This window comes from Hevea brasiliensis, chromosome 12, assembly GCF_030052815.1.
Source record: "Hevea brasiliensis isolate MT/VB/25A 57/8 chromosome 12, ASM3005281v1, whole genome shotgun sequence".
In the NCBI taxonomy this organism is placed as follows: Eukaryota; Viridiplantae; Streptophyta; class Magnoliopsida; order Malpighiales; family Euphorbiaceae; genus Hevea; species Hevea brasiliensis.
Genome location: NC_079504.1, coordinates 16,887,394 through 16,959,482, shown reverse-complemented (window position 1 = coordinate 16,959,482; position 72,089 = coordinate 16,887,394). Strand labels below are relative to the sequence as shown.

The following is a 72,089-nucleotide window of genomic DNA, read 5'->3' as shown; positions in this document are numbered from 1 at the left end:
CTCCTGGGGGCGACAATGAGGACAGTGAGGAGGAAGCCGAGGGTGAGAGAGAGAGTGAGCAAAATGTAACTCGGGCTGGGGGTGATCCTCCAGCTGAATAACTTGTATAAAAAATGAAATGAAATGGAATGTCTCTTTTGTTCAATGGATGTGATTGGAAAATCTCTGAATTGCCTAAGTATTTGATTGTATGAGCATAGCGAAACAAGAACTAAACGCAATTATTAATCTAAGTATAAGAGATCGGAAAGCACAATAAGCATGAGATCGGTGGGGAAGAAATGCTGAATGGGACTTGATTAAAATTGAAAATTTAACTCGAACACTTAAGATCGGAATCCCCATTAAACCGAACCAAAACCTTAGCTCTTAATCTTTCGAAAAGGAGATCGGCAATAAAACTGGTAAGAAAAGATCTAGTGCCAGTTCATTTCGTTTATTAGGAATATACTTGACGGGTCCTGAGTTTCGACAATGGGTTTGAGAGATCGGTGAGCGATAGACTGGTAAAGCTTTGACTGATGTGAGAACTTAACAATTTGATTTAATTCTTTGTGAGGAGAGATCGGGATTGTGACTGCCTATCGAAGAGGGATCGGAAATGTGATTAGCTGTCCAAAGGAGACTTAGTGCCGGGGATCGGTCTCAAAGTTTTATTGATTTTAGGGATCGGCCAAAATATGGTGTCGACAATATGGATAATATTTACCTATAATAATGATAATAGATGATTTTAAACTTTTAAACATTTTACTTTTAACATTAATTATATAAATTATACATGATGCATGATATATGAATTAATTAAAAATTATACAATAATATTTATATGTTAATTATATTATTTTTATAATAAATCTAATTTTCTATCTTATTTATTTAGAAAACAATAATTTTATATTTATTATTTACATATAATTCCATTTTTCAATTTTTTATGAAATTTTATTTATTTATATAACCTTATCCTACAAAAATAATTTTAGGTTTTTAATCAAATAAAAATTTGAAATATAAATTTAATAATAATTCTTATGTTACTATTATATTTTGGAGATGAATAATTTTGTTTTAAAATTATGAGATATTAAGAATTATTGAACCATGATTAAGGGCCTTAAATCACAATGAATTATAAACAAGATTAATGACGAATCAAGCTTAGGAATAATTTTTTTACCTAATTCAATATTTTTAGGTTGAAGACAATGAAGTCTATCTAATATGTATAAGACTTGCCCTTTAGCTTTCCCACTTGTATCATGAACGATGTAAATGAACAAGAAGCAAAAACAGAACCCAAGATTGCAGTAGTAATGGTAATGAAATAGCAATGCCACTTGAATAGTAAATGTGCCCTTACTTTATCAGATGAACAAAAGGCCAAAAACCTTAGGCCACATCACTCCTCTTTTTCAATAGACAGTTGCCTCATTTCAATAGTTGATCATGGCCAGCAAGAAAAATAATTGAATAGCGTCAACTTCCCAAGAGCAAGAGCATGAATGGAGACTTTTCCATGATATATATAGGTTCAGCAGCTGCTCTTGCCAGCAGTCACATGCAACAAAATCCTTTTTGGTGTCCGTTGGAAGAAGAATTAAGCTAGGATTAAATCTTGCAAATTGGTTTATCACAATTGCCCTGCATTTTTAACCCGCAACACAATCTGTGGGTTCTTGTTAAATAAGTTTTTCAATTTATTTTATAGTCCTTCAAAAATAAACATATGATCTTCTGATATCTTCGTCTCTACATAGCAATCAATTTCAAATGCATTAATGGTTAATATCCACAACCTGTATCACACAGATTCTGTTACTTCTTAATATTTTCTACAGTTCAAATTTAATCCCAGTACGTGCAGCAAAAACGTGCTGAGTTCCTCCATATGGCTACCTTCTTCAACTATTGTCTTCTTTTCGTCTGGGAATTTTCCAAGCACCTTCATTCTGTCATCTGCCTCCTTTTTCTTTTTGGCTAGACATTTCCTTATTTTGGATACCTACTAATTAAGCCATATGATTTTATAGTCCTTCAAAAATAAACATATGATCTTCTGATATCTTCGTCTCTACATAGCAATCAATTTCAAATGCATTAATGGTTAATATCCACAACCTGTATCACACAGATTCTGTTACTTCTTAATATTTTCTACAGTTCAAATTTACTCCCAGTACGTGCAGCAAAAACGTGCTGAGTTCCTCCATATGGCTACCTTCTTCAACTATTGTCTTCTTTTCGTCTGGGAATTTTCCAAGCACCTTCATTCTGTCATCTGCCTCCTTTTTCTTTTTGGCCAGACATTTCCTTATTTTGGATACCTACTAATTAAGCCATTCTACAGAACTGTCTACTCCAAGAAAATAGACACGAAACCAGCTTGCTATAAGATTAAATACCATTTCCGTTTTCATCATGAACATTAGCTGTAAGATTATTTAATTCTGTCATTCTTGATTTCTATATTTGTTGCCGAGAAATGCAAATATATTACAGGACATCACGTGTCAAGCCAAAAATTGAATCGCTGGGTCCTCCTACGCGGAAATTACTATTCCGTGTTACTGTTTAATAATGCAGGTACATTGAAAGATCTTAAAATAGTATAAAAATTAAAATATGGCCAAACCCATTACCTAATCCAAAATCCTTCCTAAAATTTACAAATATTGGATTAAGGAGAAAGAATTGGCCATGTACATGGCCGAAAATATATAACCGATAATTGGCCTAACAGTAAAAATAAAAAAATAAAAAAAAAAGCCAAATATTTTTGTCCATTGCCAAATTAAATCAATTTTATTTTTTAAGCTTGATATTTACAGATAATGTTCATGATGAAAATTGATTTATTTTTTGGCAATGGACATTAGCTGTAAATTTTAAAATATTAGCAAGCTGTAAATCAAAGTTTAATTTGGCAATGGACAAAAATATTTACAGCTAATGTTCCTTATTTTGGATACCTACTAATTATTTAGTTTAATTTGGGAATTTTCCTTATGTAGAGACGAAGATATCAGAAGATCATATGTTTATTTTTGAAGGACTATAAAATCATATGGCTTAATTAGTAGGTATCCAAAATAAGGAAATGTCTAGCCAAAAAGAAAAAGGAGGCAGATGACAGAATGAAGGTGCTTGGAAAATTCCCAGACGAAAAGAAGACAATAGTTGAAGAAGGTAGCCATATGGAGGAACTCAGCAAGTTTTTGCTGCACGTACTGGGAGTAAATTTGAACTGTAGAAAATATTAAGAAGTAACAGAATCTGTGTGATACAGGTTGTGGATATTAACCATTAATGCATTTGAAATTGATTGCTATGTAGAGACGAAGATATCAGAAGATCATATGTTTTTTTTTGAAGGACTATAAAATCATATGGCTTAATTAGTAGGTATCCAAAATAAGGAAATGTCTAGCCAAAAAGAAAAAGGAGGCAGATGACAGAATGAAGGTGCTTGGAAAATTCCCAGACGAAAAGAAGACAATAGTTGAAGAAGGTAGCCATATGGAGGAACTCAGCACGTTTTTGCTGCACGTACTGGGAGTAAATTTGAACTGTAGAAAATATTAAGAAGTAACAGAATCTGTGTGATACAGGTTGTGGATATTAACCATTAATGCATTTGAAATTGATTGCTATGTAGAGACGAAGATATCAGAAGATCATATGTTTATTTTTGAAGGACTATAAAATCATATGGCTTAATTAGTAGGTATCCAAAATAAGGAAATGTCTAGCCAAAAAGAAAAAGGAGGCAGATGACAGAATGAAGGTGCTTGGAAAATTCCCAGACGAAAAGAAGACAATAGTTGAAGAAGGTAGCCATATGGAGGAACTCAGCACGTTTTTGCTGCACGTACTGGGAGTAAATTTGAACTGTAGAAAATATTAAGAAGTAACAGAATCTGTGTGATACAGGTTGTGGATATTAACCATTAATTCATTTGAAATTGATTGCTATGTAGAGACGAAGATATCAGAAGATCATATGTTTATTTTTGAAGGACTATAAAATCATATGGCTTAATTAGTAGGTATCCAAAATAAGGAAATGTCTAGCCAAAAAGAAAAAGGAGGCAGATGACAGAATGAAGGTGCTTGGAAAATTCCCAGACGAAAAGAAGACAATAGTTGAAGAAGGTAGCCATATGGAGGAACTCAGCACGTTTTTGCTGCACGTACTGGGAGTAAATTTGAACTGTAGAAAATATTAAGAAGTAACAGAATCTGTGTGATACAGGTTGTGGATATTAACCATTAATGCATTTGAAATTGATTGCTATGTAGAGACGAAGATATCAGAAGATCATATGGGGGAATTTGATACATGCATTTTATATCATCATTTAAGTATGATTTTTGCACATAATTTACCCTTGTTCATAGCTATTACTATAGATATTAACATATATTTAGTCAATTTTACAATTTTACACTTCTTAGTTTAACTTTTGGAATTTATTTATTTTGTAGGTTAAATTTGGAGAAATTTGGTGTATTTTGATCAGAGCAGCCATTTGGAAGAAATTAGAGTTGAATTGCAAAAATTTTGAAGTTGAGTAAAAAAAAGGCCGACAGTGACACAACGCACAACACAACCAATTCGGCTTACGTTGCAGGTTGTGTCGATTGTCAACTATGCAGTTTTTCTCAGGCAGCAGGTTTCACAACCTGCGACACAACCCGCGACACAACCGATTCAGCTTGTGTCGTTTTTACTGAAAATGGCTGACGTGGCATTTTCGTTCCTCTGATTTAATACCTCATTTTCTTTGGAATCTTCCACCTTTTTACCCATTCTAGGGCAGATCTCTGAACCATATAAAAGCCCCTTTATCTATTTCTTTCGATAAGGAGAAAGGGAGAGAGATTTTAGGCAAGAAAGAAGGAGAAGAAGAGGAGCACGGGAACCATTTTGCAGCAGCAGTAGGGGACATTTCTGCAACTCTCCAGTAGCTGATACTTCATCATTCTACTGAGTTTTTCTATTCCTTAGCTTAGTTTTTCATTATTTCTTCATTTCTATACTTGGGTTTGTCTTGAAACCATGATTTGTGAGTAGATATTTGAGATTCTAGAGATGGGTTTGTAAATATTGCTTTGTATTGTGGTTTTGAACTGATTTAGTCATTTAAATGAGATTTGTTGCATTTTGATTTATTGCTTGTGAGCTTGTTGCCTTGCTTGATGAATGGGCCCTCATTAAGTTAAGCTTTAATTCTTAATAGATGGACTGAAAAGTGAATATTTGAGATAGATAATCTTGCAATAAACTTAGTTTTCTTGGTGATAGAGATAAGCTAAGAGGATTAAGGGGACATTCCAAAATCAATTAGAGCTTTAATTAGGTTTTTGTTAGGTTTGAAATACCGTGAAAACAGGGTTTGATTTAATGAATACCAACTTTGAAATGCTTGAAAAAGGTTTCAAAGATTTAAGAATTGATTTCCCTCAAAATTGCAATTCTCATATGTTTGGCTAAATTAGGGATAAACCACATGCAAATAATATGGAAAATCTTATCTCTAGAATCACTTTAATTTTTATTGAATTTAGATTTAATTCCTCCAAATTTCATAAATAGCAATTTTAATTTAAATTTTGGTAATCTAGTTTAATTAATTTAGTTAATTGTTTAATTTAGCTTAAATTCTTCAAATACCAATCTTAAATTTTAAATTTCATTTTATATCTTTAAATTCTACCATTTTAATTAGCTTATCCTTTTATTTCCAATTTAAGCACAATTCCCTGTGGGAACGATATTATTTTTAAAACTATACTACTGTGACCCGTGCACTTGCGAAAACACATCAATAGAAAGAAAAGAAGGGGTAGACCTAAACTGACTTGGAGGATAGTAGTATAACATGACTTAGAAGCATTACACATTTCTGATAATTTAGCCAAAAATCGTTTAGAGTGGAGAAAGAGAATCCATATAACCGACCCCAAATTTTTGGGATAAAGGCTTAGTTGAGTTGAGTTGAGTATCGTTATCAATAAAATTATGTTTCTGTTCATTTGATTGTATAAGATTTTATGCAACTTTTTTAAGTACTATGATTTTAAAATTATTCTCTTGATTTTTTATATTTTTTAATAATAAGATAATATTAAAATTACTAATCATAAAAATAAGTTATAATTTAAATACATCAAAACAATTTTAGATCATGCAAACACATAAAAAATATTAGAAAAAAAAATTCTAGTAAACCTATAACCTAAATTACAATAGAATTATAATAAGATTTCTAATAAAGTAGAATTGTTTTTAGAATAAAATTAAAATTTTCATTAATATTTTTAATTTACATTATTAATATTATTTAATATTTATAATAAAAAAATTAAGGATATTATAGTCCATTCAAAAGTTCGTCCCCTTATTTATACATTATATATATTATATATAGATATCTTGATTAATCAGAATTAAATTTGAAAATGAAATTTAAAATAATAATTTAATTCAATAAATTAAAATTTAATATTTCTTTTAAGGATTGGATATATGAAATTTTAGACTAATTGTTATTTGTAAAATCTACAAGTTTACAGATACTACAAGTAATATAGAAAAATATCATTCCCACTAGGATTGCATTGATTCGAAACTATGACTAAATTGATTATCTAGACTATCAAAAATTGAAAGAGCAATAAAAAGTAAAACTGATGCAAAAAAATATTAATTAAAGCTAAGTCAGTATAAACAGAAACTAATTAATTAAAAAATGATTTCAAAATTGGGGTTTCCACAATCGTATCAATCGAGTTTTAAAACGATATATAGAAAGATATCATTCCCACTAAGATTGTATTGATTCCAAATTATGGCTAGATTGATTATCTACACTATCAAAAATTGAAAGAACATTTAAAAGTAAAACTGATGCAAAAAATACTAATTAAAGCTAATTTAATCTAAATAAAAACTATTAATTAAAAGATGATTCCAAAATTGAGGTTTCCGCACTCCTATCAATCGAGTTTTAAACCAATCTATCCAATAAGTATTTATGTCTTTAAAGGAGAATAATTCTAAACTCTCTTAGGCCATGTTTAGTATGGCATAATCAAAATTATAATGTAATCACGATTACATTACATATTTGATTATATTGTTTTGACATAATAGAAATACAATTACGTAACTTAATTAATTATACTTAAAATAATGCAATGGTCATTCTATACAAAAATGACTGTAATTATCCTTAGTTGTTTTGATTTTTCTTTTTATTTATTGTCAATACTATTATCACCACTCGGCCACCACTACTCTTACTCTGTCACCACCACCACCACCACCACTACCACCATCCTATTACCACCATTGTTATTACCGTCACTTGAATACTATTATCACCACCACTTAATCATCGTTATCACCATTTAGTTATTGTCACCTCTACCACCACCTGACCATTACCACCATTACTATCTCACATTGCCACCACTATTGCCATCTAATTATCGCTGTCGCCACCCCTACCACACCACCACTTAGCCATCACTACTACTCGACTACTAATCACTACAACCATTATCACTTATTATTAGCATTATAGATAAATTAACTATTAAAATAAAAATTATTATTATATTACACTACTTATATTTTTATTTAACAACCAAATAAAGGAATGTAATGACAATTACATTACATTACATTATAATTTCGATTATATTATATAATTAATTATATTGTATTACATTACGTTCTAGCAAACGTAAACTTGGATTCTCTTTTAAGACATCAAAGATGTGTTCTAATTAATCTAATTTCTACTTTCGTGCATGTTGATTTAACTAAAATCCATTAAGATCTTTAATTAATCAACAAAAACGCTCTCACAACTCTACTCTTGTTATCTCTAGATCTAAAGCTATAAGTTCAAATCCTTAATTTTCCACCATTAACCTTTACCTCTTACCGATCAATGATTTAAATTAATACCTAGTGGGGTCCAACATAAAACAAGCATTAAGGCAGAAAGAAATGAATCAAAGCACAAAACCCATATCATTGAATAAAAATCAAATTAGTACCATGATTAAAAATAGAGCATTACATTAATCTTTACCTCTCAGTTCACCAATAAATGATTTAAGTCAATATTTAGTGGGACCCAACACAAAACAAGCATTAATGCACAAAGAAACGAATCAAAGCATAAAACCCATATCATTGAATAAAAAAAAAATCAGTACCATGATTAAAAATATAGTATTACATTACCAATTCTGAAATCTATAGTTCTACTCACTAACATCCATAAATAGAAAAAAAAAATTAAGAAATAAAGTGAAATAACCATAATAAAAAAAAAAAACAAGCAATAGAAGAACCCAAGTTGATATTCAGCTTTCATGATGAAATCTGGGCTAGATCCCCTTGGTGCAATGAAGAATTAGTTGCTATCCTTTTCTCCCTCTAAAAAAGAAAACTAAATCTAAACTTTATTTATTCTTATATTTTCTACTTGTTGCAAAAACTATGAAAAATATGCTTATATACTGTCATATTGTTGTCCTACAATGTCAGAAATCAACATAAGAAGAATCTAGAGTAGTAAATTTCATGTAGTCCATCTCAACTTTCAGAGCTAATTTCCATCTCAACTTTTAGAGCTAATTTACACCACTGGTGTAAATTTTGCATGACTTTAGAGTTAATTTACACCATTGGCGTAAATTTTACATTATCTGTAACGCCCTCACCGTAGATAGTCCGTACATTTTACTGTTCCAATGATTAATGTCTGCTCAGACAGTCAAAATGTATGGAACTACACCTAAACTATAGTGAGGAGGCATAAATTGAAGAAATAAATGTTAAGAAAATATATAAAAAATTTAAAGAAAAATAAATTAAAGTTTAGAGGATTTATAAATTGGTACAAAAATAATATAAATGACCCGATATGCATTATGAAGGGCATTTCGGTCATTTCACTCCCAGAGGTGAATTTTGACCTAAATGTCAAAATAAAAATTTAGAGAATAAAATAATTAACATTAATTAAAATTTATGAAATAGATTAGGAAAATGAGAAGAGAAAAGAAAAGAAAAGAAAGGAAAGGAAAAGAAAAGAAAAGAAAAGAAAAAGCTTAGGAAAATTCAAAAATTTAAAGTATAAAAATTAAAAAAATTATAAATAGGCACTAGAGGACAAACTCCCACCCACTTCCATCTTCTTCCTCCATTTATTCTCTCTCTCTTTCCCCCTTGGAGCCGGCACCTTTGCTCCTTCTTTCCTCCATTGATGTCAAGCTTCCAAGCTTGATTTCTCAAGCTTAATCCACCCAAAACCCATAGCCCACTTCACAAAAAATACTCTCCACACCCTAAGGAAGCTATAGATACCTATAAAGAGGAGAAAAGTTGAAGTTTAGAAAACTTGAAGTTGGGTCACCACAAAGGTTAGTGCTTTAAACTTTTAATCTCTTCTTTAAACATGAATATCATGCTAAATAAAGTGAAAATTTGCATGAAATTGAAAAGAAAATTTGAAGGAAAGAACCCTTGATTTTTTGTAGCCATGGAACTTGAGGTTTGTTGTTTTTAAGTGATGAAAAATGGTTCCATGAGAATGTGTGATGAGTTGAAATGTTTAGGAGTTAATTGTGTAGTATTTGTGTAAATTTGAAACTTTGAAAAACTAGGATTTGTGTAAATGCTTGAAATTGACCTATTGAGTTGAGATTGTGCTTATATAAGTGTTATGCATTGAAATTGAAGTAAGGAAGTTGGAGGAATTGAGATATTGGGAGTGTATGATTTTCTGCAGGTTGGGACTTAAGGAGTCCAGTCCGTTAATTGAACCATAACTGAAAATGTGTGATTCCAATTGGTATGAGGCCGATTGGAGGTGAAATTAGACTCAAAATAGCCCATTTTTCATGTAGACACCATGCCCCAATTCTATCAAAATCATGACCAATTCTCTACCCAAACCCAGATGACTAAACACTGAAACCCAGAAAATGACCAAATGACTGTTCATTTGGTCATAACTCCCTCTACACTTGTCCAAATGACCTGGATTTGATACCATTGGAAAAATTAGATATAGGGCTACAATTTTCATAAAGACCACTGAACCCAAAAATGCCAAAAACCAAACCAAATTGCTGGCCCAAGTTGGGTTACAAAACTGTCCAGACCTGTGTTGCCTAGAAATTTCTGGACATGAACTTACCCGACTAGTTTTGGAAAAATGGCTATAACTTGGTCTACAAGAACTCAAATATAGTGAAACCAATAGTAAAATGTCCACAAGACACATACCTACAAAATTGGTATTTTGACCAAAACCTAGAAATCAAGAGAACTAGGTCAAATAGTTAAAACAATTTACTACATCAAAACTTGGAATCTGACCAAACTTCACTTGACCCCAGAACAGTCTTTTAGTCATAACTCCCACTAGAAAAATCCAATTGAGATGAGCCATACCTTTCTAGAAACCTGAGAAATAGGGCTACAACTTTGTTCTAGGAACCTTCCTCAAATTATGAATTTAAGAATCTCAAAAAGTGACCTGCAATCACTGTCCTAAACTGAGTCCCTGTTTGCACAGGGTACATGAACCCAGGTCAGTTAATTGGCCATAAATAATTCCAAAAAACTTGAAAAATTGTGATAAAAATTTCTCAATGATCATAAGAAATAGAGCAACAATTTTTATGAAGATCACCATGCCTAAAAGTGACTGCAACCTGTTCCATTAATTAGGTAAAATTTAAGTCCAAAAGCTGCTTAGTTAAGGAGCCAAAATCTGGGAATGAGTCAGTTATGGTTATCCAACCAAAACTTGAGTTCTAAAAATCAAATTGACATGATTCAAAAGGGAAAATAGAGATAAGACATAGAGGAACAACTTCCATGAAGGAAGTGTGGCCAAACAGTGGTTGCAAACTGATCATATGGATAGGTAAAAGTAAGACACAAAAACTAAAACCAAAGAAAGGTCCATGAGATAAATTATCTTATGGTATGAATTTAACCCTAACAAGCCATTAAACACTAAACCACATAAAAGAGTATCTGGGACCTATTTTCCCACTATAAAGTGATATATATACATTTCAAAGAAATAAGTAATAATGTGTAATTGCTCAACGTGATATGTAAAGTCAAAACAGTGAAACTGAACCTAAAGAAAGGTTCTTGAATTAAATTGTTTTTAGTAGGGACTTATCCCTAATAAGTCTCTACATGCTAAATTACATGAAATAGGTATGTGGGACCTACTTTCCCACTACAAGGTGACATAAAATTAGTTGATACATAAAATGTAAAGTTACCTAAATGGTTTGCTAAACACATAAGTCATAGGAAAATACACTTGGAAACTATGTTTCCATCATATATGAAATAACAATACTATAAATATGTATAGTACATGATATAAAATAATGAGAGTGATAAATACATAAGTTATACGAATAAGTGCTTGGGACCTATGTTCCCATTATAATAACATGGAAATGGTATAAAGCATGGGTAGTACATGAAGTGAAATAAAAATATGTTATGAACCCTTAATAGTATATAGCATGAAATAATAAAACTATAATTGCTTAATCGTACTAATTTGTCCAAAGTATGCCTAGGCTTATATGTATATAGTTTGATCGATTGGTATACCAATTAGGGACCATATATAGCAGTACTGCTTACAGAGCAAATCATGAATTGACAATATATGTCTGATATGATTGTTCTACAGGCTATATGCCTAACTTTATTTCTGGCTTTACAAGCCTGACAGTGGGTCTTGTGCCCGACAGCAGGTCTCGTGCCCGACAGCCAGCCTCGTGCCTGACAAATGTATACTGGATAGACATATGGCTGTCTAACCAGTATACACCCGTGCATCCAGCTTTTATAATTTGTTATAGGTTTCTTGGGCACTGATAAAAAATTAATTAAGACTTAAAATACAATAAGTAATCATAAAAGATCCGGAAAATGTTAATTGTTTCCAAAGAGCAATAAAAATGTAAAAGACCTAGAAATTATGATTTGCAGATATAAATTCAATTGTTTAATTATGGTTATTATAAATTATGCACCACTAAGCGTTATGCTTAGCGCGTTGGTTTTCCATCGCATAGGTACTGAAGATCAAGACCACCACAAAGAATAAACGCCACAAGAGTGTTCGGACAGAGTTCGACCAAATCGCCACCCACTGCAGTCACCTCACCAGTCTTTTATATTTTTGTAGAGCCCATGTATAGACTAGTATTTTGGTTCAATATGTCTAGTCATAGTGTATTTCATTTTGGACTTGTAATTAAACTTGAGATTGAAATGAAAACTTGTAATTTGTTATCTATGAATTTCCATATGAATGTAATAGATGATACTTCATTTTGAGATCTCATAAATAGTTGTGAATGATATGATAAAAGAGAATATGATTTGGAAATGTGTGAAATGAATATGGACATATTAACAGGTGATTAGTGAAAACCCGCCAGATGCTAATAAAACAGGGGAGGCTCTGTCCAGGTCTCCACATAAATAGGATATAAAAAAAAAATTCTACACATAGAATACATGTTTTAAATGACATCAAAAGTTTACAATAGATATGATAAAACAAGAAAGGGTGCTCCGGCACCGAATGTGGCACTTCTTGCTCGGCTATATAGTAGATGTGTAAGGGGCGTCACATTTAGTGGTATCAGAGCAGAGGTTTAGGCGGTTGTTTTTCTATTTTGCAATTAGCGCAAGTGCACGCATCGCTAACAAGTAATAAAGTGATAAGTAGAGTATCACTCCCACGAGGAATTTTTGTGTAGCAAGTACCAATCTACACAGAAATCTTGACTGTTCAGGCTATCGAATACTTAGGGAATGAAGTTTGTTAACTTTAAATACTAAAATGGTAAACTTAAAACGAAATGATTTATTTAAAGCAATTCTAGAATTAAGATTTCACACTTGAATTATACTAGGGATATTATCTCGTTTATTTACTAAATTGATGATCATTTTCCTTGATGGAAATCAATCCTAAGCTATCCTAGATCCTCTCTCAAGGCATCTAGGGTGTATTCTAATTAACTCGAATCCTACTTTCGTGGTGATCAAATCAATTAAAATCCTTTAAGACCTTTGAACAATTTTTAGGTTCCACAAAAGTATCAGCCTATGTCTAGGTCAGAATTCCTAGGTTTAAGATTTCGATTTTCTAATGTTAATTTTCACCTTTCAGTCCTTCAATTAACATCTATAATCATAACTAAGTGGGTACTAACACATAGCATGCATTAAGATCACAAGAAATTAAATCAAGAAATGAATCTCAAATCCAATAAATAAAACTCAGTGTTCGTCCATAATAATAATTACAAGAGCTACTCTCCCAAATCCAGAATAAGAAAACTACTCACTCATGGTGAGTTCAGCAAATGTTACGACAAAAAAAGTAAAAACAATAAAAAGGGAGAGTTATGCAAAAGAAATAAAGTAATAAAATTCAGTCTAAGGAGATGAAACGAAGGAACTAAAGAGAGTTTCAGCTTTGATCTTGTGGAGCATCAGCTGAAAGACTTCTTTTGGTATTGATGTAGAGCACGACAACAGCAACCTTCAGCAGCATTCCTGACGACAGTCGCTGACCTCTTTTCTGGTGTTTTCTTTTCTATTTATATTGGTTGCCCTAGGGTTAGGTCATTTTGAGTCCGAAAGGCTTTAGGAGTCTCGTTCAAACCAGAAAACAGGAGGGGAATTCGAGTCAGAAAATAGGCTGTAGCATAGTACACTGCCCGTGTGTCACTACATGGGTCCCGCAAAGTAGAGCCGTGTAACTTGCTGGAAGAGAATAACGTGGTCTTATTTTGGCGCAAAAAGTTACACGGGTCTGTGCCAACTACACGGGCATGATTACACGGGCCGTGTACTTTTGTTCCCATAAGGTTCTTCAAGCTTGCGCCCGGCAGATACTTACACGGGTTCCTGCAGATTACACGGGTTTACTTACACGACCCGTGTACTTTGTGTTTCTCATCGATTCTCTTGGCTTTCTTCTGGCAGGGAGTTACACGGGTCTAGTGCTTGGTTTACACGACCTGTGTACTTTGTAGCAGCAGTAATTCTTTGTCTTTTTACCTCTCCAGGCTTTCCTTTGCACATCCATCCTTTGGGGCTTCACCAAAACACCTGAAATAATGCAGAAAACATGGAATTAAGGGCTTGGCAATAGAATTTATGAAAACTAATGAAATTAACTATTATGCATGAAAATACTTGTCTAAATGCTATGATTTAGAATACAAATGTGCTTAAAAATATCTATACAATTCAAGTGTATCAAATACCTCCAAACTCAAACTTTTGCTTGTCCTCAAGTAAAACAAAACTCTGGTTTAAAGCATATTTCAGGAGATACTTAGGAATACAACCATCAATTTAATAAGCATAGAATTGAACTCTTCCAACCTTCACACCGATTTCCCTCTTTCAAGGCATAAGGGTTCTAACAGCTGCCTGTTTGGAACTCCACCTCATTTTATGGTGTTTCGACTAATTATTTCTCTATACAAGACCATTAATAAGCCACAAACAACCTGTTTTATCGGGGTAGAATTATAACTCCCCCAATTCTGCCTCTTTCGTAAGTAATTGAGATGAAGTGTTTCAATTCTAACTCCATAGGTATATCTCAATTTTCTATCTCCACTAATGTAGCATGCGCTTTTCAAAAGATCAAAAGGTCTTTAAAAGGGTTGTGATGGGGCTAAGGGGGTAATGACTTGGCTACCAATGAAATGATTTTAGGGAATGCAAATATGAGGATAGCATGTATGCATAAAATCTAAGTATACTGAGTTTATTTCTACATATTTTGTGTGGAAAGGAAGGGCTTTTGGCTTTTTATACTGTCAAGCATGCTTCCATGACACTTATCTTGGGACTTCTTTTCTTTTTTTTTCCTTTTTGTTTTGTCCTCAACCCCAAACTCATTGCTTTTGCTGGGTTGGAAAGGCAAAATTTTTTTTTTTTGGCTTCAATTGCACACTCGCATTCTTTCTTGAGTTTCACATCCTCTCTTCATTTTCTTTATGCATTTTGCTTCCTCAAAAGGGTATGGTAGGTGCTTAGGTTAGGGGCTAGGTAAATAATATGGGTAAGTAATAAATTCTAAGGGATAAATATAGGCTTCAAGTTGGCTACAAGGGATATATTTTAATTACGGGTGGCTAAGGCTTATTGAGCTTATATCAAAGAATGCCTTAATCATCTCTTCATCAAACGTATGCTAGGATTTCGCCTTGATAGGTCCGAGAGATATGTTCTAGAGTTAGTGAAGTAATTTTTGAGTTTGCTTGTGTTTCAAAATTTGTTCTCCTAATTTTACAAGTTTAATGTGATAAATTAATAGTTATGAAGAGGTTTAGCCAGTCTAGTTCCATAAAAGAGAATAGCTTCTTCATAAACATGTTAGAATCCCTTTTTGCCCATCTAGATACGTTCATTCCTCTATCCTGTGGAGTCTAATTATTAGCTTACAAAAATTTTGGTTATAGTGCTAAGTTTCATAATTTACAATCCAAAAATTTTCATGTAGCTAAATTTGATACACAAGAATAATATAGTAGAATTTAAACAATGCAATGATTTGCATGTAATGATATGCAAGTGCAAATGTATCCCTCCCCAAACTCAAATCAGACATTGTCCTCGATGTCAATATAATGTGCAAGATTGGATGATGCATATAAAAATTTTAAGGAAGTATAATATTTATTAAGGATGGAAAATTTTTGAACATAAAGCAAATAAAAGAGACCTATGGTTTTGAGTTAGGACTAGGGCATTTAAGATATTACAATGAAGATCATATCCTATAGTCCTATCTCTAAAAGGCCTCTAATGATGATGATGGTGATCCTTGCTCCTCTTCCTCCTCATTTAGTTTGTCCATTAGAATGTCCAGCTTGTTATGTGCTTCCTGGAGGCTATCCTCGATAGCTCGCATCCTTCCGTATATTGTGGTATCCATGCACTACAGGTATGCAAGGACTGAGTCTGTCGGTGGTGGTGTGTATGGAGGCACTTGGACAAGGGACTCTTCGAACATCCGCTCTTGCCTTTCTTCTTGGGGTTGTGAAGTCTCACCGGGTCCCTCCCTTGCCTCGTCTCTCCGAGGGATGGTGTTTCCTTCGGCGTCCACCAAGTAGCATTTGTTGTCTACCTTCTTACATATGCCCATGGATATGCAAATAGTCTGATCAATTTTTGATGTTCCAGTAACAAAGCGCAGTCTGTGATGTCCTGGAACAAAGCCGAAGTGGAGGGCAATGGTGGTGATAAGGCCTCCAAGCACTATGTGCCCAGTAGGCTGATGGCAAAGGCGTCGGAGATGGTTGCACAGGAAAAAGCCAGTGCTGCACCGCTGCCTGGTGACCATGCACCATAGGAAAAATAACTCACTAGTGTTGACAACGCCGAGGCTGTTGCCATGGCCTATTATGGTATGGGCGGCAAACTGATGCATGTATCGCAATACCGGACTAGTGATGCCCGTTGATTTGGATTTACTGGAGTTGTAGGGCTCTGTGTTTGGTGCAATGGAATCCCAAAAGTTGATGTTGTTGTACAGCATGCGGTTCCTTGGGATTTCTTAGTGGCTGGTACTATCAAAGCAGAAGATGGCGCTGAACTCGTCCATATTCATTACCCAGTCTACACTAAGTAGGCGAAACTCAATTCTGCCCCTGTCTTCCCTGTCGGTGGGCCATAAGTTGGCCTTGAAGCTGCCCAAAAATTCCAGCATTGTGTCTTTGTAGGCCGAAAATTGGAGTTGGGCAAATCTTGTCCACCCAATGCTGTCAAGTAGCCCATTGATTTCTTCTTGCAACCCGATTTGCTCTAAAAGTGGAAAACCTATGTATTTGGTGAAGGATATTTTTCGTGAATGAAGTCGGGTGTACATTGCTTTGTGGGCGTTATCTCAAAATCCCTGAGGAATAGAGATTTCTGGCTGTGGAGTAGGTTGTGGCTGTGGTTGTGGTGGGGGTGGGGCTTGTTGAGATGGTTGTTGTGTGGCTTCCCTTGTTCTTGAGCGTTGGGTTGGAGGCTGGGGTGGAGAAGGTGAGGATTCTCCTCTTTGTCATGAAGAAGAGCCGATTCTTCTTGCATATCTCTTTGTAGGAGCCATGTGTGTGTTTTTGGGGAGAAGAAGAGTATGATTTTGGTGAAAGGAGATGAGATTTGAGAGGTTTTTATAGGCTAGGAAGGGAGTAGATGAAGTGTTTTGTGTTTATGAAGGGTTTTAATGCTAGGGGTGTATTTAAAGAGCCATTAGGACTCTTCGTTTCGAGCGTTTCGTGCCCTAGGAGTCGCGTCTGTGACGAGATACACGAGTCGTGTATCACTACACGGGTCCCGACATGAAGGGCCGTGTAAATTTCTGCCTGAAATTTTTGAAACCTATCGTAGTACACGGCCCGTGTAAATTAGCTATGGGACCCGTGTAACTTCCTGTCTCTCTGATTTTTTTACTGGATATGTTACACGGCCCATGTAAAATTCAAGGAGCCCCGTGTAACCTTCTGTCTCTCAGTTATTCTGCTAGAGACATTACACGATCCGTGTAATTTGGGATATGGACCCGTGAAATTTTCTGCTTCCCGCAGGGTTGAGATTGCATGAAATTTATAGACTTTCAGAAAGTTACACGGGGAGTGTACTATCAGTACACGACCCGTGTAAGTTTCTGGTTTCTCAAATCTTTGGCAAATGAAAAGTTTATAATTCTAACAAATGAAATGGATGCAAAGATTAGCAGTAGATTTACTTCCCTGGTTTTGTTTAATTTTCCCTTTTATGGTTTTGACTTGGTGATTCCCTTCCTCTTTTGATCTCTATTCCCCTTTTCAAGAATCCTACAAAATGAAATGCTAATGAGTACGAAACAAAAATTTAATATTGAATAAAAAGAAAAGAAGAAAAGTTCAGAAAAGTTTTAGGTTGCCTCCCAAAGAGCGCTTGTTTATAGTCTTTAGCTGGACTTTGCTTGTTTATGGTCTGTCAGTAGGAGCACTGAGAGTGCAATTTACTCCTGTTTCTATGGGTTCTCCCTGAAAGTAAGGCTTCAGCCTCTGCCCATTGACCTTGAATGCACCTAAAGTTTCGCTCCATATCTCTACTGCTCCATGCAGGAAGACTTAGGTGACCTTGAAAGGTCCGGATCATCTTGATTTCAGCTTCCCTGGAAAGAGTTTCAATCTAGAGTTGAATAAGAGGACAAGATCTCCTTCTTTTATCTCTTTCCTTGCTATGCGCCTGTCATGCCATCTTTTGGTTTTATCCTTAAAGATTTTGGCATTTTCGTATGCATCTTGTCAGATTTCTTCCAGCTCATTTAGTTGTAAGAGCCTTTTTTCACCAAAGAATACTTGAGGTCAAAGTTTAGTACCTGAATTGCCCAGTAGGCTTTATGCTCAATTTCAACAGGGAGATGGTATGATTTTCCATAAACCAGTCGGAAGGGTGTTGTGCCAATTGGGGTTTTATATGCAGTGCGGTATGCCCATAGTGCATCATCTAGCTTCATGCACCAGTCCTTCCTGGATCTATTTATAGTTTTCTCCAGAATCTGCTTTAGTTCCCTGTTTGATATTTCTACTTGACCACTGGTTTGAGGATGATAAGGTGTGGCCACCTTGTGAGTCACTCCATACCTTTTCAGTAGTGTTTCGAATTATTGGTTGCAGAAGTGGCTTCCTCCATCACTGATTATCACTCGTGGTGTGCCAAATCTTATGAAGATGCTCTTCTTAAGGAACTTGGTGACCATTCTTTCATTGTTGGTTGGCGTTGCAATAGCTTCTACCCATTTTGACACATAATCAACTCCAACCAGGATATACTTGTTTCCATGGGAAGAGGGAAATGTTCCCATGAAGTCTATTCCCCATACATCAAACAATTCTATCTCAAGTATACCATGTAATGGCATTTCATTCCTTCTTGAACTGTTACCTGTTCTTTGGCATTGATCACAAGCTAGCACAAAGGATCTTACATCCTTAAATAAATGTGGCCAGTAAAACCCTACTTGTAAAATCTTGGCTGCGGTCTTTAAAGTGCCTAAATGTCCTCCATCTAGTGATGAATGGCAGTGATAAATGATACTTTCCATATCTTCCTCTGGTATGCACCTTCTTATCAGCCCATCATTACATCTCTTGTATAGTAGTGGTTCTTCCCATAAGTAGTATCTCACATCATATAGGAATTTTTTTCTTTGCTAATGAGTCATGTTTAGAGGTAGTACCCTGCATACAAGAAAATTAACAAAGTCAGCATACCATGGAGCTTTGGAGAATGCAAGCCATCAGGAAATGAATCGTCAATTGACAAATCTTCGAAATCTTCCATATACTCCAGTTTTAGTCTAGAAAGATGGTCAGCTACTACATTTTCAGATCCCTTTTTGTCCTTTATTTCAAGGTCAAATTCTTGCAGGAGTAGAATCCATCGAATCAGTCTTAGTTTTGCTTCCTTTTTGTTCATGATCAGCAGCCACCACAGCAGCAGCCGCCACAGTAGTGTTCGGACAGAGTTCCGACCAGATCTGCCATCGACCAGAGTTACTTCACCAGTCTTTTGTATTTTGGTAGGGCCCATGTATGGACTAGTATTTTGGTTCATTATGTCTAGTCATGATGTATTTCATTTTGGACTTATAATTAAACTTGAGATTGAAATGAAAACTTGTAATTTATTATCTATGAATTTCCATATGAATGCAATAGATGATACTTCATTTTGAGATCTCATAAATAGTTGTGAATGATATGATAAAAGAGAAATATGATATGGAAATGTGTGAAATGAATATGGACATATTAACAGGTGATTAGTGGAAACCCGCCAGATGCTTATAAAACAGGGGAGGCTCTGTCCGAATCTCTACAGAAATAAGATATATAAAAAAAAATCTACACATAGAATACATATTTTAAATGACATCAAAAGTTTACAATAGATATGATAAGACAAGATAGGGTGCTCCGACACCAAATGTGGCACTTCTTACTCGGCTATACAGTAGACGGGTAAGGGGCGTCACATTATCAGTGCAACAACATAGCTCATCATTACACTGTTTGTGTTACTAGAAGCACAACTTATGTTATGATAGCTTCCGTCTTTACACGACCAAAAGCACGGCCACATTAATGCTTGTGTAGTATCATACTAAATGTATATAAAATAAATATTTACAAGGCAAAACTATATGCAAAATATGTCCTAAAAACTTATAAATGTGATATACTCATAATAATCTTATGATGCGAGATTTCAAAATTTGAAATTGTGAGGATTTGAATTTGTCTTTACCAGGTGAATGATATGTGCCTTAAACCAATAGACCAAGTCAGGCTAGAGATAGAAATATATATATAATTTAATAAAAAAGTTGCCATATATATATATATATATATATATATATATATATATATATATATATATATATATATATATATTCTAAAAATATTAATTTATTTATCAACTCCCAAGAAATAATTGACATAATCATAAAAGATATATTCAACAAAGGGAAGAGTTATATTCAATATGGAGAGTTTTTATTTTTTGAAAATTAGAACAAGGAGAAAATGGAACTGCTGTTGGACTATTTATGTTTGAACATTTTGACAAATGAAACCATAATTGAGCTCACACAAAACAATAATTATTAATCTAATTATTATATCTTTAATTATGAGATAATTTTTTTAAAATTTATTTTATAATTAATCTAATTATCAAATATAATATTAAAATAATTATTAATACAATATAATAAAATAAAAATTAATGTAATATTTTATGTCCATAAACAACAATTAGAAATCAAAATATCATCGATAAACCTTTAGAAAATTAAAAGCAACTTTATGTAAGAAAGAGTTTTTATGTACATAAGCCTGCCTATCGGATCATTAGTTTTCTCGGCAAGCATTGAATTCATTTCTATAGAGTTAGTTTGTCAACAAAGTGGAAACTCTATTACTTTAATTCAGTTTTCTATTAGTGTTTAACTTACAGGCAAAGCAAAAACTAGTATTTATTAAGAAATGTAAAGTAGGTGAAACTCCTCAGAGCTGTAATGCAAGATATGTAAGAATAGTAATCTCTATCTATGTACACAAACCTGCACTCCCATTTATTGCTCATTTCAAAAGAGGAATGTTATCCTAAGCGGCATGAGATTAATTGTGTTAATTAATTATACTTATACCTTGTTTACGAATGCTTATTAAGTAAATACTAGTTTTTAACATGTGTTTCATGTTATTTTTCTCGTTATATATACTTTTGATTCAATTTTTTATAAATAATTTTTCGTTAATTCTTTTATATATGATATATTATTATCATAGTGTTATAAAAATTATAATTAATTATTTAAATTAAATATTAATTTTAATAATATTTTAATTAATTATATAGATAAAATATTTATTAATTTAAAATTATTATTTTTATTGGATTATATTTTTATGAAAACTATGTGTTATATATAATAATAACACAATATTATAAACTAAATTTAATATAATAAAAAAATGAGATAATAATGAGTTTCAAAAATATACATAGGTGAGGTTGTTTTAAAATTAAAATAAATTAATAAAAAATGGAAGTTGGCTCATTGAATTAAATTTATTCAAATTTTGTTATTTTACTTTTTCTTTAAAAAAATAAGTTTGATGTGTCTAAATTATATTTTTTATAATTTAAAATAACATTAATTTACATAATGAGGTTACATAACTAGATTAATGTGAAAGAAATTTTTTTATAAAATTAGAAAATGGAATCATTTTTAAAATATATTTTATAGTTTAGTGCATTATCATTATAAAATTTTCATTTTCATTATATTGATATCTTGAAATTTTATATTATTATATTATTTAATATAAATAATTTTAAAACCTATTTAATAAATTATTTACTATATTTAATAAGTATTTTTATTTTTTTAAATCATAGATTATATTGTATATGTTATAAATACATCATAGATTAAAATGTAAATATACATTTAGTCATGCATTTTAATTAATTCATATTAATTATATAATTAATACTCTTAAATAGTCAATTTTTTTCTTCTTTTTTTTTTCCCTTTTTGTATCTTCTTTTCATTTCTATTATTCTGAAAATTTAAAACATAATAACTTAAAATTAATATTGAGAGGAGCATAACTTTTCACATGAATATATGTAAAAATATAATTAGATTTTTTTACTACCTTATGTCAAAATCAATAACCTAGCTAAGATTGACTAAATTTAAAATAAAAAATATGTTCATGCATATAAGGATGTTAATAAATTATAATCAATCTACATTGAAACTAAATAGACCAAAAAAATAAAATAAAATATCATACAATTGCATGTAAAATGCACTTTTTTATGGAAAAACATTATATTAATCATTCCAAATATTATATGATGCATCAATATTAAATATGAAAAAAAATTGGAAAATCAATCTATTTTAGCCTATATCAATATCATTGAATTTGTAAGGGTATTTGTTTCATTTGATATTGGTAATAATAAAAGTGATCACATTTATCCGTAACTATCCTGATAAGAATGATTCTTGCGAAATACAAAATCTCAAAAAATTTAAAAACTTATAATTAAATTTTGCTCGTTGGAGAAAAAAAAAGCATAAAAATGTAGTAAAAAAAATCATATTATAAGTCAAAGTTAATTGAGATTGAATCTCATTACACGAAAATAGAGTGTGTAAATATAAAAACTATCCATTACAAATATTAAAAAAAAAAACAAATAGCTACAAACTTATAACAAATAAAATATATAATAGGACTAGAATTTTATATCTATCGATATAAATTCAAATTTTTTAATATATTTAAAATTTCTAAATAATTTTAGAAAATTTTTAATGAAATAAGAAAATTTTGAATTATTAATAAAAATATAAATAATATTTCTAATGCTAATAAAATTTTTTATTATTAAATTTTGATTACTCATTAGATGAGAATATATTTTGTATTACCCACGTCAAAATTAATATATCATCATCATCATAATCATAAAAAGAAAAAAAAAAAAAAGAGATCTCACTTTTCATTTCCACCATTGCTAATTAATTTTTTTAATTACTTTACCATTTATAAATATAATGTGACAACATTTTCTTATTTATGCATATATAAATTATATTGTATTTTTTTATTTACTTAAAAATAAAGATAAATAATTATTTACTACTTTCGATATGAAATAATAAAAAGATGATTATCAAAATTCAAATATATAATCTTAACTTGATTTCTATGCTTACAGAATAATTACTCAATCATTATATTATTAATCTATGACTTACTATATGACTTACTATTAACTGTGATAAAGATCAAGACCAAAGGACAATTCAACATTTAGATATAAAGATTATATAAGTATTAAGATTATGTTTGGTATGACGTAATTAAAATTATAATATAATTACTATATGTAATATAATTAATTATATTTAAAATAACATAATAGTTATTAAAAACAAAGATTAATGTAATCATAATTACTTGTTTTAATTTTTATTTATTTATTATTAATAATATCACCGTCACCACTTAGTCATCATTATTACTACCACCACTACTTCTACTTTACCACTACTACCACACCCCAACTACAACTATCACCACCATTACCACCATCACTATCACCATCCTATTACCACCATTGCTATCATTGTTACTTGATAACCGCTTTCATTATTTAGCTATTTTTACCTCTACCATCACTTAATCACTACCACTATCACTATTTCACCTTGTCACTACCACCACTAAAATTGAAAATTTTAAAAACCGACCGACCCGATTGATATCAAACTAAATTTATAAAATTTCATATTTTTAACATTAAATCTAAATAATAAAAACATAAAAACAAAAAAATTGGAAATCAAAACTCAAAAATCTTTAGGTTTTCTTTAATTTTTTTTGATTTCCTATATATATTAATAATTTTTGATTTTTATGAAAATAAAATTATCAAAATTATAAACCCTAACCACCACTACTATCTAACTATAGCTGTCACTACCATCACCACCACTTAGTTATCACTACCACTCGACTACCATTCATTGTAACCATTATCACTTATTATTAACATTATAAATAAATTAAATATTAAAATAAAAATATTATTACATTACACTATTTATATTTTTATTTTGTAACCAAATAGAGGAATGTAAGGACAGTTACATTACATTATATTATAATTTTGATTATATTATATAATTGATTATATTGCATTAGATTACGCTATATCAAACATGACTTAAGGTCTTGAAAAAAAGTAGGAATTTCTATATGCTACGAGTTCTTTGATTTTTGTATATTTTTTAATTTTTTTATAATTTTTTTAATTTAGATAATTTTATTCAATATTATAAAATTAGTATTAGTTTTATGTAATTCATCTAAATTTGTCTAAATTGAAATAAAGTATTAATATTTTTATTAATCATTTCATAAACCTAATTTTGATTTTTTAAAAAAATAAAAATATTTTTGAAAATTAAAAAAATATTGTTATGCTGATTAAAGTAATTAAAATGGCCTTCTATGATTTTTTTTAATTCTTGTCATTATCATATTAGAATATATTAATTAATTTAATGATAATTATTAATAAATAGAATGTACTTTATAAAATAAAATTGTAATAAAATTTTACAAATTCATGATTAATCAATGCATAACATCAAAATCTAAAAACCAAATTTATCATATCTAACAATTCTACAAATAATCTTTAGATGTTGAACAAAATAGAAATTTAAAAAAAAGGAAAAAATGGTATGGATTTCCCATTAAAGTGCTAAGGGTTCAAATGTCAAGGCAAGGATAAAAAAGATAACCTCCAATATTACAAAGACACAGCTTCTTTATCTCCAACCAATGAAAACGTTTGAATTTCTTATCATGTGGATATTGATATCTTGATTAATTGATGTATTAGTTTAGTTAAAAATAGGTTAGAACAAGTTAAAAATCATCTGGATATTGATATCTTGATTAATTGAAGAAAACATGTACTAACATAGGTATTACATATATCAATAAATCAAATTTCTGCTTAATTTCTTACCTTATATACTTGTTCTAACCTAATTTTAACTAAACAAATACCTTTTTTTTTTATATATATATATAATTTTTAAGGAAACACGTGTACATACAAAATAGAGAAGGTACACATTTAAAAAAAAAAAAACTTATTTTCGATTCAAACATACAAATTTTAAAAATATTATGACAAGGAGCAAGAGCCAAGCACAATTTAATGTGAAAATATAAAGACTACACAAATATTAAACTTTTTTAATGAATTTATTGATAGGTATTAATAAATAAAATTTACTTTGTAAGAATCAAATTATAATAACATTTTAAAATTAAATTATTATTTAAAATTTTAATGAAAGAATCTTTAACTTTATACGTTCTTCTTCATTAATAATAATAATAATAATAATAATAATAATAATAATAATAATAATAATAATAATAATAATACTAGTTGTGAGGATATTCGTTATATTGTATTAATGAGAATAAATAGTATATTAATGTTTTATAATTCAATAATTAATTTATAATAACTAATTAAAAAAATTAAGCAATTTCATCTTTAATAGTAAACAAAATATATATAAACTAAAAAGTTTAATCCTACTCTCGTTTCATTCTAATATAGTTTTAAAATATACTATTTATTATATAAAATTTATAATTATGAGTAAATTCAAATTTGTGCATGAATAAGAATGTAGAAATTGAATTAAATAGAAACAATAAATAATCAAATTAAATTTATTATAAATATTTTAATTAAAATTTAAAACATAATTAATTAATAAATAAATATTTAAATGGTAATAAAGTAATATTATAATTATATTAATGGTGATTTTATCCATTTAAAGGCTCATCCCTCATTTGTAATTTTATATATATTATAAAAAATACAACTAAAAATAATTTTTGAATTAGTATTTTTTTATATATCTCAATTAATTGATTTTTAGAATATATATATATAAACCAATTTTATTAATGCCTAAACCAATCTTATTAATATAAACAAAAACTAAAAATAGCATTTTATTATTGGATTATTGTATTCAAATAATGGTTAAAATAATTAATACCATGTAATAGTAGCAGAAAGGGTTGGTGAGGGCAGCATAATTAGGGCGATATATATTTATATATACCTTCTGCTTCTCATTTGGCCATTTCCTTTAACTAGCCGAATTCAGTTTCAGGTTCTTTCACCATAATTAAATCTTCAATTAATGATGATTTTTATTGATGGTGATTGTTAGAATGATAAATGATCCTATTGCTTCTATTGCACGACAGTTGGGTTTTGAAGGAGACCAATGCTTGAGGGACATTTGATCAGCATATTTATAGCTAGGGCATATATTAGAAGCATGAGCTCTGGTTTGCTTGTGGATAATATCACAATTTCATTAATTCTTGCTGCACTTATAAAGGTAATTTATATCTGAGAAGAAACAAATTGACTATAAATTTTTTGAAATGAAGTATGTATGTTAGAAACCACTCACCTAAGAGGTATATAGTTTCCCCTTAATTTATGGATTTTCCGAATATGGGATTAGTCACTTAAATAGGATGATAATATGTTAATGTGTATAATTTAGATTGATGATAATATAGGTAATTAATATTAATTTTTAAGATAAAATTTGTTTTAATATTTTATTATATCATATGATTAATATTTTTATGATTAATTTATAAAAAAAATTATAATTAATTTTTTTATTGTTAAGTAAATAAAAAAAATTACTCACGTCCTAAAATTTTAAAATTTAAAAAATTTTATATTTTTAAATTTAAAAATAATTTTATTATCACCAGAGCTATTAAAATATATCTCCATACTTCTATTACGAAGTACAATCGACTATCAAAGCGTGAGTGCCGATATGGACCGACTCTGACGTGGCAAATGGCCCAACATTTTGACCGGAAACGGAGTTATGAGGGGTCACGTCACTTTCCACGTTATAGCGCGAATGCGTTTTCTTTGACTGTGTTCGGGCAGGGGTCAGCCCCTACGGTAGTCCCGTCAGGACATTCTCTCTCATATTTATTAAATTAAACGGCTAATAAATAAAATAAAAATCTCTCTCTCCCTGGTTTGAAGAGAGAGAACACAGACACACTTCACTTAAGCAAAGCTAGAGGAGAAAGTTTATTTCTTTTTGAGTTTTCTGGCTAAAAGGGCACTGGTGAAAAACGTTTTGAATTTCTTTCTGTTTTGTTGTTCTCATTTTCCCTTTTTTTTTTTTTTCTCTCTGTTAAGTTTTCCTATTTTTTGGAGCATGTTAATGAGAGAGGAGGGAGGGATCAGGGCCTTGTTGCTTTTGGGATGTGATTTTAAGGAGATGATTTAGGAGATAATGGTGGGGTTATTCTGGAGATTTTAGAAAGGGTTTCGTTGGTTTTTCTTCTTTCTTCTTCTTCTTCTTCTTCTCTCTGTTTCTTTTGTTGGGTGATGGTGAGCTGGGTTTTGGTGTATTGATGTTTGGATCTGAGGAGATTGAGAAGTTAAAGTTTCGAGGGGAGTGTGCGTGTTTGTTTAGTGGTGATGGAGAGGAAGGTTGGGGTGTGGCTGATCTTTCTGCTGCATCCATTATGGCTGGCTTTGGGTAATACCGAAGGTTTGTTGTATTTTTATTTGGTCTTCTATTTATTGCTTCTTGAGTGCTATATTTTGTTGGGTTTATTTTCCTTTTTCAAAATTGTTAGAGTTTGATCTTGGTTTTTGCTTGCTTTGCTGATTTGTGGAAATGGGTTTCTGTTTTTCCCTATTAATTATGGTGGTAGTGTATAATGGCTGGTTGTAGTTCAGTACAGGTACACCTGTGATACTGGTTATTGGTGATCTTATTGAAATTTTCATTATTTTCTAGCTTTTATTGCTTTTCTTACCCAATTTTTATAATAATATGTGATGACTTGGGTGATGCTTTTTTACTCAATGCCTTCTGCGGATTAATTAGAAAATCTGTCAAAGCACCATTTATTTCGTTTCTTTTCCCTCTCCAAACGCCTTTGTGGAATGATCCTAATATTGACCATGGTTTTCAGAGGAAACATAATCCATTACATTTTTGGCAATGCAGTGACTGAGATTACTACTGTCATGCCGTTAGTCAAAAGCTTGTTCCACTCTTCCTCAGAAGCTTTTTTTTATGGTCTCAAGAATTTGCTCGGCCTAAAATTCGTCTCCTTTCCTTCGGTAACACTACGTTAAGCAAAGCTTTATCCCTATCTTCTTTTGCTTGTTGTAGAGGTTGAATAGTTTCAAGTCCTTCCATTTTTACTATTTTTGTAGCTCTTCTGGATGTTGATCATATCTGTTTTTGGCATTTAAATTGTTCTATCTCTGTTTCTGTGGGAGTTGGATCGCCTATTAGCTTATTAGAGGTCCGCTTCCATAGAGTGTGCATGATGTTTGATCTTTCGTCTAAATGTATTGTGTGCCTACTTAAACTAGTCTATATCTATAATTTAAACTGACATAGATATGTTTAATTTTAATTTTTAATAGCATCTTATAAAATTAATTAAATATATAATTTTTTTATAATCACTTTATTATTTATAAGAATAACTCTTATGCAGATAAAATGCTGTATGTGTATAAATATTTTTGTTTATAAACTATAGTGTTTTGATCAAGTAAAGCTTTTTACTTCCATAAGGAAAATATCCTTTTTTTTTTTACTATTTATCTCATTGTATAAATTTAAATAATAGTATATTATTAATTTTAGCATAAATATGACATGATGTAGTTACAGCACATGATTTAATGCAGCTAAAATTAAGAACTCCCGCATATAATAGGCTTTCTTGATATTATATAAAAATAATAATTATCATATTAAAATTATATTTTTATTTTAATAATTCCAATTAAAATTTATAGAATTCCTCAATTACCTGATTTATAGCAAAATTTAATCGTTGAAGAATTAAAAAACTTTCTAAAAGTTAAAAATATTTTCAAAATACTTTTCTAGATACATAGACTTCAATTTTAGACTTCCTTTTATGCAATTATTAATAATATAATATCTTATTTACATATAAAAGCGTATTTAAAAAATATATAATTTTAATATTTACAATATATAATCCTAACTTCAACTAGCTAGTTATGGATTCCAAATATAAACCCTTTCCTGTTAAAATATCTTTTTTTTTCCATTCACTATTAAAAATTAGCTATTAAAATTATCGACAACTTTAGGAGGAATTTAATTGGTAATCCCATATTTATGAGGTTGTGGCATTAGTAATATAGGCTATGAAAATAGTCTTTCCTTCAATTATTTATAAAAAATATTAACCAACTCTTTATTTTTTTTGTAAAATATTACAGATTTCGTAGAAATATGAATATCTTAAAGGCAATTGTCAATACCGTATTAGGATTTTTGGGTGAGTACATAAAATATAATTTCATGATTTAGTTTTATGTATTTGCACTGAATTTAACATAATTTTTGTTTTTCTTTTTGTGACAGGGTGCATTACACAATTGCTCACTTACTTTGCTCCCATGTATGTTATTTTTATTTTATATTTTTACAATCACACACATGTTGACTGTTAGTAATTTCTTGTTTACATTTTTCTATTTGCTAAAAGTTTGAATTTTCTCAAATCATTGATAGATACTCAATTAATGCAATTAGACGAAATAGAACAATCGGACATATTCTTGGAGTTCAGTACATGGCATCTGGATTACAGTATTTGGGCACTTTACTCAACTGTATCCTTAATGCTTGGTATGTCTTTCTTAATTATTATATTACTTTAGTTTTTAAAAATTTTAAAAATAAAATTATTTTATAGGGAAAAAATTATTTATTTATTTTTCAGTTCTTTAGGGATAAATAAAAGGAAAAGATATAGTTAGTTACCTTGTGGTTTATGCGTTCTATTAAAAGGGATTTGATGTTTCTTTTTTCTTTTTTTTTTTTAACGTATGATATAACGCCGTGAACAAAATTAAGGGGCAAAGTGACTAATAATGTCAGACATGTGCGACATGGTGCTAACATGGCACCACATTTTTTTATCTCCACCCTTTCACGTTCTTTCATCCTCTTACAAGTATCCACCCTGCCAAATCAATATCCTTATTTCTTTGCAATTTTTTAGCTTAGTTCGAAAGGGATATAGTAGTTTTGTACTCTTCTACTTCAACATCTACTCAAAGGGATAATTGTCAGGCTCAAATATCAAATTTCCTTAAACCTCCTCTTCCGTTACTATTTGAAAATTCTAATTCTCTACATATCGAATCACGATCGAACTTGCTTTGTTCTTTAATTAACATCTATTATAGAATTAATTTTTCTGAAATTTTAGGGTTTTTGTGTATTTAAATGGGATCCATGAAAGTTACTCTTTATATTTTTGATATTATAATATAACAATCTCTATAGTTGTACCTTATGAGCCTCAACATGGATTCTCTTTCTTTGTTTGCCCATTTTTTATTCCCCTATATTTAGTTTCTGTTTGATTTCTCTACGTACTTGTAAGTAAAGAAATCGAGAAAAAGATAAGGAACGATAGAAAGAACAAAAGGATGACAGGGGCATTATCAAAAAAAAAAATTAAAGGAAAGGGGAATCTAAAATTTTACTTAAAAAATTTGTTTTATAATTTCTGATTTGTCATGTAGGGGTCCACATATTTATGATAAAAAAGCCACATGGCATGCCACGTAGGATGGGGTATGTTTTCCCAAATTTAATTTTTAAAATTGGATAAAATTTCTTCAATTTTTAAAGGATTACATTTTTTGTGCCAAGATTGAAACAAATGAATTAAATCGCGAAAAGTGGCAAAGGTTTGGATTTTTAGCATAATTAGACCCTTGAAATTTAGGTTTCTAAGACTTTAAACCTTCCTCTCCAACCTAATGCACTTTTTCATCAAATGGGTTCTTGGCAAAAAAATAAATGGGAATGGTCTTTCAATTGGCGAAGGAATTTATTTGATTGGGACCTTGCTTTTCTAGGATAAATGTTGGCTCCTCTTGGTTCGATTAGTGTTTGCTCATCTTGACCTGACAAACCGTTTGAAACTAACAAGGATGGATCTTTTCATTAATTCCCTCTATAAAAGTTTATTGAAGCTTCATCCCAAGGCTCATCTAGTTTTCCTTTTATTTGGTGTGGGCTTGCTCCTCCAAAACCGAAATGCTAGTTTTGACTTTTGTTAGTCGCCATGAAAGGTTGAGCTCCAAGGAATGGCTACACCGGCTGAAAATTCTATCTGAAGTTTGAGCTCCAACGAATGGCTACACCGGTTGAAAATTCTATCTGCTTTCCAAAATTTTTGCCCTATTTGCAATGAAGTGAATGAATCTGTTACTTACATTTTCTTAGAGTGCAGCTTGGCTTGGCATGCGTGGGCTCGGTTTTTCAAATGGTGGGGGGTTGAACTTTGCATTCCGGATTTGGTAGCAATGCTATTTTATGAATGGAAGTCAATGTCCCATATTACATTATCATTCATGGTTTCTTAAATAGCCCTCCAAGAGAAAATTTTTAGGAAGTTATCAGAACCTTCACTAGGGAACTACTGTATTTAAGCTTGCTTGTCCCATTTCCAGCTTCAACCTACCTTTTCAAGAACTTTAGCATGAGCTTAGCTTATCCTAACTTCATTCTCTACCATAGATCTTAGAATTCGAAGAGCTTTTATTTTAGCTTTCGCCACTGATTTTATTTTAGTTTATTTTATTTTTTAATTTTTTTTTATCAAGAATCCCTTCTTGCTTGGTCTGCAATTCACTTAGCAATTCCTGTAGATTGAACTGTTCAACTACGTGAATTGATCTCTCAGATGTAAGCCTTTCTGACATCTCTTCAGTCTCTTCCTTCACACAAAGAAGTAGTTGCCTCTAACAGTCTATGGCTGCCATCTCCTTCTGTTAGAATCCAAGTTCAATTAGAATTAGGAATTAAAATTATTTAGGATAAAGTTTAGTTTAGGAAGAAATAAAATAAGAAATTCAGTAAAATTTAAATTATGAAATTTAATAATTAAAGTCCCAAAAACACTAGATTTTAGTGGAGAGGTGCACTGAATTTGTTTTGTTTAAGTGATTTTGAGAGTAAGAAAAAATAATTAGTAATTGTAGTAGATTTGATTGGTGGAGTAGACTTTTGTGTGTGGTTTTTTTTTTGTTTTTTTTTTTTTTTTGTGGATGTGATTTTCACAACACCTTCAAATGCTCAGCCAAAGTTTTCTCCTAAACGCACAATAATGGCCCCGTATTTTCCCGGAATCTGACTCTCGGGTGGCTCTCTTTCGTGTCCAAAATTTAGACGCTACTCCTTGGCAATTCTCCCAGACCATAAACTTAATCAGCTCCAATTTAATTTGCTTGCCAACGATATCTTTTTGCTAACTCTTTGGCTAAACAAGGCCTTAATAGATTTGAAAACTTGGTGTAAGGTCTTTTTGGTTTAATAGGTCTGCTTATGTTGAGTTGATGAGTGGTGGTTGTGCCTTACTCGTTTGCTTTTGCTTCATTTTTCGTTGGTGAATTCATTGAGCTAGCGTAGTCTTCTGGCATACAGGGATTGTGCTGAACATGGTTTCCTGTTAACTTTGTCATTTGATTGATCAAAACAGGAGCTCTTTGCTGGTGTGGTGTTTTTCTTAATTTTCCGAATCCTTATTGTTCCAATGCTTTGTCCAGGACATTGCTTTTGTACTTTTATTTTAAAGAAATTTTTTTATTAAATAACTAAATTCAAGAAAAACTTAGCATGCCTCATCCAACTAAACCCGGTCATTAGAACTTTCCAATACATTGCTTTTGTACTTCTTGTTGTCTTTTGTCGTGTGTTAATGTGTACTGTTATTGTCTGTTCTTGTACTGTGTATCTCTCCAGTATTTTTCACCTAGCATGTTCCGTCTAAGGTTGGGTGTGTTGGGTATATCTGCTAGCCAGGGTTTAGATGGAATGATGGGTGTTGCAATTTTAGTTTTTCTTATTGTTAATAAAATAGTTTTCTTATAAAAAAGAAAAAAAATTCTCCTGAACAGTTCCTTGCATTGCAGCAATGTGAAGTCTATTAACTTCAAATCCACGTGTTCTTTCTTCATTTATCTTCTCATCCTAAAACCTCTCGTTATCTCCTTTGTCAAGCAACTCAGACCTTATTTCCTTCATTGCAACTTACCTTCAACAATGCTTCGCTTCCAATCTTAATATTTCATAATAAATTGCTTCTTTCATCCTGCTACTTGTCAATGCCACAGCTGCTTGTGCTTTTGTCAAAGGTTTATTTGTAGAAACTGCCTACTCTGTCCTGTACAAATTTAAACATGGGACAACCATCTTCGTGGATTTACTGGCATAAAAAATTGTATGCCTGAAATTACTCAACCCAATCTCTTAAGAGAATACCAAAAGTCTAGCAAAATAGTGGTAGATGAATGTCTATAATTTTCTTTTTAATTTTTTTATGGGTTTAATTTTCCATTTAATCAAGGTATATCCTCTTCATTTTCTTCCCATAGTTCTTAAGGTGCAAGAAGCAATGAGACACAAAATGCTTTAAACTCTATCTACAAAGTGCAAGCACATGCCTAATAGAGGTGATGCACAAAAGAAAGAAATTTAAAGCCAAGCATTCATATTAGAAGGCAACAATCTATTATAATATGCTCGTATTCATAACATAAAACATTTAGAATCTTAGTAAGATTGTTTTTGAAACTAAAAACAAAAAAATAATAATGATGTTAAAAACTCTTAAAACATAATCATTTCATATGTAGCCCCTAAGACAACCATAGGACAATTAATCATGATCAAGAACAGTAGTCTTTTTAATTGTCATTATCCAAGGAAGGCAGTAGAGACGACCTTTACAGAATGAAGAAATGGGGGTCCTGGGGTATTATTTTTTGGATTAAGAGAGTAAATGAGAAGAATTGTTGAGAAAAGAAAGTAGGAGGGAGGGCGGGAGAAAAGCAAGAGCTAGAACAAAAGTAAAGGAAATTTGAGATAGTGAAGAAGAATACTTCGATGTGTAAAGAGAGACACTACCTAGCTTGTTTTCTTCCCCCTTAAAGAAGATCTCTAGATGAAACAACATATAATAAAAGAAAAAGAATAATAAAAAAAAAAAGATGCATGAAAAATATTAGTGAGGCAAGATTGATTAACCTTCGCCACTTTGTAGGTCGAGACATTAGATCGGTGCCTCAACCATGCTTTTAATAACTATTTTCTTGTATCAAAAAGAGCTGTAGTTCTCTTATTTTTTGATCTGTGGATACACTGAATTTCTTACCTTATGAATGGGTGCAAATCATAAGCACTGATGAGATTCATCCACAGAGTTAAATATAAATTCAGATTTGTGTTTGTGCTTTAGGTTTAGCACTTTATAGAATGCATTAATCACTCATGTTTTATGCAGCAATAAGCTTCAAAAAGCTAGAATAGTTCTGATAATGTGAGAAGATTAATAAGGAAAAGAGGAAGGAAATAGATGAGTAGTCAGTAGACAATATCAAATTATGCTCGTCTCTAGCCAACATGTCGAGAAGGAGTTCAGGTGATGCATTCAGCCGATCTCCTTCACGCCCAAATATTTACTTCACTCTTGACATTCGAAATGAATATTCAATTAAAATTATTGTCATGTATGAATTTTTTTTTAAAAATTTTTTTTACTCTTTACTGTTTCAATAGTACGTTTTCTATTTTTTAATTCAAATATATGTTTTAATATAATTTGTATAAAATTTTACTTTGTTTACATGCTTAGTGTTTTTTTTTTTAACATTTTTACAGGTACGGCTTGCCTTTTATATCAAAAGGCAACATCCTATTATCAATAATCAATCATATAGGAGCATTGTTGGAGATAATATATCTGTCGATCTTTATTTATTATTCTCCAAATGCAAGCAGGCATAGAATCTTCAAATTCCTCTCCAGCATACCTTGTGTCTTTGTTCCTATGTTTATCGGATCTCTCGTCATGCATGGGGAACATAGGAGAATATTTTGTGGATATGTGATTGCCATTACCTCCCCAGTTGTGTATTGCATCACTTGTGGTGCCGCCACCGTAAGTAAAAAATTTTTATATTTATTTTTCTTGCTTTACTAGACTTGTGAACTAATTTTTCAAAATAAATTTTATATATTTGATAAAAATTTATATTAAAATAAAATTTTTTTTAAATAAAATATAAAAATTTACAGATGTAATGATATTATTTTGATGCATATATAGAAATCTTATATAATTATTTCAATGATAAATTTTTGTTTGTGCATAAAAAAGCAGTGAATGATGATCCAAATGCATAGTGTAGGATCCGTTTCGCTATTTGGGTCATTAATGAATACACTATGTAGATGTGTCGTCCTATGGTATATCACGTGCTGACCTTTTCATTGCTGTAAGTTTCTTAATTCTTATTTATTTTAAACTTTACTTTTCTCCGTTTGCTAAAAATCAATATTATATTATATTTGATAATTACTATTTTGCAAATCATTGTCATATAAATTTATTGAACATTATTTACTTACAGATCCCCAATGGCATTGGAGGCGGTACTTACCTGTTGCAGACGATATTATATTTTATATATCGTGGACAACAAGCAGAAAATGCTCCAGTCCGTGACCAATTTATCGAAATAGAAATTCTTAACCAGGATGATGGAGAGGAAGAAGAAATTCTTGAGTTAGAAGAAGAAATTCCTGAAGAAGAAATTCCCGAGTTAGAAGAAGAAATTCCTGAGTTAGTAGAAGAAATTCCTGACGAAGAAATTCCCGAGTTAGAAGAAAAAATTCCTGAAGAAGAAATTCCCGAGTTAGAAGAAGAAATTCCTGAGTTAGTAGAAATTCAAGTTATGGGAGATGACAAGAAGCATCTAGCATTTGAAATGATATGGGAAGAATTATACCAGATGATATGGGAAGACTTCGAAACAATTTCTGTTAAGTTAAAAGAAATTCAGGCCACAAGGGATGATCTTAGCAGAGAACTAGTTACCTGAATTCAAATTATTTATACTGTGATATGAAGTAGGTAAGTAGTTAGCCAGCTATTTAGAACCCTCCATATGACATGATGGTAGCGAAATAGTTGGCTAACTACTTACCTACTTCATATCACAGTATAAATAAACTGAATTCAGGTAACTAGTTCTCTGCTAAGATCATCCCTTGTGGCCTGAATTTCTTTTAACTTAACAGAAATTGTTTCGAAGTCTTCCCATATCATATGGTATAATTCTTCCCATATCATTTCAAATGCCAGATGCTTCTTGTCATCTCCCATAACTTGAATTTCTACTAACTCAGGAATTTCTTCTTCTAACACGGGAATTTCTTCTTCAGGAATTTTTTCTTCTAACTCGGGAATTTCTTCGTCAGGAATTTCTTCTACTAACTCAGGAATTTCTTCTTCTAACTCGGGAATTTCTTCTTCAGGAATTTCTTCTTCTAACTCAAGAATTTCTTCTTCCTCTCCATCATCCTGGTTAAGAATTTCTATTTCGATAAATTGGTCACGGACTGAAGCATTTTCTGCTTGTTGTCCACGATATATAAAATATAATATCGTCTGCAACAGGTAAGTACCGCCTCCAATGCCATTGGGGATCTGTAAGTAAATAATGTTCAATAAATTTATATGACAATGATTTGCAAAATAGTAATTATCAAATATAATATAATATTGATTTTTAGCAAACGGAGAAAAGTAAAGTTTAAAATAAATAAGAATTAAGAAACTTACAGCAATGAAAAGGTCAGCACGTGATATACCATAGGCCGACCAAGCACATCTACATAGTGTATTCATTAATGACCCAAATAGCGAAACGGATCCTACACTATGCATTTGGATCATCATCCACTGCTTTTTAATGCACAAACAAAAATTTATCATTGAAATAATTATATAAGATTTCTATATATGCATCAAAATAATATCATTACATCTGTAAATTTTTATATTTTATTTAAAAAAAATTTTATTTTAATATAAATTTTTATCAAATATATAAAATTTATTTTGAAAAATTAGTTCACAAGTCTAGTAAAGCAAGAAAAATAAATATAAAAATTTTTTACTTATTTATATGCACCACAAGTGATGCAATACACAACTGGGGAGGTAATGGCAATCACATATCCACAAAATATTCTCCTATGTTCCCCATGCATGACGAGGATCCGATAAACATAGGAACAAATACACAAGGTATGCTGGAGAGGAATTTGAAGATTCTATGCCTGCTTGCATTTGGAGAATAATAAATAAAGATCGACAGATATATTATCTCCAACAATGCTCCTATATGATTAATTATTGATAATAGGATGTTGCCTTTTGATATAAAAGGCAAGCCGTACCTGTAAAAATGTTAAAAAAAAAAACACTAAGCATGTAAACAAAGTAAAATTTTATACAAATTATATTAAAACATATATTTGAATTAAAAAATAGAAAACGTACTATTGAAATAGTAAAGAGTAAAAAAAATTGTGAAATACAAATTCCTACATGACCATAATTTTTAATTGAATATTCATTTCAGATGTCAAGAGTGGAAGTAAAATATTTGGACGTGAAGGAGATCAGCTCAGATGCATCACCTGAACTCCTTCTCGACATGTTGGCTAGAGACGAGCATAATTTGATATTGTCTACTGACTACTCATCTATTTCTTTCCTCTTTTCCTTATTAATCTTCTCACATTATCAGAACTATTCTAGCTTTTTGAAGCTCATTGCTGCATAAAACATGAGTAATTAATGCATTCTATAAAGTGTTAAACCTAAAGCACAAACACAAATCTGAATTTATATTTAACTCTGTGGATGAATCTCATCAGTGCTTATGATTTGCACCCATTCATAAGGTAAGAAATTCAGTGTATCCACAGATCAAAAAATAAGAGAACTATAGCTCTTTTTGATACAAGAAAATAGTTATTAAAAGCATGGTTGAGGCACCAGTCCTGGTGTCTCAGCCCACAAAAGGCTGGTGAGGTTAATCAATCTTGCCTCACTAATATTTTTCATGCATCTTTTTTTTTTATTATTCTTTTTCTTTTATTATATGTTGTTTCATCTAGAGATCTTCTTTAAGGGGGAAGAAAACAAGCTAGGTAGTATCTCTCTTTACACATCGAAGTATTCTTCTTCACTATCTCAAATTTCCTTTACTTTTGTTCTAGCTCTTGTTTTTCTCCCGCCCTCCCCCCTACTTTCTTTTCTCAACAATTCTTCTCATTTACTCTCTTAATTCAAAAAATAATACCCCAGGACCCCCATTTCTTCATTCTCAGAAAGGTCGCTCTCATCGCTTTCCTTGGATAATGACAATTAAAAAGACTACTGTTCTTGATCATGATTAATTGTCCTATGGTTGTCTTAGGGGCTACATATGAAAGGATTATGTTTTAAGAGTTTTTAACATCATTATTATTTGTTTGTTTTTAGTTTCAAAAACAATCTTACTAAGATTCTAAATGTTTTATGTTATGAATACGAGCATATTATAATAGATTGTTGCCTTCTAATATGAATGCTTGGCTTTAAATTTCTTTCTTTTGTGCATCACCTCTATTAGGCATGTGCTTGCACTTTGTAGATAGAGTTTAAAGCATTTTGTGTCTCATTGCTTCTTGCACCTTAAGAACTATGGGAAGAAAATGAAGAGGATATACCTTGATTAAATGGAAAATTAAACCCATAAAAAAATTAAAAAGAAAATTATAGACATTCATCTACCACTATTTTGCTAGACTTTTGGTATTCTCTTAAGAGATTGGGTTGAGTAATTTCAGGCATACAATTTTTTATGCCAGTAAATCCACGAAGATGGTTGTCCCATGTTTAAATTTGTACAGGACAGAGTAGGCAGTTTCTACAAATAAACCTTTGACAAAAGCACAAGCAGCTGTGGCATTGACAAGTAGCAGGATGAAAGAAGCAATTTATTATGAAATATTAAGATTGGAAGCGAAGCATTGTTGAAGGTAAGTTGCAATGAAGGAAATAACGTCTGAGTTGCTTGAAAAAGGAGATAACGAGAGGTTCTAGGATGAGAAGATAAATGAAGAAAGAATACGTGGATTTTAAGTTAATAGACTACACATTGCTGCAATGCAAGAAACTGTTCAGGAGAATTTTTTTTCTTTTTTATAAGAAAACTATTTTATTAACAATAAGAAAAACTAAAATTGCAACACCCATCATTCCATCTAAACCTCAAGCAGCAGATATACCCAACACACCCAACCTTAGACTAACATGCTAGGTGAAAATATCGAGAGATACACAAGACAAGAAATGCATAACAAAGACACATTAACACACGACAAAAGACGACAAGAAGTACAAAAGCAACGTATTGGAAAGTTCTAATGACCGGGTTTAGTTGGATGAGGCATGCTAAGTTTTTCCTAAATTTAGTTATTTAATAAAAAAATTTCTTTAAAATAAAAGTACAAAAGCAATGTCCTGGACAAAGCATCGGAACAATAAGGATTCGGGAAATTAAGAAAAACACCACACCAGCAAAGAGCTCCTGTTTTGATCAATCAAATGACAAAGTTAACAGGAAACCATGTTCAGCACAATCCCTGTATGCCAGAAGACTACGCTAGCTCAATGAATTCACCAACGAAAAATGAAGCAAAAGCAAATGAGTAAGGCACAACCACCCACTCATCAACTCAACATAAGCAGACCTATTAAACCAAAAAGACCTTACACCAAGTTTTCAAATCTATTAAGGCCTTGTTTAGCCAAAGAGTTAGCAAAAAGATATCGTTGGCAAGCAAATTAAATTGGAGCTGATTAAGTTTATGGTCTGGGAGAATTGCCAAGGAGTAGCGTCTAAATTTTGGACACAAAAGAGAGCCACCCGAGAGTCAGATTCCGGGAAAATACGGGGCCATTATTGTGCGTTTAGGAGAAAACTTTGGCTGAGCATTTGAAGGTGTTGTGAAAATCACATCCACAAAAAACAAAACAAAAAAAAAAGAACCACACACAAAAGTCTACTCCACCAATCAAATCTACTACAATTACTAATTATTTTTTCTTACTCTCAAAATCACTTAAACAGAACAAATTCAGTGCACCTCTCCACTAAAATCTAGTGTTTTTGGGACTTTAATTATTAAGTTTCATAATTTAAATTTTACTGAATTTCTTATTTTATTTCTTCCTAAACTAAACTTTATCCTAAATAATTTTAATTCCTAATTCTAATTGAACTTGGATTCTAACAGAAGGAGATGGCAGCCATAGACTGTTAGAGGCAACTACTTCTTTGTGTGAAGGAAGAGACTGAAGAGATGTCAGAAAGGCTTGCATCTGAGAGATCAATTCACGTAGTTGAACAGTTCAATCTACAGGAATTGCTAAGTGAATTGCAGACCAAGCAAGAAGGGATTCTTGATAAAAAAAAATTAAAAAAAAAATAAACTAAAATAAAATCAGTGGCGAAAGCTAAAATAGAAGCTCTTCGAATTCTAAGATCTCTGGTAGAGAATGAAGTTAGGATAAGCTAAGCTCATGCTAAAGTTCTTGAAAAGGTAGGTTGAAGCTGGAAATGGGACAAGCAAGCTTAAATACAGTAGTTCCCTAGTGAAGGTTCTGATAACTTCCTAAAAATTTTCTCTTGGAGGGCTATTTAAGAAACCATGAATGATAATGTAATATGGGACATTGACTTCCAATTCATAAAATAGCATTGTTACCAAATCCGGAATGCAAAGTTCAACCCCCCACCATTTGAAAAACCGAGCCCACACATGCCAAGCCAAGCTGCACTCTAAGAAAATGTAAGTAACAGATTCATTCACTACATTGCAAATAGGGCAAAAATTTTGGAAAGCAGATAGAATTTTCAACCGGTGTAGCCATTCGTTGGAGCTCAAACTTCAGATAGAATTTTCAGCCGGTGTAGCCATTCCTTGGAGCTCAACCTTTCATGGCAGACTAACCAAAAGTCAAGACTAGCATTTCAGTTTTTGGAGGAGCAAGCCCACACCAAAAAAAAGGAAAACTAGATGAGCCTTGGGATGAAGCTTCCAATAAACTTTTATAGAGGGAATTAACAGAAAAAAGATCCATCCTTGGTTGGTTTCCAAACCAGTTTGTCAGGTCAAGATGAGCAAACACTAATCGAACCAAGAGGAGCCAACATTTATCCTAGAAAAGCAAGGTCCCAATCAAATAAATTCCTTCGCCAATTGAAAGACCATTCCCATTTATTTTTTTGCCAAGAACCCATTTCATGAAAAAGTGCATTAGGTTGGAGAGGAAGGTTTAAAGTCTTGGAAACCTAAATTTCAGGGGTCTAATTATGCTAAAAATCCAAACCTTTGCCACTTTTCGCGATTTAATTCATTTGTTTCAATCTTGGCACAAAAAATGTAATCCTTTAAAAATTGAAGAAATTTTATCCAATTTTAAAAATTAAATTTAGGAAAACATACCCCATCCTACGTGGCATGCCATGTGGCTTTTTTATCATAAATATGTGGACCCCTACATGACACATCAGAAATTATAAAACAAATTTTTTAAGTAAAATTTTAGATTCCCCTTTCCTTTAATTTTTTTTTGATAATGCCCCTGTCATCCTTTTGTTCTTTCTATCGTTCCTTATCTTTTTCTCGATTTCTTTGCTTCCAAGTACGTAGAGAAATCAAACAGAAACTAAATATAGGGGAATAAAAAATGGGCAAACAAAGAAAGAGAATCCATGTTGAGGCTCATAAGGTACAACTATAGAGATTGTTATACTATATTATCAAAAATATAAAGAGTAACTTTCATGGATCCCATTTAAATACACAAAAACCCTAAAATTTCAGGAAAATTAATTCTATAATAGATGTTAATTAAAGAACAAAGCAAGTTCGATCGTGATTCGATATGTAGAGAATTGGAATTTTCAAATAGTAACGGAAGAGGAGGTTTAAGGAAATTTGATATTTGAGCCTGACAATTATCCCTTTGAGTAGATGTTGAAGTAGAAGAGTACAAAACTACTATATCCCTTTCGAACTAAGCTAAAAAATTGCAAAGAAATAAGGATATTGATTTGGCAGGGTGGATACTTGTAAGAGGATGAAAGAACGTGAAAGGGTGGAGATAAAAAAATGTGGTGCCATGTTAGCACCATGTCGCACATGTCTGACATTATTAGTCACTTTGCCCCTTAATTTTGTTCACGGCGTTATATCATACGTTAAAAAAAAAAAAGAAAAAAGAAACATCAAATCCCTTTTAATAGAACGCATAAACCACAAGGTAACTAACTATATCTTTTCCTTTTATTTATCCCTAAAGAACTGAAAAATAAATAAATAATTTTTTCCCTATAAAATAATTTTATTTTTAAAATTTTTAAAAACTAAAGTAATATAATAATTAAGAAAGACATACCAAGCATTAAGGATACAGTTGAGTAAAGTGCCCAAATACTGTAATCCAGATGCCATGTACTGAACTCCAAGAATATGTCCGATTGTTCTATTTCGTCTAATTGCATTAATTGAGTATCTATCAATGATTTGAGAAAATTCAAACTTTTAGCAAATAGAAAAATGTAAACAAGAAATTACTAACAGTCAACATGTGTGTGATTGTAAAAATATAAAATAAAAATAACATACATGGGAGCAAAGTAAGTGAGCAATTGTGTAATGCACCCTGTCACAAAAAGAAAAACAAAAATTATGTTAAATTCAGTGCAAATACATAAAACTAAATCATGAAATTATATTTTATGTACTCACCCAAAAATCCTAATACGGTATTGACAATTGCCTTTAAGATATTCATATTTCTACGAAATCTGTAATATTTTACAAAAAAAATAAAGAGTTGGTTAATATTTTTTATAAATAATTGAAGGAAAGACTATTTTCATAGCCTATATTACTAATGCCACAACCTCATAAATATGGGATTACCAATTAAATTCCTCCTAAAGTTGTCGATAATTTTAATAGCTAATTTTTAATAGTGAATGGAAAAAAAAAGATATTTTAACAGGAAAGGGTTTATATTTGGAATCCATAACTAGCTAGTTGAAGTTAGGATTATATATTGTAAATATTAAAATTTTTTTTAAATACGCTTTTATATGTAAATAAGATATTATATTATTAATAATTGCATAAAAGGAAGTCTAAAATTGAAGTCTATGTATCTAGAAAAGTATTTTGAAAATATTTTTAACTTTTAGAAAGTTTTTTAATTCTTCAACGATTAAATTTTGCTATAAATCAGGTAATTGAGGAATTCTATAAATTTTAATTGGAATTATTAAAATAAAAATATAATTTTAATATGATAATTATTTTTTTATATAATATCAAGAAAGCCTATTATATGCGGGAGTTCTTAATTTTAGCTGCATTAAATCATGTGCTGTAACTACATCATGTCATATTTATGCTAAAATTAATAATATACTATTATTTAAATTTATACAATGAGATAAATAGTAAAAAAAAAAAAAAGGATATTTTCCTTATGGAAGTAAAAAGCTTTACTTGATCAAAACACTATAGTTTATAAACAAAAATATTTATACACATACAGCATTTTATCTGCATAAGAGTTATTTTTATAAATAATAAAGTGATTATAAAAAAATTATATATTTAATTAATTTTATAAGATGCTATTAAAAATTAAAATTAAACATATCTATGTCAGTTTAAATTATAGATATAGACTAGTTTAAGTAGGGCACACAATACATTTAGACGAAAGATCAAACATCATACACACTCTATGGAAGCGGACCTCTAATAAGCTAAAAGGCGATCCAACTCCCACAGAAACAGAGATAGAACAATTTAAATGCACATACTACTTTTGCTTATTAATAGCCATTTAATCCAATATTAGTGTTTAAAAAAATGCCACAGTATATAATTTGAAAATTTATTAATTAAATTCTTTTATAGTATATCTTTATCTTTTTTCAGGAATAAATTAAACATTTAACTATTTTTTTTTATTATGGCCCTTTTTCTATAAGTAGATATATGTTCAAATATCACAATTTAAATATTTATAATGATTTGAATATAATTATTTTATTAGGAAAAATAAAATAAATTTTTATAATTTTATCACTCATTTTATTAGATTTTTATAAAATGATTTTTTTTATAAAATAGTTAATTACAAAAATTGTATTAACTTAAAAAAAATTCCTCAAATAAAAAAGTATATATAATATTTTTTAAAAAAATTTAAAAGATAAATTATAGGAAACAATTTAGGTTTATTAAATATTATTGTACTTATTGTAAACGTGTTTAATTGAAATCATTGAGATAATAAATTGAACTCTCTCAGTCGCACAACTATAAATTATTTTAATAAGAATAAATAATTATACAGTAAGAATATATTTTTTTTATTTAAAACAATTCATTAAAAATACTTATTAAAATTAAGAATGAATTTATTATTTTTCTCATACATCAAAAAGCAATAAAAATCAATTAAAAGAAAAAAAAATTTAACTAATTACCTAAAAATAAAGAAAAACATTGAAAATTTTTCATTTTATTGGAAATTCATTGACCCGTTAAAGTTGGATAGATCAGCTAAGATCCATTTCTGTTTTTATAATACTTAATTAATTATATCTATTAATTTTCTTTTTAATTTTTTTTTTTTCTGGACTGTGTAGCAAACATCATTTTATAGCAAAGATCTCACCATGAAACGCCCAGTTGATGACATTAGCGCCACCACAACCACCATTGCCAAGACACCCGTCTTCTTGACCAAAGCCCAACGCGAGCAGGTGGCTCTCCAGCGCCGCCAAGAAGAAATCCAGCAGCAGAAACTGCACCAGCAGCAGCTTCTCTTCCAAATCCGCCCCTCCAACTACCTCAACAGTAACCAGAAGCTCTCTGATTCTGACCGCCGTGACCGCGACAGAGATCGGGATAGGGAAAGAGATCGTTCCTCCCGCCGAGACCGGGACGGTGGCCGGGAGCTCGAAGAGGAGGCCAAGGCTTGGGAGCGTGCTCGCTTGGAGAAATTAGCGGGGAGAGAGCGTGATAAGGAGCGTGATAAGAAGACAAATACTCTGAGATATATATATAAATTGGAAAAAGAACTACGTTCATATCAGTCCCAAGGCCAACAAGAAATCTTCCCCACAAAATTTCATCCAAGAAATGGGCTTGTGCGCTGTTATAATTTGGAAGTGTGGTTTTTTTTTTTAATTATTATTTTTTTTAAGTCCTATTATAAGAAATAGTCATTACTTTACACAGAACCTCTTACCCATATTCGGAAAATCCATAAATTAAGGGGAAACTATATACCTCTTAGGTGAGTGGTTTCTAACGTACATACTTCATTTCAAAAAATTTATGGTCAATTTGTTTCTTCTCAGACATGAATTACCTTTATAAGTGCAGCAAGAATTAATGAAATTGTGATATTATCCACAAGCAAACCAGAGCTCATGCTTCTAATATATGCCCTAGCTATAAATATGCTGATCAAATGTCTCTCAAGCATTGGTCTCCTTCAAAACCCAACTGTCGTGCAATAGAAGCAATAGGATCATTTATCATTCTAACAATCACCATCAATAAAAATCATCATTAATTGAAGATTTAATTATGGTGAAAGAACCTGAAACTGAATTCGGCTAGTTAAAGGAAAGGGCCAAATGAGAAGCAGAAGGTATATATAAATATATATCGCCCTAATTATGCTGCCCTCACCAACCCTTTCTGCTACTATTACATGGTATTAATTATTTTAACCATTATTTGAATACAATAATCCAATAATAAAATGCTATTTTTAGTTTTTGTTTATATTAATAAGATTGGTTTAGGCATTAATAAAATTGGTTTATATATATATATTCTAAAAATCAATTAATTGAGATATATAAAAAAATACTAATTCAAAAATTATTTTTAGTTGTATTTTTTTATAATATATATAAAATTACAAATGAGGGATGAGCCTTTAAATGGATAAAATCACCATTAATATAATTATAATATTACTTTATTACCATTTAAATATTTATTTATTAATTAATTATGTTTTAAATTTTAATTAAAATATTTATAATAAATTTAATTTGATTATTTATTGTTTCTATTTAATTCAATTTCTACATTCTTATTCATGCACAAATTTGAATTTACTCATAATTATAAATTTTATATAATAAATAGTATATTTTAAAACTATATTAGAATGAAACGAGAGTAGGATTAAACTTTTTAGTTTATATATATTTTGTTTACTATTAAAGATGAAATTGCTTAATTTTTTTAATTAGTTATTATAAATTAATTATTGAATTATAAAACATTAATATACTATTTATTCTCATTAATACAATATAACGAATAGCCTCACAACTAGTATTATTATTATTATTATTATTATTATTATTATTATTATTATTATTAATGAAGAAGAACGTATAAAGTTAAAGATTCTTTCATTAAAATTTTAAATAATAATTTAATTTTAAAATGTTATTATAATTTGATTCTTACACAGTAAATTTTATTTAATAATAACTATCAATAAATTCATTAAAAAAGTTTAATATTTGTGTAGTCTTTATATTTTCACATTAAATTGTACTTGGCTCTTGCTCCTTGTCATAATATTTTTAAAATTTGTATGTTTGAATCGAAAATAAGTTTTTTTTTTTTTAAATGTGTACCTTCTCTATTTTGTATGTACACGTGTTTCCTTAAAAATTATATATATAAAAAAAAAGGTATTTGTTTAGTTAAAAATAGGTTAGAACAAGTATATAAGGTAAGAAATTAAGCAGAAATTTGATTTATTGATATATGTAATACCTATGTTAGTACATGTTTTCTTCAATTAATCAAGATATCAATATCCAGATGATTTTTAACTTGTTCTAACCTATTTTTAACTAAACTAATACATCAATTAATCAAGATATCATGATAAGAAATTCAAACGTTTTCATTGGTTGGAGAAAAAGAAGCTGTGTCTTTGTAATATTGGAGGTTATCTTTTTTATCCTTGCCTTGACATTTGAACCCTTAGCACTTTAATGGGAAATCCATACCATTTTTTCCTTTTTTTTTAATTTCTATTTTGTTCAACATCTAAAGATTATTTGTAGAATTGTTAGATATGATAAATTTGGTTTTTAGATTTTGATGTTATGCATTGATTAATCATGAATTTGTAAAATTTTATTACAATTTTATTTTATAAAGTACATTCTATTTATTAATAATTATCATTAAATTAATTAATATATTCTAATATGATAATGAAAAGAATTAAAAAAAATCATAGAAGGCCATTTTAATTACTTTAATTAGCATAACAATATTTTTTTAATTTTCAAAAATATTTTTATTTTTTAAAAAAATCAAAAATAGGTTTATGAAATGATTAATAAAAATATTAATACTTTATTTCAATTTAGACAAATTTAGATGAATTACATAAAACTAATACTAATTTTATAATATTGAATAAAATTATCTAAATTAAAAAAATTATAAAAAAAAATTAAAAAATATACAAAAATTAAAGAACTCGTAGCATATAGAAATTCCGACTTTTTTTCAAGACCTTAAGTTATGTTTGATATAGCGTAATCTAATGCAATATAATCAATTATATAATATAATCAAAATTATAATATAATGTAAAGTAACTGTCCTTACATTCCTCTATTTAGTTGCAAAATAAAAATATAAATAGTGTAATGTAATAATATTTTTATTTTAATATTTAATTTATTTATAATGTTAATAATAAGTGATAATGGTTGCAATGAATGGTAGTCGAGTGGTAGTGATAACTAAGTGGTGGTGATGGTAGTGACAGCTATAGTTAAATAGTGGTGGTGGTAGTGGCAAGGTGAAATAGTGATAGTGGTAGTGATCAAGTGATGTATTCACATTTCTGTGAGATCTTATTCAAATTTTGAAATCTCGCATCATAAGATTAGTGATGTATTCACATTTATAAGTTTTTAGGACATATTTTTGCATATAGTTTGGCCTTGTAAATATTTATTTTATATACATTTAGTATGATTTAGCTTAGTTTACTCTACTTTTTAATTTTTCATTTAATTGTATTTTTTTTCTTACCCTTTTAGGTTGAATTGAGGTCAAAAGATGTTGGGAACAGTTAAAAGGAGAGTTTAAGTAGATCTGGAAGTCCAAGAATCCTGAAAGCAATGGAGAAATTCAAGTTTTAAGCAAAATACTACACAAGCATTAATGTGGCCGTGCTTTTGGTCATGTAAAGACGGAAGCCATCATAACATAAGTTGTGCTTCTAGTAACACAAGCAGTGTAATGATGAGCCATGTTGTTGCACTGATAATGTGACGCCCCTTACCCGTCTATTGTATAGCCGAGTAAGAAGTGCCACATTTGGTGCCGGAGCACCCTATCTTGTTTTATCATATCTATTGTAAACTTTTGATGTCATTTAAAACATGTATTCTATGTGTAGATTTTTTTTTTTATATCTTATTTCTGTGGAGACCCGGACAGAGCCTCCCCTGTTTTATTAGAATCTGGTGGGTTTCCACTAATCACCTGTTAATATGTCCATATTCATTTCATACATTTCCATATCATATTCTCTTTTATCATATCATTCACAACTATTTATGAGATCTCAAAATGAAGTATCATCTATTGCATTCATATGGAAATTCATAGATAATAAATTACAAGTTTTCATTTCAATCTCAAGTTTAATTATAAGTCCAAAATGAAATACATCATGACTAGACATAATGAACTAAAATACTAGTCCATACATGGGCCCTACCAAAATACAAAAGACTGGTGAAGTGACTCTGGTCGATGGCAGATCTGGTCGGAACTCTGTCCGAACACTCACCGTATACTGCCGTGGTGGTCACGATCTTCAGTACCTACGCAATGGAAAACCAATGCGCTAAGCATAACGCTTAGTGGTGCATAATTTATAATAACCATAATTAAACAATTGAATTTATATCTGTAAATCATAATTTCTGAGTCTTTTACATTTTTATTGCTCTTTGGAAACAATTAACATTATCGGGATATTTTATGATTACTTATTGTATTTTAAGTCTTAATTAATTTTTATCAGTGCCCAAGAAACCTATAACAAATTATAAAAGCTGGATGCACGGGTTTATACTGGTTAGACAGCCATATGTCTGTCCAGTATACATCTGTCAGGCACGAGCCTGGCTGTCGGGCACGAGACCCGCTGTCGAGCACAAAACCCGCTGTTAGGCTTGTAAAGCCAGAAATAAAGTTAGGCACAATGGCCAATGGGTAGGCATATAGCCTGTAGAACAATCATATCAGACATATATTGTCAAATCATGATTTGCTCTGTAAGCAGTACTGCTATATGTGGTCCCTAATTGGTATACCAATCGATCCAACTATATACATATAAGCCTAGCCATACTTTAGGCAAATTAGTACTATTAAGCACTTATAGTTTTATTATTTCATGCTATATACTATTAAGGGTTCATAACATATTTTTATTTCACTTCATGTACTACCCATGCTTTATACCATTTCCATGTTATTATAATGGGAACATAGGTCCCAACCACTTATTCGTATAACTTATGTATTTATCACTCTCATTATTTTATATCATGTACTATACATATTTATAGTATTGTTATTTCATACATGATGGAAACATAGTTTCCAAGTGTATTTTCCTATGACTTATGTGTTTAGCAAACCATTTAGGTAAATTTACATTTTATGTATCAACTAATTTTATGTCACCTCATAGTGGGAAAGTAGGTCCCACATACCTATTTCATGTAATTTAGCATGTAGAGACTTATTAGGGATAAGTCCTTACTAAAAACAATTTAATTCAAGAACCTTTCTTTAGGTTCAGTTTCACTGTTTTGACTTTACATATCACGTTGAGCAATTACACATTATTACTTATTTCTTTGAAATGTATATATATCACTTTATAGTGGGAAAATAGGTCCCACATACCCTTTTATATGGTTTAGTGTTTAATGGCTTGTTAGGGTTAAATTCCTACCATAAGATAATTTATCTCATGGACCTTTCTTTGGTTTCCGTTTTTGTGTTTTACTTTTACCTATCTATATGATCAGTTTGTAGCCACTGTTTGGCCACATTTCCTTCATGGAAGTTGTTCCTCTATGTCTTATCTTTGTTTTCCCTTTTGAATCATGTCAATTTGATTTTTAGAACTCAATTTATGGTTGGATAACCATAACTAACTCATTCCTAGATTCTAGTTCCTTAACTAGGCAGCTTTTGGACTTAAATTTTTTCCTAATTAATGGAATAGGTTGCAGTCACTTTTAGGCATGGTGATCGTCATAAAATTTGTTGCCCTATTTCCTATGATCATTGAGAAATTTGTATCACAATTTTTCAAGTTTTGTGGAAGTATTTATGGCCAATTAACTGACCTGGGTTCATGTACCTGTACAACAGGCTCGATTCAAAGATCTGATCGCAGGTCACTTTTTGAGATTCTTAAATTCATAATTTGAGGAAGGTTCCTGAAACAAAGTTGTAGCTCTGTTTCTCAGGTTTCAGGAAAGGTATGGCTCATCTCAATTGGATTTTTCTAGTGGGAGTTATGACTAAAAGACTGTTCTGGGGTCAAGTGAAGTTTGGTCAGATTCCAAGTTTTGATGCAGTAACTTGTTCTAACTATTTGACCTAATGCTCTTGATTTTTGGGTTTTGGTCAAAATACCAATTTTGTAGGTATGTGTCTTTTGGACATTTTGCCACTAGTTTCACTATATTTGAGTTCTTGTAGACCAAGTTATAGCCATTTTGCCAAAACTAGTCGGGTAAGTTTATGTCCAGAAATTTCTGGGCAACACAGGTTTAGACAGTTTTGTAACCCAACTTGGGCAAGCAATTTGGTTTGGTTTTTGGCATTTCTGGGTTCAGTGGTCTTCATGAAAATTGTAGCCCTATATCTAAGCTTTCCAATGGTATCAAATTTAGGTCATTTGGACCAGTGTAGAGGGAGTTATGATCAAATGAACACATACTGTTCATTTGGTCATTTTCTGGGTTTTAGTGTTTAGTCATCTGGGTTTGGGCAGAGAATTGGTCATGATTTTGATAGAATTTGGGCATAGTGTCTGCGTGAAAAATGGGCTATTTTAAGTCTAATTTCACCTTCAATTGGCCTCATATAAATTGGAGTCACACATTTTCAGTTATAGTTCAATAAATGGACTGGACTCCTTAAGTCCCAACCTGCAGAAAATCAAACACTCCCAATATCTCAATTCCTCCAACTTCCTTACTTCAATTTGCATGGATAACACTTTTATAAGCACAATCTCAACTCAATAGGTCAATTTTAAGTATTTACACAAAGTCCTCAAGCATTTACACAAACCCTAGTTTTTCAAAGTTTCAAATTTACACAAACACTATACAATCAACTCCCAAATATTTCAACTCATCACAAATTCTTATGGAACCATTTTTCATCACTTAAAAACAACAAACCTCAAGTTCCATGGCTGCCAAAAATCAAGGGTTCTTTCCTTCAAATTTTCTTTTCAATTTCATGCAAATTTTCACTTTATTTAGCATGATATTCATGCTTAAAGAAGAGATTAAAAGTTTAAAGCACTAACCTTTGTGGTGACCCAACTTCAAGCTTCCTAAACTTCAACTTTTCTCCTCTTTATGGGTATCTATAGCTTCCTTAGGGTGTGGGGAGTATTTTTTGTGAAGTGGGCTATGGGTTTTGGGTGGATTAAGCTTGAGAAATCAAGCTTGGAAGCTTGACATCAATGGAGGAAAGAAGGAGCAAAGGTGCTGGCTCCATGGGGGAAAGAGAGAGAGAATAAATGGAGGAAGAAGATGGAAGTGGGTGGGAGTTTGTCCTCTAGTGCCTATTTATAATTTTTTTAATTTTTGTACTTTAAAATTTTTAATTTTCCTAATCTTTTTCTTTTCTTTTCTTTTCTTTTCCTTTCTTTTCTTTTCTTTTCTTTTCTCTTCTCATTTTCCTAATCTATTTCATAAATTTTAATTAATATTAATTATTTTATTCTCTAAATTTTTATTTTGACATTTAGGTCAAAATTCACCTCTGGGAGTGAAATGACCGAAATGCCCTTCATAATGCATATCGAGTCATTTTTATTATTTTTGTACCAATTTATAATTCCTCTAAACTTTAATTTATTTTTCTCTAAATTTTTTCTATGTTTTCTTAACATTTATTTCTTCAATTTATGCCTCCTCACTATAGTTTAGGTGTAGTTCTAGACATTTTGATTGTCTAAACAGACATTAATCATCGGAACAGTAAAATGTACGGACTACCTACGGTGAGGACGTTACAATTCTTCCCTACTAAATAAAATTTTATCCTCGAAATTTACACAGTGCAAATAATCGAGGGACCACTATCTCCTTGTCTTTTCGCCTTTTTGTGTTATAATACTTTACTTTTTCTTTAGTCTGTCTTATTAATCCTAGTTCTACAATCTTATAATTATCTCGATTTACTATTGAAAATACGTAGCTCTACACAATAGTCCCAAGTCGGTATTGTAATCTGCAGCTTACAGCACAAACATCAAGAGCATTGCATAGTTACCACGGTATATTCCAATAGACTAACTCTTTTTTTTTTTTTTATCCTCAACCAGTTATGTACTCATCTTCTTTCATCTCATATACAGCCTCCTTCTCATTTCCATCTATTATCTTTGATACGATCCTTTTCGATTGATAATCTACCATAACTTTATGGTTCAAAGGGTTGGTGACAAGCATGTCATCTTTTAACCCATCTATCGGTATCCTCTTCCAACAGGAGGTACAATGCATATATAGGGGTGAAGAAAATTAGGGTCTATCAATACATATTTAAAGGTATTACAATTAGAAAATGTACCTCTGACAACGTCTACCAAGTCTGGCTCCTCTCGAGCCATAGCGTACACGAGGGGTGCTACTTCAACCTTGGGTTGTTCTATAGTCTCAGAAGCTCTCTGTGATGTACCAGCTATCTCTGGTCTTATCGGTCTTCTAGCCCTCTGTACTGTCAGGGCATACCTCTGAGTATGTGGTGGAGCTGTGGGAGCACTCCTCCGTGGGCAATCTCTCAAAAAATGCTCTGTGGACCCACATCTGAAACATCCACCCATTAGCAATCTATACTTTCCTCTGTGGTTCTTCCCACAATGTGTACAAACTGGCATCGAGGTTGATCTCCATGCTATAAGACCCGCAGAATTGCCAATTGATACACCCGTCTGACCTCCTCTCCTCGGGCCAAATCGAAACCTCTGCCTCTGTTCTCTGCTCTGAATCTGACCCTGAGACCCCCTGGGTCTCTTGCTCTCTTTAGTAGCTGTGCTGGACTGGCTAGGTCCAGACCCTCTCTTGTGCTGCCTATCCCTCCTGAGCTACTCATCATTTCTAACTCTCTCTACTGGGGTCCTATATACTAGCTGGGGAGGTGGTGGCATAGGTCCGGTGACGTGACAGAGCAATTGAGTCATTTGCTCTAGGAAAGCCTGCTGTGTCCTTACTAAAGTACCCAACGATGGTTCTGCTCTACTGCTACTGTGTGACGCCCCTCACCCATCTATTGTGTAGCTGAGCAAGAAGTGCCACATTCGGTGCCGGAGCACCCTATCTTGTCTTGTCATGTCTACTGTAAATTTTAATGTCATTTAAGTCAGGTAATTTATGTGTAGAATTTTTTTTTTTTATATCTTATTTCTGTGGAGACCCAGACAGAGCCTCCCCTGTTTTATTAGCATCTGGCGGGTTCCACTAATCACCTGTTAACATGTCCATATTCATTTCACACATTTCCATATCATATTTTCTTGTATCATATCATTTACAATTATTTATGAGATCTAAAAATGAAGTATCATCTATTGCATTCATATAGAAATTCATAGATAATAAATTACAAGTTTTCATTTCAAGTCCAAAATAAAATACATCATAAACTAGTAATTACATCATGACTAGACATAATGAACCAAAATACTAGTCTACACATGGGCCCTACCAAAATACAAAAGACTGGTGAGGTGATTCTGATCGGTGGCAGATCTGGTCGGAACTCTGTCCAAATACTACTGTGGCGACTGCTGATCTTCAGTACCTACGCGATGGAAAATCAACGCTCTAAGCATAACGCTTAGTGGTGCATAATTTATAATAACAATAATTAAACAATTGAATTAATATATACAAATCATAAATTCTGGGTCTTTTACATTTTTTTTTTATTACACTTTGGAAACAATTAAAATTATTGGGATCTTTCCTGTTTACTTATTGTATATTCAGTATTAATTAATTATTATCAATGCCCAAGAAACCTATAACAAATTATAAAAGCTGGATACACGGGAGTATACAGGTTAGACAGCCATATGTCTACCCTGTATACATCTGTCAGGCACGAGGCCAGCTGTCGGGCACGAGACCCGCTGTCGGGCATGAGACCCGCTGTCGGGCTTGTAAAGCCAAAAATAAAGTAGGCACAATGGCCAGTAAGTAGGCATATAGCCTGTAGAACAATCATATCAGACATATATTGTCAGTTCATGATTTTCTCGGTAGGCAGTACTGCTATCTATAGTCCCTAATTGGTATACCAATTTATCCAAACTAAATAAATAAGTCTAGGTATACTATGGGCAATTAAACATTTTTAATTAATTTAGCACTATTCACTGTTACTATTTTCTAGTACTGTTCATTAGTACCATTAATTTCATATTAATAGGACATTAGTCCCAATTTACATATTCATATCATTTTTAATATTTAATTATCCTTATGAGTATTTTAATTATCATATATAGTATTTTTCTCATGAACCTTTCTTTAGGTTCATGTTGATGTGTTATCTTTATCTAGGAATTTGACTAGGTTAGGATGTCTATTTAGTCACACTTCCTTCATAACAATTGTTCCTCTATGTTTAAACTTGAATTTCAGTTTTTGAATCACTGAATTTGGAGTTATAGAACTCAAGTTATGGTCAAAATACCATAACTAGTCCCTTTGCATCTAAGCTGTCCAGAATTTACAATTCCTGGTCAATAAACTTTGACCGGTCATTTGATCATTTTATGGTCATTTTTAGACTTAGGTTCCTTCACAAGATATGTTCCTCTATGTCTTAGGGACTCCCAGGTACAATTTCATAATTTTTCAAGCTTGGTATAGTGAGTTATAGTCAGTGTATTAACCTGGACTCTCAGTCCTATAAGGGCAATAACCAACTTCAGGGCAGTATGTTTGACCCTCTTGTTAGGGTCTTTACACTTAGAATTTGGCAAAGGTGTCTAAATCAATATTGTAGCCCTAAGTATCATGTTTCTAGATCATATTGGCACATCTCAAATGGAATTTCCTAGTGGGAGTTATGGCCAAATGAACACACAGGTATCAAATGGCATTCTGGGTTCAACTTAACATTTTCTAGATTTCAATTCCTAACTTTGGCTAATATTTTCCCTAGGATGCAATGGTTTCTAGAGCTTGGTCAAAACATAAAAATTTTTGTGCTGTGTCTTATAAAACTTTTGGCACTAGTTTCACTCAATTTGCAGCTTTGGACACCAAGTTATGGCATTTTTACCAAAACTGGTCAAGCATACCAGAGGAACAATATTTTGGACAATTTCTGGGTTGGCAGTTTTAGTGACTCAAATTGTGCTAACAATTTGATTTGGTTAAAAGCAAAACTGGGTTAAGTGGTCTTCATGAAAAGTGTAGTCCTATGTCTAAACTTTCCATGGGTAAAATTTTAGGTCATTTGGACCAGTATAGAGAGAGTTATGACCAAATGAACACGTACTGTTCATTTGGTCATTTTCTGGGTTGGCAGTTTCAGTGACTCAACTCGTGCTAACAATTTGAATTTGTTAAAGGAAAAACTGGGTTAAGTGGTCTTCATGAAAAGTGTATCCCTATGTCTAAACTTTCCATGGGTAAAATTTTAGGTCATTTGGACCAGTATAGAGAGAGTTATGACCAAATGAACACGTACTGTTCATTTGGTCATTTTCTGGGTTGGGTGCAGGGAAATCCAAATTTGGGCAGTATTTAGCTCAAGTTTTGGACAGAATTTGGGCATGGTTTCTTCATGGAAAATGGGCTATTTTGGGTCTAGTTTCACCTCCAATTGGCCTCATACCAATTGGGGTCACACAATTTTATTTATAGCCTAAAATGTACACTGCCCTCAACAAACACAACCTGCAGAAAATTAACACTTCCAAAACTCAATCTCCTCCAACTTCCTTACTTCAATTTGCATGCAATACACTTCTATAAGCAACAATCTCATCCCAATTAGGTCAAATTTCAAGCATTTACACAAAATCTCCAAGTCATGTACACAAACCCTAATTTCCAAGTTTCAAACTCAATCAATTCAATCCCTTTTCACTTCTCATACATATAATCATATCAATCATCATCTCTAAACTCATTTACATTATTTGAAATAAAGCCCAATACATTTCATGGCTGCCAAAATTTGGGGACATCATGGGTTCATGAATTTCTTATTAATTTCTTGAAATTTCCACTTATCTCAAGTCACTTTCAAGTATTAAAAGAAGAAGGAAGGGAGAAAAGCACTAATCTCTTGTGACCCAACTTGAAAATTTTCCCAAAACTTCAACTTTCCTTCTCCCTATGGGTACCTAGAGCTTCCTTATGATGTGGGCTAAATTTTTAATGAAGGGGACCATGGGTTTTGGGGAGTGAAAGCTTGGCAAATCAAGCTTTAAGCTTGATAACAATGGTGGGGAGGGAGAGACTAAGGGAGACGGCAAGGAGAGAGAGAAGAGGAAATGAAGAAGACTTGTGGTTGGTGAATTTTTGTCTCTTGTGTCTTATATATATATATATTCTATAATTATTGTTTTTAAATTTCATAAATCTATTTTCTTTCTTTTCTTTTCTTTCCTTTTCTTTTCTTTTCTTTTCTTCTTCTTTCTCTTCTCATTTTTCAAATTCAAATTCATAAAATTAATTTATGTTAATTATTCTATTTCCAAATTTTAATTTGACATTTAAGTCAAAATTCACCTCTAGGGGTGAAATGACCAAAATGCCTTTCATGGTGCTCATCGGATTATTTTTATTTTTTTTATACCAATTAATAAATTCTCTAAATTTTATTTTATTTCTCAAAATTTTTTTCCTATATTTGTTTTAATATTTATTTCATTAATTTATGCCTCCTCACTATAGTTTAAGTGTAGTTTCAGACATCCTGACTGTTCGAACAGACATTAGTCGTCGGAACAGTAAAATTTACGGACTACCTACGGTGAGGGCGTTACATACTGCGCCCCTGACTAGACGTAGGTGCAGGTGCATGACTCTCTACCTCTTCCTCTATCGGTTTTGGAGACCCGTGCTCTGACGGATTGGACGCCATCGATCCTATAAAACAGATAAAAAAAAACAGATCTACATTAGTGTCACCTCGACTCTATCTAAAGGCCCACGCATGTGATGCAACTATTTCTTTCTATCTATCTAGGTCTAGGACTGCTGATACACTTGAATTGTATAGATGTTTTTAAGCACATTTGTATTCTAAATCATAGCATTTAGACAAGTATTTTCATGCATAATAGTTGATTTCATTAGTTTTCATAAATTCTATTGCCAAGCCCTTAATTCCATATTTTCTGCATTATTTCAGGTGTTTTGGTGAAGCCCCAAAGGATGGATATGCAAAGAAAAGCCTGGAGAGGTAAAAAGATAAAGAATTGCTGCTGATACAAAGTACACGGGTCGTGTAAACCAAGCACCAGACCCGTGTAACTCCCTGCCAGAAGAAAGCCAAGAGAATCGATGAGAAACACAAAGTACACGGGTCGTGTAAGTAGACTCGTGTAATCTGCAAGAACCCGTGTAAGTCTCTACTGGGCGTAAGCTTGAAGAAACTTATAGGAATAAAAGTACATGGCTCGTGTAATCATGCCCGTGTAGTTGGCACAGACCCGTGTAACTTTCTGCGCCAAAACAAAACCACGTGATTCTCCTCCAGCAAATTACACAGCCCTACTTTGCGGGACCCGTGTAGTGACACACGGGCAGTGTACTATGCTACAGCCTGTTTTCTGACTCGAATTCCCTTCCTATTTTCTGGTTCGAATGAGACTCCTAAAGCCTTTCGAACTCAAAATGACCTAACCCTAGGGTAACCAATATAAATAGAAAAGAAAACACTAGGAAAGAGGTCGGTGACTGTCGTCAGGAATGCTGTTGAAGGTTGCTGTTGTCGTGCTCTACATCAATACCAAAAGAAGTCTTTTAGCTGAAGCTCCACAAGATCAAAGTTGAAACTCTCTTTGGTTCCTTCGTTTCATCTCCTTAGACATAATTTTATTATTTTATTTCTTTTGCATAACTCTCCTTTTTTATTGTTTTTACTTTTTTTGTCATGACATTTGCTGAACTCACTATGAGTGAGTAGTTTTCTTATTTTGGATTTGGGAGAGTAGCTCTTGTAATTATTATTATGGATGAACACTGAGTTTTATTTATTGGATTTGAGATTCGTTTCTTGATTTAATTTCTTGTGATCTTAATGCATGCTATGTGTTGGTATCCACTTAGTTATGATTATAGATGTTAATTGAAGGACTGAAAGGTGAAGATTAATATTAGAAAATCGAGATCTTAAATCTAGGAATTCTAACCTAGACATAGGCTGATACCTTTATGGAATCTAAAAATTGGTCAAAGGTCTTAAAGGATTTTAATTGATTTGATCACCACGAAAGTAGGGTTCGAGTTAATTAGAATACACCCTAGATGCCTTGAGAGAGGATCTAGGATAGCTTAGGATTGATTTCCATCAAAGAAAATGATCCTTAATTCAGTAAATAAACTAGATAACATCCCTAGTATGATTCAAGTGTGAAATCTTAATTCCAGAATTGCTTCAAATAAATCATTTCGTTTTAAGTTTACCATCTTAGTATTTAAAGTTAACAAACTTCATTCCCTAAGTATTCAATATCCTAGACAGTCAAGATTTATGTGTAGATTGGTACTTGCTAAACAAAAATTCCTCATGGGAATGATACTCTACTCACTTTATTACTTGTTAGCGATACGTGCACTTGCGGTAATTGCAAAATAGCGAAACAAGTTTTTGGCACCGTTGCCGGGGAATTTTGTTTTTAGTAATATCAAGCGATAGGTGATTTAGCTGATTTAGGCAATTATATTTATTATTTAATTTTATTTTACTGGTTGTATTTCTTTTCTTTTCTCTCAGGCACTCGATTTGGTATATGACCAAAACAAAGCTAGAAGAAATTTTGGACTGTGATCCAGAAATAGACAGAACTCTGAAAGCCATCAAAAAGGAAAGGAAACATCAAGAGCACGATCAAGGAGATCCCGAAATCCCAACCATGGCCGATAATAATGACAGATTAAGACTCTTGAGAGATTACGGAGTTCCATCTGTCCAAGGATTTCAGCTCAGTGTCACTAGACCCATAGTGGAAGCTAACAACTTTGAATTAAAACGAGCATGGCTCCAAATGATTCAACAAACCCAGTTTGCAGGTTCACCAATAGAGGACCCACACTACTACCTCCAGTGTTTTCTTACCTTATGTGATACATTCAAGATGAATGGAGTGTCTGATCAAGCAATAAGACTTAGAGCATTCCCATTCTCCCTTCGAGATAGGGCAAGGAAGTGGTTACTTTCTCAACCGGCTGGAACATTCACTACCTGGGAAAACCTCTCTCAAGCTTTTCTAGCAAGGTATTTCCCACCTGCAAAGACTACAAACCTGAGACTTGAGCTCAACACCTTCAGACAAAAGGAGGGAGAATCATTCTATGACGCATGGGAAAGATATAAAGACCTACAGAGGGAATGTCCACACTATGGCATAGAAGATTGGTTATTGGTGCAAAATTTCTATAATGGATTACTACCCTCTACAAGGAGCACAGTTGATTCAGCTGCAAAGGGTGATCTAATGGAGAAAATAGTGCCACAAGCACTTGAACTCCTAGAAAGGGTTGCATACCATAACTATGAGTGGTCAAACGAAAGAGGAAATGCAAGAAGAACTGCAGGAGTCCTAGAAGTAGATGCCCTGAGCATGATAAATGCCCAGTTTGATAAGCTCACAAAGAAACTCGAAAGAATACAAGCCAACGCAGTTGGTACAAATAGTCAACATGAAAGCAGCTACGAAGGAGGGTACATGAATTCAGAATACAGCAATTTCAACAAACCTACAGAATAGATGAACTATGTGAATAATGGAGGAAACTTTAACCAGAGGCAGCCAAATAATCCGTATTCAAATACTTACAACCCTAGATGGAGAAACTACCCAAACTTCTCATGGTCCAGTTAGCAGAACCAGCCAATAAACAAGCAACAAGGGTACAAACCTCCAGCACCCCCTAGATTTCAGAACAGAGGTCAGAACCTTACATAGCCATCGCTACCTCTCCAACCTCAACAACCTGAACCAAAAATGACCATGGAAACCATGATGGAAGGATTCCTAGCAGCTCAACAATAACAAACTGAATTGATTAAACAGCTAACTTCCAGAATTTACCAACTTGCTACCCATAACAAGATGCTAGAGAATCAAATTGCTCAGCAGGCAAGTTCTTCAAGTAAGGATGCTGGCAAACTTCCCAGTCAACCAAAAATGAACCCAAGGGAGCATTGTAAGGCAGTTGCACTGAGGAGTGGGAAAACTCTAGTACAACCAGAGGTAGAATCGACAGAGGAAACCATAGAAAAATCTAAAGACCAAGCAGAGAAAAAGGAGGAAGAAGCTAAGAAAGATCAAGAAGAGGAAGCAAGGAAGACAAAGAAATTACCAGAACCATACCAGCCTCCCCTACCTTTTCCTCATAGATTTCACAAAGCCAAATTAGACAAGCAGTTTGGGAAGTTTTTAGAAGTTTTACATAAACTTTATATTAACATCCCCTTCACTAAAGCACTTTCTCAGATGCCATCTTATGCCAAATTTCTTAAGGAAATTCTGTCAAAGAAAAGGAAGCTAGAGGACTATGGAATAGTAGCTCTAACAGAGGAATGCAGTGCCATTCTGCAAAACAAACTGCCTCCAAAGTTGAAGGATCCAGGAAGCTTCTCCATACCCTGTATCATTGGTAACAAGAAAATAGACAAGGCCCTCTGTGATCTTGGAGCAAGCATCAGCCTAATGCCTCTATCAATATGTAAAAAGCTAGAAATCGGGGAACTGAAACCCACAACAATCTCATTGCAATTGGCTGATCGATCCATTAAATATCCTGTAGGGATACTTGAAAACATCCCTATCAAAGTTGGCAAATTCTTCATTCCAGTGGACTTTGTTGTCCTTGAGATGGAAGAAGATGTCCAAATTCCCATCATCTTGGGAAGACCATTCTTGGCAACTGCTGGAGCCATCATAGACATAAAAAATGGATGATTAACCCTCAAGGTAAGAGAAGAAGAAGTGGAGTTCAACTTGTTCGACACAATGAAACACAAATTTGAACCTGATGAATGCTTCAAGGTTGACATAATTGACGAACAAGTTAAAGAGGAATTTCATAAGACACATCCTAAAGATCCTCTTGAAGCATGTATTGTGCGTAGCCACACAGTGGATGATGAAAATACTGAAATAGCAGCATGTGCACAACAGTTGGCAGCTCCTCCACCCCTACCTTTAGCTAAGGCTTCAGAGATGGAGGATTTGAAGGAGGAACAAACCGAAGGTAAGCTCCAGGAAAACGCCGAACAGGTAGAGCTTAAACCTCTCCCGTCTTCGTTAAGGTATGCATTTCTGGACTCAAATTCTAAATATCCTATTATAATCAATGCTAGCCTGTCTAAGTTAGAAGAGGAAAAATTGTTAAGAGAACTTAGGATCCATAGCAAAGCATTAGGGTATAAAATAGAAGACCTGAAGGGAATCAACCCTTCGATTTGCATTCATAGGATACCCATGGAAGAAAACAGTAAACCCATAATCGAACACCAATGAAGACTTAACCCAAACAAGAAAGAGGTAGTCAAGAAAGAAATTTTAAAACTTCTAGATGCAGGTATCATACCCAATTTCTGATAGTAAATGGGTTAGTCCAGTACATGTAGTTCCTATGAAAGGTGGGACAACTGTTATTCGTAATGCAAGCAATGAACTAATCCCTACTAGAGTAGTCACTGGTTGGCAAATGTGCATAGATTATAGAAAATTGAATGGTGCCACCAGAAAAGACCATTTCCCCCTCCCCTTCATTGACCAAATGCTAGAAAGATTAGCGAAACACTCTTATTTCTGTTACTTGGATGGGTATTCGGGATTCTTTCAAATTCTTATTCACCCAGAAGACCAAGAAAAGACAACATTCACTTGTCCCTGTGAAACATTTGCATATAGGAGAATGCCTTTTGGTCTTTGTAATGCCCCGGATACCTTTCAAAGATGCATGATGGCTATATTTTCTGATTATATTGAAGATATTATGGAAGTTTTTATGGATCATTTTTCTGTCTATGGAACTACTTTTGATGATTTCCTAGCTAATTTATCTAAGATGCTGCAAAGATGTGAAGAATCAAACCTAGTCCTAAATTGGGAAAAATGCCACTTTATGGTAAGGGAAGGTATAGTTCTGGGACATTTGATATCAGAAAGAGGAATTGAAGTAGATAAGGCGAAAATTGAGATCATTGAAAATATGCCACCACTAACGTCAGTCAAGAGAGTGCGAAGCTTTTTGGGACATGCAGGATTTTACAAAAGATTTATCAAGGACTTTTCCAAAATAGCTAAGCCACTTACTAACTTGTTAAACCAAGATGTTCCCTTTGATTTTGATGAAAATTGCCTTGTCTCCTTTAACAGAATCAAAGAGGCCTTGATATCAGCACCAATAATGCAGCCACCGAATTGGGAGCTACCATTCGAGGTTATGTGCGACGCGAGCGATTTTGCAGTTGCAGCAGTGCTCGGGCAAAGAAAAGATAAAAAGCTCCATGCTATTTATTATGCTAGAAAGACACTCGATGATGCACAAATTAATTATGCTACCACAGAAAAAGAATTCCTAACAGTGGTATTTGTAATGGACAAATTCAGATCTTACCTCATCGAGTCAAAAGTCATTGTATTCACAGACCATGCTGCAATCCGGTACCTTATGAACAAAAAGGAAGCAAAACTAAGACTGATTCGATGGATTCTACTTCTGCAAGAATTTGACCTTGAAATAAAGGACAAAAAGGGATCTGAAAATGTAGTATCTGACCATCTTTCTAGACTAAAACTAGAGTACATGGAAGATTTCGAAGATTTGTCAATTGACGATTCATTTCCTGATGGCTTGCATTCTCCAAAGCTCCATGGTACGCTGACTTTGTTAATTTTCTTGTATGCAAGGTACTACCTCTAAACATGACTTATCAGCAAAGAAAAAAAATTCCTGTATGATGTGAGATACTACTTATGGGAAGAACCACTACTATACAAGAGATGCAATGATAGGCTGATAAGAAGGTGCATACCAGAGGAAGATATGGAAAGTATCATTTATCACTGCCATTCATCACTATATGGAGGGCATTTAGGCACTTCAAAGATCGCAGCCAAGATTTTACAAGTAGGGTTTTACTGGCCACATTTATTTAAGGATGTAAGATCCTTTGTGCTAGCTTGTGATCAATGCCAAAGAACAGGTAACAGTTCAAGAAGGAATGAAATGCCATTGCATGGTATACTTGAGATATAATTGTTTGATGTATAGGGAATAGACTTCATGGGAACATTTCCCTCTTCCCATGGAAACAAGTATATCCTAGTTGGAGTTGATTATGTGTCAAAATGGGTAGAAGCTATTGCAACGCCAACCAACATGCAAGAATGGTCACCAAGTTCCTTAAGAAGAACATCTTCACAAGATTTGGCACACCACGAGCGATAATCAGTGATGGAGGAAGCCACTTCTGCAACCAACAATTCGAAACACTACTGAAAAGGTATGGAGTGACTCACAAGGTGGCCACACCTTATCATCCTCAAACCAGTGGTCAAGTAGAAATATCAAACAGGGAACTAAAGCAGATTCTGGAGAAAACTGTAAATAGATCCAGGAAGGACTGGTGCATGAAGCTAGATGATGCACTATGGGCATACCGCACTGCATATAAAACCCCAATTGGCACAACACCCTTCCGACTGGTTTATGGAAAATCATACCATCTCCCTGTTGAAATTGAGCATAAAGCCTACTGGGCAATTCAGGTACTAAACTTTGACCTCAAGGCTGCTGGTGAAAAAAGGCTCTTACAACTAAATGAGCTGGAAAAAATCTGACAAGATGCATACGAAAATGCCAAAATCTTTAAGGATAAAACCAAAAGATGACATGACAGGGGCATAGCAAGAAAAGAGATAAAAGAAGGATATCTTGTCCTCTTATTCAACTCTAGATTGAAACTCTTTCCAGGGAAGCTGAAATCAAGATGATCCGGACCTTTCAAGGTCACCTAAGTCTTCCTGCATGAAGCAATAGAGGTATGGAGCGAAACTTTAGGTGCATTCAAGGTCAATGGGTAGAGGCTGAAGCCTTACTTTCAGGGAGAACCCATAGAAATGGGAGTAAATTGCACTCTCAGTGCTCCTACTGACAGACCATAAACAAGCAAAGTCCAGCTAAAGACTATAAACAAGCGCTCTTTGGGAGGCAACCTAAAACTTTTCTGAACTTTTCTTCTTTTCTTTTTATTCAATATTAAATTTTTGTTTCGTACTCATTAGCATTTCATTTTGTAGGATTCTTGAAAAGGGGAATAGAGATCAAAAGAGGAAGGGAATCACCAAGTCAAAACCACAAAAGGGAAAATTGAACAAAACCGGGGAAGTAAATCTACTGCTAATCTTTGCATCCATTTCATGTGTTAGAATTATAAACTTTTCATTTGCCAAAGATTTGAGAAACCAGAAACTTACACGGGTCATGTACTGATAGTACACTCCTCGTGTAACTTTTTGGAAGTCTATAAACTTCATGCAATCTCAACCCTGCGGGAGGCAGAAAATTTCACGGGTCCATATCCCAAATTACACGGATCGTGTAATGTCTCTAGCAGAATAACTGAGAGACAGAAGGTTACACGGGGCTCCTTGAATTTTACATGGGCTGTGTAACATATCCAGTAAAGAAATCAGAGAGACAGGAAGTTACACGGGTCGCATAGCTAATTTACACGGGCCGAGTACTACGATAGATTTCAAAAATTTCAGGCAGAAATTTACACGGCCCTACATGTCGGGACCCGTGTAGTGATACACGACTCGTGTATCTCGTCGCAGACGCGACTCTTGGGGCACAAAACGCTCGAAACGAAGAGTCCTAATGGCTCTTTAAATACACTCCTAGCATTAAAACCCTTCATCTACTCCCTTTCTAGCCTATAAAAACCTCTCAAATCTCATCTCCTTTCACCAAAATCATACTCTTCTTCTCCCCAAAAACACACCCATGGCTCCTACAAAGAGATCTGCAAGAAGAATCGGCTCTTCTTCACGACAAAGAGGAGAATCCTCACCTTCTCCACCCCAGCCTCCAACCCAACGCCCAAGAACAAGGGAAGCCACACAACAACCATCTCAACAAGCTCCACCCCCACCACAACCACAGCCACAACCTGCTTCACAACCAGAAATCTCTATTCCTTGGGGATTTTGAGATAACGCCCACAAAGCAATGTGCACCCAACTTCATTCATGAAAAATATCCTTCACCAAATATATAGATTTTCCACTTTTAGAGCAAATCGGGTTGTAAGAAGAAATCAATGGGCTACTTGACAGCATTGGGTGGACAAAGTTTGCCCAACTCCAATTTCCAGCCTACAAAGACACAACGCTGGAATTTTGGGCAGCTTCAAGGCCAACTTATGGCCCACCGACAGGGAAGACAGGGGCAGAATTGAGTTTCGCCTACTTGGTGTAGACCGGGTAATGAATATGGACGAGTTCAGCGCCATCTTCTGCTTTGATAGTACCAGCCACCAAGAAATCCCAAGGAACCGCATGCTATACAACAACATCAACTTTTGGGATTCCATTGCACCAAACACAGAGCCCTACAACTCCAGCAAATCCAAATCAACGGGCATCACTAGTCCGGCATTGCGATACATGCATCGGTTTGCCACCCATGCCATAATAGGCCATGGCAACAGCCTCGGCGTTGTCAACACCAGTGAGTTATTTTTCCTATGGTGCATGGTCACCGAGCAGCGGTGCAGCACTAGCTTTTTCCTGTGCAACCATCTCCGACGCCGTTGCCATCAGCCTACTGGGCACATAGTGCATAGAGGCCTAATCACCACCATTGCCCTCCACTTCGGCTTTATTCCAGGACATCACAGACTGCGCTTTGTTACTGGAACATCGAAAATTGATCAGACTATTTGCATATCCATGGGGATATGTAAGAAGGTAGACAACAAATGCTACTTGGTGGACGCCGAAGGAAACACCATCCCTCTGAGAGACGAGGCAAGGGAGAGACCCGGTGAGACTTCACAACCCCAAGAAAAAAGGCAAGAGCGGATGTTTGAAGAGTCCCCTGTCCAAGTGCCTCCATACACACCACCACTGATAGACCCGGTCCTTGCATACCTGTAGCGCATGGATACCACAATATACGGAAGGATGCGAGCTATTGAGGACAGCCTCTAGGAAGCACATAATAAGCTGGACATTCTAATGGACAAACTAAATGAGGAGGATGAGGAGGAAGAGGAGCAAGGATCACCATCATCATCATCAGAGGCCTTTTAGAGATAGGACTATAGGATATGATCTTCATTGTAATATCTTACATGCCCTAGTCCTAACTCAAAACCATAGGTCTCTTTTATTTGCTTTATGTTCAAAAATTTTCCATGCTTAATAAATATTATACTTCCTTAAAATTTTTATACGCATCATCCAATCTTGCACATTATATTGACATCGAGGACAATGTCTGATTTGAGTTTGGGGAGGGATACATTTGCACTTGCATATCATTACATGCAAATCATTGCATTGTTTAAATTCTGCTATATTATTCTTGTGTATCAAATTTAGCTACATGAAAATTTTTGGATTGTAAATTGTGAAACTTAGCACTATAACCAAAATTTTTGTAAGCTAATAATTGGACTCCACAGGATAGAGGAATGAACGTATCTAGATGGGCAAAAAGGGATTCTAACATGTTTATGAAGAAGCTAATCTCTTTTATGGAACTAGACTGGCTAAACCTCTTCATAACTATTAATTTATCACATTAAACATGTAAAATTAGGAGAACAAATTTTAAAACACAAGCAAACTCAAAAATTACTTCACTAACTCTAGAACATATCTCTCAGACCTATCAAGGCAAAATCCTAGCATACGTTTGATGAAGAGATGATTAAGGCATTCTTTGATATAACCTCACTAAGCCTTAGCCACCCCTAATTAAAATATATCCCTTGTAGCCAACTTGAAGCCTATATTTATCCCTTAGAATTTATTGCTTACCCATATTATTTACCTAGCCCCTAACCTAAGCACCTACCATACCCTTTTGAGGAAGCAAAATGCATAAAGAAAATGAAGAGAGGATGTGAAACTCAAGAAAGAATGCGAGTGTGCAATTGAAGCAAAAAAAAAAAATTGCCTTTCCAACCCAGCAAAAGCAATGAGTTTGGGGGAGAGGACAAAACAAAAAGGAAAAAAAAAGAAAAGAAGTCCCAAGATAAGTGTCATGGAAGCATGCTTGACAGTATAAAAAGCCAAAAGCCCTTCCTTTCCACACAAAATATGTAGAAATAAACTCAATATACTTAGATTTTATGCATACATGCTATCCTCATATTTGCATTTCCTAAAATCCTTTCATTGGTAGCCAAGTCATTACCCCCTTAGCCCCATTACAACCCTTTTAAAGACCTTTTGATCTTTTGAAAAGCGCATGCTACATTAGTGGAGATAGAAAATTGAGATATACCTATGGAGTTAGAATTGAAACACTTCATCTCAATTACTTACGAAAGAGGCATAATTGGGGGAGTTAGTGTTTCTTAATTCTACCCCAATAAAACAAGTTGTTTGTGGCTTATTAATGGTCTTGTATAGAGGAATAATTAGTCGAAGCACCATAAAACGAGGTGGAGTTCCAAACAGGCAGCTGTTAGAACCCTTATGCCTTGAAAGAGGGAAATCGGTATGAAGGTTGGAGGAGTTCAATTCTATGCTTATTAAATTGATGGTTCTATTCTTAAGTATCTCCTGAAATATGCTTTAAACTAGAGTTTTGTTTTGCTTGAGGACAAGCAAAAGTTTGAGTTTGGGGGTATTTGATACACTTGAATTGTATAGATATTTTTAAGCACATTTGTATTCTAAATCATAGCATTTAGACAAGTATTTTCATGCATAATAGTTGATTTCATTAGTTTTCATAAATTCTATTGCCAAGCCCTTAATTCCATGTTTTCTGCATTATTTCAGGTGTTTTTGTGAAGCCCCAAAGGATGGATGTGCAAAGGAAAGCCTGGAGAGGTAAAAAGACAAAGAATTGCTGCTGATACAAAGTACATGGGTCGTGTAAACCAAGCACCAGACCCGTGTAACTCCCTGCCAGAAGAAAGCCAAGAGAATCGATGAGAAACACAAAGTACACGGGTCGTGTAAGGGGACCCGTGTAATCTGCAGGAACCCGTGTAAGTCTCTGCCGGGCACAAGCTTGAAGAACCTTATGGGAACAAAAGTACACGGCCTGTGTAATCATGCCCGTGTAGTTGGCACAGACCTGTGTAACTTTCTACGCCAAAACAAGACCACTCGATTCTCCCCCAGCAAGTTACACGGCCCTACTTTGCGGGACCCGTGTAGTGACACACGGGCCGTGTACTATGCTACAGCCTGTTTTTTGACTCGAATTCCCCTCTTGTTTTCTGGTTCGAACGAGACTCCTAAAGCCTTTCGGACTCAAAATGACCTAACCCTAAGGCAACCAATATAAATAGAAAAGAAAACACCAGAAAAGAGGTTAGCGACTATCATCAAGAATGCTGTTGAAGGTTGCTGTTGTCGTGCTTTACATCAATACCAAAAGAAGTCTTTCAGCTAAAGCTCCACAAGATCAAAGCTGAAACTCTCTTTGGTTCCTTCGTTTCATCTCCTTAGACAGAATTTTATTACTTTATTTCTTTTGCATAACTCTCCCTTTTTATTGTTTTTACTTTTTTTATCATGACATTTGCTGAACTCACCATGAGTGAGTAGTTTTCTTATTCTGGATTTAGGAGAGTAGCTCTTGTAATTATTATTATGGATGAACACTGAGTTTTATTTATTGGATTTGAGATTCATTTCTTGATTTAATTTCTTGTGATCTTAATGCATGCTATGTGTTGGTACCAATTAGTTATGATTATAGATGTTAATTAAAGGACTGAAAGGTGAAGATTAACATTAGAAATTCGAGATCTTAAACCTAGGAATTTTGACCTAGACATAGGCTGGTACCTTTACGGAACCTAAAAATTGGTCAAAGGTCTTAAAGGATTTTAATTGATTTGATCACCACGAAAGTAGGATTCGAGTTAATTAGAATACACCCTAGATGCCTTGAGAGAGGATCTAGGATAGCTTAGGATTGATTTCCATCAAGGAAAATGATCATCAATTCAGTAAATAAATGAGATAACATCCCTAGTATGATTTAAGTGTGAAATCTTAATTCTAGAATTGCTTCAAATAAATCATTTCGTTTTAAGTTTACCATTTTAGTATTTAAAGTTAGCAAACTTCATTTCCTAAGTATTCGATAGCCTGAACAGTCAAGATTTCTGTGTAGATTGGTACTTGCTAAACAAAAATTCCTCGTGGGAGCGATACTCTACTTATCACTTTATTACTTGTTAGCGATGTGTGCACTTGCGCTAATTGCAAAATAGCGAAACAACCGCCTAAACCTCTGCTTTGATACCACTAAATGTGACTCCCCTTACCCATCTACTGTATAGCCAAGCAAGAAGTGCCACATTCGGTGCTAGAGCACCCTTTCTTGTTTTATCATATCTATTATAAACTTTTGATGTCATTTAAAACATGTATTCTATGTGTAGAATTTTTTTTTTTTATATCCTATTTCTGTGGAGACCTGGACAGAGCCTCCCCTGTTTTATTAGCATCTGGCGGGTTTCCACTAATCACCTGTTAATATGTCCATATTCATTTCACACATTTCCAAATCATATTCTCTTTTATCATATCATTCACAACTATTTATGAGATCTCAAAATGAAGTATCATCTATTACATTCATATGGAAATTCATAGATAATAAATTACAAGTTTTCATTTCAATCTCAAGTTTAATTACAAGTCCAAAATGAAATACATCATGACTAGACATATTGAACCAAAATACTAGTCTATACATGGGCTCTACAAAAATATAAAAGACTGGTGAGGTGACTCTGGTCGGTGGCAGATCTGGTCAGAACTCTGTCCGAACACTACTGTGGCGGCTGTTGCTGTGGTGGCTGCTGATCTTCAGTACCTACGCGATGGAAAACCAACGCGCTAAGCATAACGCTTAGTGGTGCATAATTTATAATAACCATAATTAAACAATTGAATTTATATATGCAAATCATAATTTCTGGGTCTTTTACATTTTTATTGCTCTTTAGAAACAATTAATATTTTTCGGATCTTTTATGATTACTTATTGTATTTTAAGTCTTAATTAATTTTTATCAGTGCCCAAGAAACCTATAACAAATTATAAAAGCTGGATGCACGGGTGTATATTGGTTAGACAGCCATATGTCTATCCAGTATACATCTGTCGGGCACGAGACCCGCTGTCAGGCTTGTAAAGCCAGAAATAAAGTTAGGCACAATGGCCAATGGGTAGGCATATAGCCTGTAGAACAATCATATCAGACATATATTGTCAATTCATGATTTGCTCTGTAAGCAGTACTGCTACATATGGTCCCTAATTGGTATACCAATCGATCAAATTATATACATATAAGCCTAGGCATACTTTGGACAAATTAGTACGATTAAGCACTTATAGTTTTATTATTTCATGCTATATACTATTAAGGGTTCATAACATATTTTTATTTCACTTCATGTACTACCTATGCTTTATACCATTTCCATGTTATTATAATGGGAACATAGGTCCCAAGCACTTATTCGTATAACTTATGTATTTATCACTCTCATTATTTTATATCATGTACTATACATATTTATAGTATTGTTATTTCATATATGATGGAAACATAGTTTCCAAGTGTATTTTCCTATGACTTATGTGTTTAGCAAACCATTTAGGTAACTTTACATTTTATGTATCAATTAATTTTATGTCACCTTGTAGTGGGAAAGTAGGTCCCACATACCTATTTCATGTAATTTAGCATGTAGAGACTTATTAGGGATAAGTCCCTACTAAAAACAATTTAATTCAAGAACCTTTCTTTATGTTCAGTTTCACTGTTTTGACTTTATATATCACGTTGAGCAATTACACATTATTACTTATTTCTTTGAAATGTATATATATCACTTTATAGTGGGAAAATTGGTCCCACATACTCTTTTATGTGGTTTAGTGTTTAATAGCTTGTTAGGGTTAAATTCCTACCATAAGATAATTTATCTCATGGACCTTTCTTTAGTTTCAGTTTTTGTGTCTTACT

General features: G+C 32.7%; 1 long non-coding RNA gene and 1 other non-coding gene across 2 annotated transcripts; one reads left to right on the top strand and one right to left on the bottom strand.

Annotated features, from left to right (window-relative positions):
• The first annotated feature begins 27,292 nt into the window (after positions 1–27,292).
• LOC131171343 (uncharacterized) lies at positions 27,293–30,109 on the top strand. Its single transcript, XR_009142016.1, has 3 exons — positions 27,293–27,833; positions 29,564–29,622; positions 29,709–30,109. It is a non-coding gene; the product is annotated as an uncharacterized LOC131171343 (long non-coding RNA).
• A 30,020-nt stretch (positions 30,110–60,129) lies between these two features.
• LOC131171644 (small nucleolar RNA R71) lies at positions 60,130–60,236 on the bottom strand. Its single transcript, XR_009142302.1, has one exon. It is a non-coding gene; the product is annotated as a small nucleolar RNA R71 (small nucleolar RNA).
• Positions 60,237–72,089: the final 11,853 nt, after the last annotated feature.